Here is a 72,089-nt window from a genome sequence, read left to right on the forward strand (position 1 = left end):
AAGAGGAGAACCCAGTCTCCATTCCCCAGCGGCAGCCTGATTTATTGGGAATTGGGAGCCCAGTCTCCATTCTCCAGCGGCAGCCTGATTTATTGGGAATTGGGAGCCCAGTCTCCATTCTCCAGCGGCAGGCTGAGTTAAAGAGGGCAGAGACAGTCGGTCCTGTCACCCAGCAGCAGGACTGTGTTGGGAGGAGAGACAGTCGGTTTCCCTCCACAAAGACTGGAAGTATGTATGGGAGAGGAGATTGTTACCCCTTCTCCCCAGCGGCAGCTTAATGTACCAGGGGGAGACTGTAAGCCCCCCACCAGTGCAGATGGGACAGAGGTCTCTCCACCGGTCCTGCAGGGAATTGGGAGCCCAGTCTCCATTCCCCAGCGGCAGTGTAAAGTGCAGGGAGAGGAGAGCTGTGTCCTCCCTCCCCAGCGGCAGTGTGATGTGCCGGGAATCGGGAGCCCAGTCTCCATTCCCCAGCGGCAGAGTATCCTACAGGGAATAGAGAGCCCAGTCTCCTTTCCCCAGCAGCAGGACTCTGTGTTGGAAGGAGAGACAGTCGGTCTCCCTCCGCAAAGACTGGAAGTATGTATGGGAGAGGAGATTGTTACCACCTCTCCCCAGCGGCGGATCAATGATGGGCAGAGTGTTCTATCGGGAGAGGAGCTTGTTACCCCCTCTCCCCAGCAGCAGCTTAATGTACCAGGGGGAGACAGTAATCCCCCCAACAGTGCAGATGGGACCGTGGTCTCTGCACTCACAGCACAGGGGGTAGGGACAGTCGGTCCTGACCCCCAGCAACAGGGCTGTTTAGCCAAAGGGAAGACAGTCGGTCTTCCCCCACAGCAGCATGGTGGTGTATCTAAAGGGGAGACAGGCGGTCTCCCCCTCCAGCAACCAGGCTCCAACCAGACTACTCCGGTTGTAGTGCTGGCACCAGGACAGAGAACCGCTGGTCTCTGCCCACTCAGCAACCCACCAAGGCAGCCTACCAGTCCCCTACACAGCCGTGGTGAGGCACCTGGACATGGACAAGTTTCTCCTCTAACCAGGTGTAGTAACCATTTATTGTGGGTGGGCCGTACTGTTTTTTCTGTTTTGTGGGTGGGCTGCTGGACTAACAAGGGCACTGACCGGCAGGAGGTCAGGTACCCTGTTAGTCTTTTTGGAAAGGGGGAGAGATGTGACGAGACCAATCTCGCCACTGGGCGTTGGAGAAGCCTGGTTGCTCACCTCCTGCAATGGGACTATGGACCCTCTCATCAGCCCAGGCTAAACGTACCCCCATGGCAATTTGACTGTGTTTGTGGCATCTGAGCGCTGTTTGGATATGTTGAGCGCTCAGATCCAGGCTATCTGGGGATGGGTTGAATGTAGGGGTTCTGTTCAGTAGACTGGGAGTTATGCATTTTTGTGTCTTTTTGTGTTTCTTTAAACATGTGGCTAATGGAGCCTTGCCTCTCCTGGAAGCTAAAACGTATTCCTGTAAACTGTAAGGAACAGGAAGCCAACTCCTAATATGGGCATTACAGGAAGTTCTGAGGAGACGGGCGGTCTATTGACACTCAGAGTAATGTGTATTGAGGGCTCGTTAGGGAACCATTGTTCTGTGTCTGACTATTGTGTACATTGATTGCCCCCTGGGGCTTCTGTCTCCTTGCATTGGTCAAAGCTATCTGACCAATCCCTGTTGACTCATTTTCAAGCCCTCATTTGCATATGCTGGAGAGGACCTTAGTGAGAACTGCAAGTACTTTACAATTGACCAATGGGAAAGCGGTTGTTGGGGGAAGGATGTTCCAATTTCTGTATAAAAGTGTGCTCTGTTCTTCCAATAAATGTTGTTCCTGTTTTACCCTCATCTCGGAGCTTTGTCTCGTTATTGGGGGAATCTGCTGCAGGGATTGCTATGGTCTTCCATACTCCCTTAGAGAATCACTAAGCTCTTATAAGAGCTTGTGTAAGAGCTTTTTTGTGCTGCACTCTCTGGGGAAAGAGAGGTTCACCCACAGGAACCTGGGGCCTTGTCGTTGGTCCAGGGTGGGTAGGAGATGCCAAGACCCTAACCAAGCTGCGGCGGTTCGTGGAGTCTGAAGTGCTTACGGTGTCTGGTGGAGTGCTTGGAGCCCTCGGGAAGCACTAGGAGCATCTGTCAACGGAGGTACCTGCTCAGGGGTGCCCTGTTCCGTAACAATGGCTATGCCACCACAGAGCTGAGCACAATCTCCACTTTAGGTCAGGACTCACGGGTCACTCTCCAGTTTAACGGTGTATTATAATTTAAAGAAAAAACAGGGGAACCGCATATTATATAGGATATTATATGTGATTTGTGATTTTGCTGCAGAGATGAAGAAGTAGCTGGGCTAGGCCTTTCAGAGATTTCATTAAGAAAAAAGTGGGGGGGGAAAAAAAAAGTTTAAAAAATTAAAGTGAACAAAACTTACTAAAAGGAAGAACACATAGTGTGTCACAGTAGTGTCCTCTGCCCCCCATTACATCATCCCCCACAATAGTGACCTCTACCCCCTTCACATCATCCCCCACAGTACTATCCTCCCCTCCCCCAGTACTGTATAATGTCCCCCTTCCCCCTGTAGTGTCCTGTACCCCCCCCCCCCCCAAAACAGTGTCCTCTGCCTCCCTATCCCCCAAAGCATTGTTCTCTGTCCCTTTCTCATTAAACCCCTCACTGTAGTATCCTCTCTCGCCCCTCCAACGGTGTCTCCTCTGTCCCCTTCATATCACCCCCCCCCCCCCACACACACACACACACACACACACAGCGCTCTGTATAGTGAGGGAAAAAAGTATTTGATCCCTGCTTATGTTGTACGTTTGCCCACTGACAAAGAAATTATCAATCTATAATTTTAATGGTAGGTTTATTTTAACAGTGAGAGACAGAATAACAACAAAAATATCCAGAAAAATGCATTTAAGGGGGGAGGAGCACTAACGTCATGATGTGACGATGCCTGTGGAGTGGACCACAACCCTCACCGCCGCCACCACCGCCGCTTGTCCAAACACCTACAGCGGTATGAGCTAAGTAAGCTAAGGAAGCTACCCCGCCGCTACCCTGCCTTTTGGAACCCCGCTGGATGTTTGGAGGAGAACTCGGTGCGGTGCTGTAGCTCCCGGTCCCCCCAGGCTCCACTTTGGCTACTGCAAATGAGAGTTAGGGGAGAGAGCATCCACTTGAAATACAGGGGAAAATCCGAACAGTGCTGTATGACTTTCCCTGAATCATAATTTTTGAGGAGGCCACAGCTGATATACCTACAAGCGGTGTCTTGTATACCCTAAAGGTTCCTTTTCTCCACCTCCAGATAAACCTTTTTGAGTTAATAGGTCCTTTGGTAGGGGGGTTTCCTCTCTTTCTCCTCCTTCAGGACTTCATTCCGAGAAGACGTACTAGCTGCTCCTTTGAATGTCTATGGCTCTGGTAAATTTAGTACCATATAACGTTAGAGGCCTGAACACACCTAGTAAAAGACACAAGGCAATCAAAGAGTTGTATTATTATGAGGTAGGAGTGGCCTGTTTACAGGAAACACATATTACACATGCTTCAGGGATCAAACTGTCCTTTCCGCTTTTTCCTATGTGGTTCTATGGTGACTCAACTTCGGGTCACTCACAGGGAGTGGCGATTGGATTGTATAGGAGCACTATGTTTACACTAAAGGAGCAGCTGGCTCCAGATAAGTTTCTGAAGAAAGTCTTGAAAAGACTGATGACATTCAAAGAGGGGAGGCTTTTTGTAGTTACATAGTTACATAGTTACATAGTAGATGAGGTTGAATAAAGACAATAGTCCATCCAGTTCAACCTGTGTAGGTGTGTGTAGCTGTAATCATCTCACATACCCCTGAATGTTCTGATCCTTGAGATGTACGTCTAAGAGTCTTTTGAAAGCCACCATACTTCCCGCAGAAACCACCTCTTGTGGTAGAGAATTCCACAATCTTGTAGCCCTCACAGTAAAGAACCCCCCACGTTGCCTGAGGTTAAAATGCTTCTCCTCTAATTGCATTGTATGCCCTCGAGACCTCGTGCAATCCCTTCGACTGAACAGCTTTTTTTCTAAGCTGAGATCCCCATTGAGATATTTATAAATTACTATCATGTCCCCCCTCAGGCGTCTCTTCTCCAGGGAGAATAAATCAAGCGATTGCAGACCCTCTTCATAATTAAGGTCCTCCAATCCCCTAATCAGTTTAGTTGCCCTTCTCTGGACTCTCTCCAGCTCCAACACATCCCCCCTGAGGACTGGCGACCAGAAATGGATAGAATACTCCAGATGCGGTCGGACCAGAGTTTTATAAAGTGGAAGGATTATAGTCTTATCTCTGGAATACATCCCCTTCTTTATGCATGCTAACATACTGCTGGCTTTGGCAGCTGCCGCTTGACATTGCATGCTATTGCCTAATCTATCATCAACCAAGACTCCCAGATCTTTCTCCATTTTTGATTCCCCCAAGGGTTCCCCTCCTAACGTCTATTGTGCTTTTATGTTTTTAGTCCCCAAGTGCAAAACCTTACACTTCTCCACATTAAACCTCATTTGCCATGTCGTTGCCCACTCCGTTATTTTGTCCAGGTCATTCTGTAGGATATCTGCTTCATGCTGTGAAGTTATTGCCCTGGCCAATTTTGTGTCATCTGCAAAAACTGATATCGAAATACTGATCCTAACCTCAATGCTGTTTATGAATAAATTGAACAAGGTTGGTCCCAGGACTGAGCCTTGGGGGACCCCTCATACTACCTCAGACCAGTCTGAGTATGCGCTGTTTATTACCACCCTTTGGACACGCCCTTTTAGCCAGTTCCGTATCCAAGAGCAAACCCTGCTGTCGATACCTGCAGACCTTATTTTATAAATTAAGCACTTGTGGGGAACTGTATCAAATGCCTTAGCGAAATCCAGGTACACCACATCCACTGGTCTGCCCCTATCTAGCTCATAGCTCACCTCCTCGTAGAATGTTAAGAGATTGGTTTGACAAGAACGCCCACTTGTAAACCCGTGCTGATTACTGCTGATGATGTTGTTGTCTTTAGCAAACTCTACGATATAGTTCCTTATCATCCCCTCCAGAAGTTTACATACTATTGATGTCAAACTGACAGGCCTATAATTTCCCGGGATATGCCTCTGCCCCTTTTTGAATATCGGAATCACGTTAGCTTTCCTCCAATCCCCTGGTACATCTCCTGTCCTAATACTGTCAGCAAAGATCAGCAACAGTGGTCTAGATATAACCTTACTGAGTTCCTTGAGTACTCTCGGATGTACGCCATCCGATCCTGGTGATTTGTTTGTGTTAAGTTTATCCAGCCTTTCCCTGATTTCACCCTCTGTTAGCCATAGTGGCAAGTCCTGTGTATTACTACTAACCATACAGTCATGGTCAGTGAACCCCTCCTTTTCCTGTGTAAAGACTGACGAGAAAAAAGCATTCAGCATGGTTGCTTTTTCAGTGTCCTCTGTAACCATCCTCCCATCATCGTTAATTACAGTGGGTACGGAAAGTATTCAGACCCCCTTAAATTTTTCCCTCTTTGTTATATTGCAGCCATTTGCTAAAATCATTTAAGTTCATTCTTCTTCCTCATGAATGTACACATAGCACCCAGGGCCGGACTGGCCGACCGGGATACCGGGAAAATTCCCGGTGGGCCGCCGGCCCTGGGGCCGCTTTAAGATTGGGGCCGCCCTCTTTAAGATTCCTGGGGCCGCTTTAAGACGCGGCCGCTTTAAGACGCGGCCGCTATTGGGACCGCGCCGCGGCCGCGCTGTGATGGCCGCTGCAGCCCCGAAGTCTTTCCAACGTGACGTCAGCCGCTATGAGCGGCAGGACATCACATCTGGCGGGAGCGGCTGCGCGACGCCGGCGGTGGATCATGTGACTCAGGCTCAGCAGCAAGACGGACCGTCACGGCGCCGAGAGTCCCACACCACATCCAGTAATGTGTCTGTCAGTACACACACAGACGCCAGCAGCATGATCGACGGACCAAGTCAGTAATAAAAATCAGCAGCAGTGCAATTATTGGTCCCATCCTCCAACCTCCACCAGACCACCACTGCCCCCTGGCCCCTGCTGCCCCCTGCTGATCTCACCACCCCCACTGATTTCCCCCCCCCCACCACCCCTGCCACTGATGCCACCACCCCTGTCACTGATCCCCCCCACCACCCCTGCCACTGATGCCACCACCCCTGTCACTGATCCCCCCCACCACCCCTGCCACTGATGCCACCACCCCTGTCACTGATCCCCCCCACCACCCCTGCCACTGATGCCACCACCCCTGTCACTGATCCCCCCACCACCCCTGCCACTGATGCCACCACCCCTGCCACTGATCCACCACCCCTGCCACTGATGCCTCCACCCCTGCCACTGATTCCCCCCCCACCACCCCTGCCACTGATCCCATCCCCCTCACCACCACCACTGCCACCAATCCCATCCCCCCACCACCCCTGCCACTGATCTCACCACCACCACTGCCAGCGATCCCATCAACCTCACCACCACCACCGATCCCACCCCCCTCACCACCACCGCTGCCCCCGACCCCACCCCCCTCATCACCACCACCGCTGCCACCGATCCCACCCCCCTCATCACCGCCACCGCTGCCACCCCCCTCATCACCACCACCGCTGCCACCCCCTCACCACCACCCCTGTTGCCACCCCCTCACCACCACCCCTGCTGCCACCGATCCCACCCCCCTCACCACCACCGCTGCCACCGATCCCACCCCCCTCACCACCACCACCGCTGCCACCGACCCCACCCCCCTCATCACCACCACCGCTGCCACCCCCTCACCACCACCCCCGCTGCCACCAATCCCACCCCCCTCATCACCACCACCGCTGCCACCCCCTCACCACCACCCCTGCTGCCACCGATCCCACCCCCCTCACCATCACCGCTGCCACTTATCCCACCCCCTTCACCATCACCACCGCTTCCACTGATTCCACCCCCCTCACCACCACCCCTGCTGCCACTCATCCCACCCCCCTCATCATGTCTACGACCTCTGACATCTCCTGTTCCATGTCCACACAGCCCCTGACCTCTCCTGTACTATGTCCGCACAGCCCCTGACATCTCCTGTATCATGTCCACACAGCCCCTGACATCTCCTGTACCATGTCCACACAGCCCCTGACATGTCCTGTACCATGTCCGCACAGCCCCTGACATGTCCTGTACCATGTCCGCACAGCCCCTGACATCTCCTGTACCATGTCCACACAGCCCCTGACATCTCCTGTACCATGTCCACACAGCCCCTGACATCTCCTGTATCATGTCCACACAGCCCCTGACATCTCCTGTACCATGTCCACACAGCCCCTGACATGTCCTGTACCATGTCCGCACAGCCCCTGACATGTCCTGTACCATGTCCGCACAGCCCCTGACATGTCCTGTACCATGTCCACACAGCCCCTGACATCTCCTGTACCATGTCCACACAGCCCCTGACATCTCCTGTACCATGTCCACACAGCCCCTGACATCTCCTGTATCATGTCTGCACAGCCCCTGACATCTCCTGTACCATGTCCGCACAGCCCCTGACATGTCCTGTATCATGTCCGCACAGCCCCTGACATGTCCTGTATCATGTCCGCACAGCCCCTGACATGTCCTGTACCATGTCCGCACAGCCCCTGACATCTCCTGTACCATGTCCGCACAGCCCCTGACATCTCCTGTACCATGTCCACACAGCCCCTGACATCTCCTGTATCATGTCTGCACAGCCCCTGACATCTCCTGTACCATGTCCGCACAGCCCCTGACATCTCCTGTATCATGTCCGCACAGCCCCTGACATGTCCTGTATCATGTCCGCACAGCCCCTGACATCTCCTGTACCATGTCCTCACAGCCCCTGACATGTCCTGTACCATGTCCGCACAGCCCCTGACATCTCCTGTATCATGTCCGCACAGCCCCTGACATGTCCTGTATCATGTCCGCACAGCCCCTGACATCTCCTGTACCATGTCCGCACAGCCCCTGACATCTCCTGTACCATGTCCGCACAGCCCCTGACATCTCATATACCATGTCCGCACAGCCCCTGACATCTCCTGTACCATGTCCGCACTGCCCCTGACATCTCCTGTACCATGTCCTCACAGCCCCTGACATCTCCTATACCATGTCCGCACAGCCCCTGACATGTCCTGTATCATGTCCGCACAGCCCCTGACATCTCCTGTACCATGTCCGCACAGCCCCTGACATCTCCTGTACCATGTCCGCACAGCCCCTGACATCTCCTATACCATGTCCGCACAGCCCCTGACATCTCCTGTACCATGTCCTCACAGCCCCTGACATCTCCTGTATCATGTCCGCACAGCCCCTGACATCTCCTGTATCATGTCCGCACAGCCCCTGACATCTCCTGTATCATGTCCGCACAGCCCCTGACATCTCCTGTACCATGTCCGCACAGCCCCTGACATCTCCTGTATCATGTCCGCACAGCCCCTGACATCTCCTGTACCATGTCCGCACAGCCTCTGACATCTCCTGTACCATGTCCGCACAGCCCCTGACATCTCCTGTACCATGTCCGCACAGCCCCTGACATCTCCTGTACCATGTCCGCACAGCCCCTCACATCTCCTGTATCATGTCCGCACTTTTACCACTTTTAACTATAATTTTCTCTTTTATATATAAAGCCCTGCTTTTATATCTATCTTATCTATGATAGTACACTCTTCAAATTTGCTTTAAAATGCATGGTTTTCCCTTTTATGAACAAGAAAATAATGGCGTTATGGTGTTGGGCCGGTATAATAATGCTATGGGGCTGGTATGACATTTTTTCCAGGGCTGAATTTTATGCCCAGTCCGGCCCTGATAGCACCCCATACTGACAGAAAAACACAGAATTGTTGACATTGTTGCAGATTTATTAAAAAAGAAAAACTGAAATATCACATGGTCCTAAGCAGTGTTGGTCATCTTACTTTAAAAAAGTAATTAGTTACAGTTACAAATTACTTTTCCCAAAAAGTAATTGAGTTACTGACTCATTTACCACATTGAAAAAGTAATTAGTTACTCAGCAAAGTAACTGACTTTTTTTTAATATTCTATAATGCAATTACGTTCTATGAGATCTTTAATAGTTGTGGCGGTGTGGCACACTGTGGGGGTCTGAGTCCTGAGTCCTCCTGACTGTGAGTAACTATATTTTGTTTTGTTTTTTGGTACCTGCGGCCTGGAGTGGCTGGCTGTTGGTGGTGTGGCACACGAGTGGTGGCAGTGTGGCACACTGGTGGTGGTGGCGGTGTGGAACACTGGTGGTGGTGGCGGTGTTGAACACTGGTGGTGGTGGTGTGGAACACTGGTGGTGGTGGCGGTGTGGAACACTGGTGGTGGTGGTGGTGGCGGTGTGGCACGCTGCTGGTGGTGGTGTGGTGGCCGGTGGCTGGTGGGGGTCTGAGACCTGAATCCTGACTGTCTGTGACTGACTGAGTTTTTTTTTTTTGGTACCTGCTGTGCTGGGCTTGCTGGTGGTGGTGTGGCCTCTGGCCTGGCAGGCACACTGTTGTCCGGGTCCCTCTGGCTCCGTCCTCCTGCAGGCCTCAGGCCTGCCTGTCTGTGCCTCTCTCCTCTTCTGGGCTGGCTGTGTGCGTTGGACCATTGGTGGACTGGTGGTGGTGGACTTCCTGCTGCCCAGTGCCCTGTGGTGGTGGTGGAGTCTCCTGGACTATATCGTTTTGTAAGTAACTGCCACTGGTTGTTTTATATATATTTTGCCAGTCTGGCAAAAGTAAGGTCCCCCATAGATCCCCCTTCAGTGCAGGCCAGGGCAGGTCTCCCGTAGATCCCCTTTAGTGCAGGCCAGGGCAGGTCCCCCACAGATCCCCATTTAGTGCAGGCCAGGGCAGGTCTCCCGTAGATCCCCTTTTAGAGCAGGCAGGTCCCCATAGATCCCGCTGTAATGCAGGTAGGTGCCCCATAGATCCCCCTTTAGAGCAGGCCTGACCAGGGTGAGGGTCCCCCATATTTATGCATCCCCCTTTAGAGCAGGCTAGGGAGGCAGGTCCCCCATAGATCCCCCTTTAGAGCAGGCCAGGGCGAGGGTGCCCCATAATTATACATCACCCTTTAGAGCAGGCAAGGGCAGGCAGGTCCCCCATAGATCCCCTTTTAGAACAGACAAGGGCAGGCAGGTCAACCATCCCCCATAGATCCCCCTTTAGTGCAGGCAGGTCCCCCATAGGAGTCCCTTGCCTGCTCTAAAGGGGGATGTATAAATATGGGGGACCCTCACCCTGGCCTGCTCTAAAGGGGGATCTAGGGGGGACCTGGGATGGCTGACCTGCCTGCCATTGCTTGCTCTAAAGGGGTATTTATAAATATGGGGGACCCTCACCCTGGCCTAGGCCTGCTCTAAAGGGGGATCTAGGGGGGACCTGGGATGGCTGACCTGCCTGCCATTGCCTGCTCTAAAGGGGTATTTATAAATATGGGGGACCCTCACCCTGGCCTAGGCCTGCTCTAAAGGGGGATCTAGTGGGTACCTGGGATGGCTGACCTGCCTGCCACTGCCTGCTCTAAAGGGGTATTTATAAATATGGGGACCCTCACCCTGGCCTAGGCCTGCTCTAAAGGGGGATCTAGGGGGCTCTAAAGGGGTATTTATAAATATGGGGGACCCTCACTCTGGCCTAGGCCTGCTCTAAAGGGGGATCTAGGGGGCTCTAAAGGGGTATTTATAAATATGGGGGACCCTCACCCTGGCCTAGGCCTGCTCTAAAGGGGGATCTAGGGGGGACCCCCTAGATCCCCCTTTAGAGCAGGCCTAGGCCAGGGTGAGGGTCCTCCATATTTGTAAATACCCCTTTAGAGCAGGCAACCCCCTAGATGCCCAATTAGAGCAGGCTTAGGACAGGGTGAGGGTCCCCCATATTTATAAATACCCCTTTAGAGCCCCCTAGATCCCCCTTTAGAGCAGGCCTAGGACAGGGTGAGGGTCCCCCATATTTATAAATACCCCTTTGTTAGAGCAGGCAATGGCAGGCAGGTCAGCCATCCCAGGTACCCCCTAGATCCCCCTTTAGAGCAGGCCTAGGCCAGGGTGAGGGTCCCCCATATTTATAAATACCCCTTTGTTAGAGCAGGCAATGGCAGGCAGGTCAGCCATCCCAGGTCCCCCCTAGATCCCCCTTACAGCAGGTCAGGGTGACATTCCCCCTTAAAGCAGGCCAAGCAGGGTTCCCAGGCCTCCAGTCCAGTGAGTCCACCACAACCTTACCTACCGTTACAATCCTCCTCTGTTCTTCTCCCGCGCTGGACAGTCAGTCACAGAGAGATCACTGCGCAGCCGCGCACGCAGGTCTCTCTCCAGTCTCCATCACGACTCCACTTTGTGGGCGGTGCCACTGCCGAACAGGAGGCGGGAGCGGACAACCCGAGGGAGGCCTGAGGCTCCGTCCCCGAGCGATCCGATTTCAGCAGACGGCCCGCAGAGTGAGTCACTAGTTTCGGCGCGGCGGACACTGCAAGGACTGCTCACGGACACCAGTGTCCGTGTGCAGACACCTTGCCAACCCCTGAATACAATTACATCTACTGCCATCTAGTGGCGGTAGATGTAATTGCGGTAACGGAGCCAAAAGTAGCGGCAGCGGCGTTACAGGGACAAAATGAGTAATCTGATAGATTACTCCTTACCCTCAAAAGTAACTGCGTTAAGTAACGCCGTTTACTTAAACGCAGTTACTACCAACACTGGTCCTAAGTATTCAGACCCTTTGCTCAGTATTTAGTAGAAGCCCCCTTTTGATCTAATACAGCCAGGAGTCTTTTTGGGAAAGATGCAACAAGTCTTTCACACCTGGATTTGGGGATCCTCTGCGATTCCTCCTTGCAGATCCTCTCCAGTTCTGTCAGGTTGGATGGTAAACGTTGGTGGACAGCCATTTTTAGGTCTCTCCAGAGATGCTCAATTGGGTTTAAGTCAGGGCTCTGGCTGGGCCATTCAAGAACAGTCACGGAGTTGTTGTGAAGCCATTCCTTCGTTATTTTAGCTGTGTGCTTAGGGTCATTGTCTTGTTGGAAGGTAAACCTTCGGCCCAGTCTGAGGTCCAGAGCACTCTGGAGAAGGTTTTTGTCCAGGATATCCCTGTACTTGGCCGCATTCATCTTTCCCTCGATTGCAACCAGTCGTCCTGTCCCTGCAGCTGAAAAACACCCCCACAGCATGATGCTGCCACCACCATGCTTCACTGTTGGGACTGTATTGGACAGGTGATGAGCAGTGCCTGGTTTTCTCCACACATACCGCTTAGAATTAAGGCCAAAAAGTTCTATTTTGGTCTCATCAGACCAGAGAATCTTATTTCTCACCATCTTGGAGTCCTTCAGGTGTTTTTTAGCAAACTCCATGCGGGCTTTCATGTGTCTTACACTGAGGAGAGGCTTCCGTCGGGCCACTCTGCCATAAAGCCCCGACTGGTGGAGGGCTGCAGTGATGGTTGACTTTCTACAACTTTCTCCCATCTCCTGACTGCATCTCTGGAGCTCAGCCACAGTGATCTTTGGGTTCTTCTTTACCTCTCTCACCAAGGCTCTTCTCCCCCGATAGCTCAGTTTGGCCAGACGGCCAGCTCTAGGAAGGGTTCTGGTCGTCCCAAACGTCTTCCATTTGAGGATTATAGAGGCCACTGTGCTCTTAGGAACCTTAAGTGCAGCAGAAATCTTTTTGTAACCTTGGCCAGATCTGTGCCTTGCCCCAATTCCGTCTCTGAGCTCTTCAGGCAGTTCCTTTGACCTCATGATTCTCATTTGCTCTGACATGCATTGTGATCTGGAAGGTCTTATATAGACAGGTGTGTGGCTTTCCTAATCAAGTCCAATCAGTATAATCAAACACAGCTGGACTCAAATGAAGGTGTAGAACCATCTCAAGGATGATCAGAAGAAATGGAAAGCACCTGAGTTAAATATATGAGTGTCACAGCAAAGGGTCTGAATACTTAGGACCATGTGATATTTCAGTTTTTCTTTTTTAATAAATCTGCAACAATGTCAACAATTCTGTGTTTTTCTGTCAGTATGGGGTGCTATGTGTACATTCATGAGGAAGAAGAATGAACTTAAATGATTTTAGCAAATGGCTGCAATATAACAAAGAGTGAAAAATTTAAGGGGGTCTGAATACTTTCCGTACCCACTGTATGTGTGCAATATGCTCTGCCCCAGTTTTTTTGCTGTTGATATATTTGAAGAATTTCTTTGGGTTTTTTTTACTATCCTCCGCTATTTGAATCTCAAAGTTGATTTTAGCCATCTTGATTTCGTGTTTACACTTCTTATTTTCCTCCATGTATTGCTGGAAAGCCGATACTGTGCCCTCTGATTTATATTTCTTGAAGGCCAATTTTTTTCCCCTAATAAGTTTTTTAACGCTACGGTTTAGCCAGCCAGGTTTGGCTTTGTCTCTTCTAAATTTATTTCCCATAGGAATGCACTGCAAGATGCATTTGCTTAATATGGTCCTAAAGCATTCCCATTTTTCCTCTGTGGTCAGTGATCCCAGGGTTTGGTCCCAGTTTACCCTTTCCATCAATGAGTACAATTTTGGAAAGTTTGCCCTTCTGAAGTTTAGGGTTCTTATGTTCCCCACTTGCCTTGTTATATTGTTATTTACACTAAATGTGATCATCCTGTGATCGCTAGAGCCCAGGTAGTCCTGGACTCCTACCTCCGAGATTAGGTCTGGGTCATTAGTGATCAATAGATCCAGGACTGCGTTTTGTCTAGTCGGAGAGTCCACCAACTGTGACATGTAGTTGTCCTGTAAGGTTTCCGTGAATAGACGGGCCTTCTGTGAGTGTGTAGTCCCCTCTTCCCAGTCAATGTCGGGATAATTGAAGTCCCCCAATATGATGACTGATCCCAGTTTTGCCACTTTACCCAGTAGTGCTAAAAATTCCAGCTCTACCTTCTCCCCTTGTTTAGGTGGCCTATAGCAAACCCCCACAATTACTTTTCCCTTTTCTCTTTCCATATGGAGTTCTACCCACACAGATTCTAAATCCATGCTCATCCCTTCCGTAATGTCACTCCTCTCTATCACCTTTACATTGTTCTTGACATAGAGACATACCCCTCCCCCTCTTTTTCCTACCCTGTCCTTCCGGTACACCGAATACCCTTGGATATTGGCCAGCCAGTCATGTGAGGGGTCGAACCAAGTCTCTGTTATTCCCACAAGGTCTATGTCATCCTCATGTACTAACATTTCCAACTCATCCATTTTATTAGCTAGGCTCCTGGCATTAGCATATACCCCTCTTAGTTTTACGGAAGTTAAACGTGATTGGTGGTTATGTTTATTCCTGTTTGGTCTGAGGTTTTCCCGCACAGACCTGCCAATTGACGTTATGGACCTACTGTCGCTGCTGACCCTACCACTGCCTTCAGTCCTTTGCTCCCTCCTAACTGACTCTACTTCTGAGCCCTCCCCCCCGTCTCCTAGTTTAAAAGCCCCTCCAACTTTGTGGCCATCTTTCTCCCCAAAAGAGCTGTACTATCCCCATTAAGGTGCAGCCCATCCTTACTAAAGAGCCGGTAGCCGACTGAGAAATCAGCCCAGTTCTCCAGGAACCCAAACCCCTCCTTCCTACACCAATTCCTCAGCCACTTGTTAAGTTCCCTAATCTCCTTCTGCCTCTCCTGTGTGGCTCGAGGTACCGGCAGTATTTCAGAGAAAACCACCTTGGAGGTCCTATTCCTCAATCTATTACCTAAGTCCCTGAAATCGTTCTTTAGGATCCTCCACCTTCCTTTTACTTTGTCATTCGTGCCCACATGCACCATGACCGCTGGGTCATCCCCAGCCCGCCACAATAATCTGTCTGCCAGATCTGCGATGTGCCGAACTCGGGCGCCCGCTAAACAACATACTGTTCGGCTACCGAGATCTTTTTGACAGATTGCCCTCTCTGTCCTCTTGATAATTGACTCCCCAACTACCACAACCTGTCTAACCTTTCCTGAGTCACGGCCCCCCTTCTTCCTGGAGCCGCCACTCCCCTGGCAGCTGGGGGAGGGCGCCTGCTCCAGCCCTCCCACCCCTGAGCTGATATCCCCCTCAACCTGCAACGTGGCAAATTTGTTAGGGTGTACCAACTCAGGACTGGCCTCCCTGACACTCATCCCTCTACCCTTCCTAACGGTCACCCAACTGCGTACCACTGATGCCTGCGTCTCCTCTACTCCTCCCTCCTCTATGCTGGCCCCTGCCAGCGCCTGATGGGTAATGTCCAAGCTCCTTTCCAGGTTGTTGATGGAACGCAGTGTTGCCACTGTGTTTTCTAGATCCCGAATCTGGTCTTCCAGAGCAATAAGTCGCTCACATCTTGCACAGCAGTATTCGCCCTCGATTGGTTCATCAAGAAACTCATACATGGCGCAAGAAGTGCACTGAGTGGCATCCGCAGTCCTGTCGGACATTATTACCCACTACTCTATGGGGATAATATAAACGACCTGCTATTCCTTACCTACACTACCTCTATCTCCCCTGGTACTAAACCTGGGGTACTCACCAGTCGCTAATATACTCACCAGTCGCAAAGATACTCACCAGTCGCAAAGATACTCACCAGTCGCAAGGATACTCACCAGTCGCAAGGTTACTCACCAATCGCAAAGATACTCACCTGTCACAAAGATACTCACCAGTCGCAAGGATACTCACCAGTCTCAAAGATACTCACCAGTCGCAAAGATACTCACCAGTCACAAGTATACTCACCAGTCGCAAAGATACTTACCAGTCACAAGGATCCTCACCAGTCGCAAGGATCCTCACCAGTTGCAAAGGTACTCATCAGTCGCAAAGATACTCACCAATCGCAAGGATACTCACCAATCGCAAGGATACTCACCAATCGCAAGGATACTCACCAGTCGCAAAGATACTTACCAGTTGCAAAGATCCTCACCAGTCGCAAAGATCCTCACTAGTCGCAAAGCTACTCACCAGTCGCAAGATACTCACCAGTCGCAAGGATAAACACCAGTCGCAAGATACTCACCAGTCGCAAAGCTACTCACCAGTTGCAAAGATACTCACAAGTCGCAAGATACTCACCAGTCGCAAGGATACAGACCAGTCGCAAGATACTCACCAGTCGCAAGGATACTTACCAGTCTTCCCAGGTACTCAGTCGCAGAGACAGTCACACAGCAATCAGTCGCAGCACAGTCAAACAGCTATTGATTTTTCACAGAGCACAGTCACACAGCTATTGGTTCACAGAGCACAGTCACCAGCTTTCTCCCTCTCCTTGTTTGCAGCTGCTGCCTTACTCACAGCTGCTGCCACACACACACACACACACACACACACTGAGAACGGATGTCTCCTCCTCACTGAGAACGGACGATCCTCCTCCTCCTCTGCTTCCAGACACTAAGGAAGGCGGTTTCCGACCTCCACCGCCGCTCTCTGCCTCGGTCTCTCGGTCCCGCTCTCTGCCTCGGTCTGCCTCGGTCCCTGCACCCGCACCTGTTCCCGGTTTCCCGGTATCCTGGTGCGGCTCCCTAGTGCAGCTGCTGCCTCGCTCACTCGAACGCTCTCCTCCTCCACGCACGCACACACACTGCACACAGCTTCCGGCTTCTCTCAGCGCCGCCTCCTCTGGATACGCTGACAGCACCCCACAGTACCCCAAAGAAGTGGAAACCGGTTCCTATAGCCCTGCAGGAAGTGAAGCAATCCCACTGGAAATAATACATAAGTGTATTATTTACAGTAATAAGGTGAGCGGCTTGCACACCTAGAGGTGATTTAACACTGAAGAGTACAAATATCCACGCTGCAAAGAGGTGTAATAGAGGATTCTTTGGCACACTACCACATTTTTTTTAACACTAAAGCACTGGAAGAATTGATTGTTTAAATCAGAAGATTATATGGACTTGATTTATTTATTGATTATTTGCACTGTTTTAATGGAGAATTATTATTGTACAGCACTAGCACTTTGATTCATTTATGCACTAGAAATTTGTGCACAACACAACCTCTTGGAACCAGAGATTGATTCATAGTTTCGTTTATATATTGCACAGAGTATTACATATAATTTATGCACTATATATGCACCTTATTCTCACATTTTCTTGTGTTTGCATTATTGCACAGTACCACATTTCATAATCACTATAGGCACTTTATATTTATTATTTATTACACGTAAGTCACTCTGCACTTTGTATGATCACCATATATAGGTATTGATCTTTTTGATAAGGAAATATTTTAAATAATAAAGATTCTCTTTAACTTATTGAATTAATTAATTAACTTGGCGTGTACACCAACATCAATTTAGAGAGTGTGACTGCACTGATTACACACTATATCCCTGAAGCGCAGTATTCCCCCCAAATAAATATTTCCCTTTCGTTCATTGACGGACACAGCTTCATATCTTCATTGACCGTTGGGTTATGCTGCTCTTCCTAGAAGTAGGACACTTGGTGGAAAAAGGGTTAACAAAAGTTAACAAGGCTTTGACTACGCCCATGGGCAGTCCCAAGGGGGTTTACTCCCACTTCCTGCTCTAGGACCTCAGTTTATTTTTCTGTCTAGTCAGGGGTAAGGACCTAGCTCCTTGCTGGGATCTTTGGTCCTAGCATTTTTTTCTAAATTTAAATGGAACTTTTTTCCTTTTTTTCCTTCTACAATCAAGTTGTTCCTGTGAGAACTACAATCAGCTGCCGGACTAGGTGATGCACTAGATAATATAGATCCAGAGGCGTAACTAGAACCTTCAGGGCCCCGATGCAAGAAACCATGAAGGGCCCCCCAGACCCCTGGCCGGGGCCCTTCCCTTCAAGCCCGGGGCTCTTCTCACTAATCCTGGGGCTCTTTAATCTCATTGCATGACCTTTTATTATGGTCCCGCATCAGGATCCTTTCACAAGTTCTGCAGTGGGCCCCCTTCCTGCAATCTTGGGGCCTCCCCACAGTGGTGAAATGCCAGGGCCCGGTCGCAAGTGTGACCTTTGAGATCCTAGAAGTTCACCCACTGGTTTGCTACCGGGCCCCCTGGAGCATGGGGCCCGGTAGCGATTGCAACCCCTGTAGTTACGCCCCTGTATAGATCCTTATGGTCCTCCCAGTGTAGCCAGCGAGCGCGGGCAGACTGTAGCTCTGCGCTCAGTCGGCCACGACATAGCCCCACTGGACGGGGGCTTGGCGACGAGTGCAACACCTCGCAAGGACGCACACGACCAGGTCATGGCCTGAGTCGTAGCGTACCACTGGCCCACAGCTCCCCCCATTCTAAGATGCGGAGGTGTTCTGCCTGGAGTGGTGCATGCACCGTCTCCAAAGGTGTAGTGAGCAGTTTGTTCCCCATTTTTTTTCTCCTCTGGGAAACTTTGGGTGGAAGCGGGCCCATTCTTAGGTGGTCGGTCCTTCCTGTGACCTCCCGACCCTCTGGTACCCCATTTCTAAGAAGGTCTTCTGTGCTACCCCCCAGGCTGTGCTGGTGGTGTGGGATGTATATGGGGAGCTTTGGCTGGCAGGGGCTTGGAGCACAATGCAGCGGCTCCCTCTACAAATAGCACTTTTTTGATCATGGTGGGGGTCCCTGGTAAGCCCTCCTTGCTGTTTTACATACCTGCAATTAGCCCTGGGGTCTAGTGTGCCATGCTTCCGCCGTGTGGTGCCGCCATTTTATTGTAGCTCGGCGGCCATGTTTGTGGAGGCTCCCATTGAAGTTTATGGGTACCCATTTTCTTGCAGGCACGGAAGCGGTGTGCAGCGGGGGCCTCTACTGGTGACATGGTCGTACCACTTCTTTTCAGAATGGCATGGAGCAGGCTGACTGACGCTGCTGGTTCTCACTCTGTGCGGTGTGGTAAGTCTAAGGGGGTGTATGCGGCCCTCCTTCCTGCTGTGGCTGGGAGCTGTAGTGCCACAATTAAAGCGGCGGGTCATATTACAGCCGTTTTTTCTGCAAAATGTTTTTGCAAATCTAGTGGTCCCAAGTTGCTCAATGGAAAATTCACCGCCGGACCCACTCTCAGAGACTGCAGGACCCTCCAAATCTACGTCCGCCCTGGCGGCCATGACGGTGGTCCTGCAGTTGCTGGTATCAAAAGTGGATTTGGCCCTGTAGAAAAGACAGGGAAAGAAGCGCCCTCCCCCCTCACCTGCCCCCTCTGTGTCCTCAGATTCTGAGGCTGACTTGGCCGCCGTGGATGCCAGCGACCACACGGGGTCTGCATCCACGCAATTGGAGGGCTCTGATAGTGAGGATGAGTCCTCTTCCTCGTCTTCCACGCAAGAAAAGGCACTTGTGGAGGCACTGATAGTATCAGTGCAGGAAACTTTAAAGCTGGAAGACACAGTTGGCTCTACGTCGGCTGCGCCGGTGCAGTTCGGTACTCGCACACCATCCAAGGCGATTAAGGTATTTCCGTTTACCCCCTATTTTGACGAGATTGTCACTAGTCAGTGTAGTTCCCCGAAACGCATGGTTGGGATACCTAAGTGGTTTGCTCGGAGGTACCCCTTTGAGGAGTCCCTCTTGAAGAAACTGACGGTTCCGCTGGTGGTAGATTTGCAGGTTTCCACGCTGAATAAGGTCACCTTGTTACCGGTGGAGGACGCTCCGTCCTTTAACCACTTGCCGACCAGCCACCGCAGTTGAACGGCGGCAGGTTGGCTCTCCCAGGCAAAGCGTCGTACATGTACGGCGCTAGTCTGGGAGGAGCTAAGAGGCAAACACGCGCCCACCCCCGCTCGTCAGCTGGGGAGCCAGCGTGTGTGCCCGGCGGCTCCAATGGCCGCCGGCCACTCCCGATCTCCCCCAGCTGAGGGAGAAAGACAGACGGCTGATGTAAACATAGCCATCTGTCATTCTCCCTTAGATCATCACAGAGGTTATGCGATCCTGCTGTATAGGATCGCATGTCTCTGTGATGATCTAACAAGCCACTCCCCCTGACAGTTAGAATGACGCCCCTAGGGTCACACTTAACCTCTTGATCACCAATAAAGTTAACCCCTTCCCTGCCAGTGTCATTTTGACAGTAACAGTGCATATTTATAGCACTGATTACTGTAGTAATGTCACTGGTACCCCCAAAAGTGTCAAAAATGTCAGTTAGGGGTCCGATCTGGCCGCCGCAATAAAAAATAAAAAATAGTTTGCAGTGTGTGTGTGTCTATGCCTGACTCTTTCTCTCTCTATCTCTCTCTCTCTCTCTGTCTCCTGCACTTGTGTCTTTCGGGAGGCGGGGAAGAGATATAGAGGGCGGCAACTTCCTCCTCAGCCGACGTCACTATAGCAACCTGTACTATGCCTAAAGCATAGTACTGCCCATGTGGGGGATTGCCTGCTGCATTCTGAGTAGCCGGAATGAGCAGCAATCAGGAAGAAGGACACTAAGTTTTACACTGCAGCTTCAGATGGCCATAGTAAAGATGGCCACACACAGGCAGCGAGTTTAAAAGTAAGATTTGCACTAAACAAATACACTGTTCAACTCATAAATATGCAAATAGCGGTTTTGTCAAGCGAGATGTATTAATATTAATGGGCTCTTTTTGTTTAAAAAATGATTCTGAGGGTGCAACTCCGCTTTAACACTTTAGGTTCTTGGCTCAGTCAATGATCAGTCCAGGGGTTGTTGTTTTTTTGGTTTTATTTTAATTGGGATGGGAGAAGGAATGAGTGGGATACTCCAACTGTTAATTATTCACAATGTTGAGGACATTCAACTTGAAAGTGCGGCAAGGCCGCTGCTTCATCCTGCCACTTGAATGAAGATAAGGTAATTGTTGCTATGGTACTTCTCTTCAGGGTCTTTTGCAAGGATAGAAGGGGAAGGGATATTGGGAGTAGGGCTTGGGCCCTAATAAAGAAGAACTTGAACTTCACTGTATGGCGTTCAGCGGTTTCTTCCAGCTCGTCCATCCTCGTATTCATAGATTGGATGTCTCTTCTGAGGTCAGAAATTGCAGCAGTCACGGTTTCCTTTATGTCGGCAGCTACCGTGCTTAGGTCGCTCGGTGGGTGGTCCGAGGGCATCTCCACAACTAGAGGCTGTGTGCAGCTGCCGTTGGATGGGCTCATGCTGGATGAGCGCACAGGCCTCATGAAGGCCGGAGATGAAGCCGCAGCCTCGCGTGGTTGCTTGCAGAATATCTCTGGGTCTCTAGGCGAGCGGGACTGTGACTGAGAACAGGTTCCTGAGTTTTTCCCAATGTTGGAGCGGCTTGATACCTCAGCTAGGCAGCTTGCTGGTCCTCTAAGTAAGGGAGCAGGGAGATTAGGCGGTCATCACGCTTCGGCACCAGACCACGCCCCAATATTTTATTATACCTTTTCATGTGACAACACTGAAGAAATGACACTTTGCTACAATATAAAGTAGTGAGTGTACAGCTTGTATAACAGTGTAAATTTGCTGTCCCCTCAAAATAACTCAACAAACAGCCATTAATGTCTAAACCGCTGGCAACAAAAGCGAGTAAACCACTAAGTTAAAATTGGGTTAAATTGAGTCCAAATTGGGCCCAAAGTGTCAAACTTTTTTTTGCCCATCATTATTTTCCAGCAATGCCTTAACAATCTTGGGCATGGAGTTTACCAGAGCTTCACAGGTTTTCACTGGAGTAATTTTCCACTTTCCACATGATGACATCACGGAGCTGGTTGATGTTAGAGACCTTGCGCTCCTCCACCTTCCGATTGAGGATGCCCCACAGATTCTCAATAGGGTTTAGGTCTGGAGACATGTTTGGCCAGTCCATCACATTTACCCTCAGCTTCTTTAGAAAGGCAGTTGTTGTATTGGAGGTGTGTTTGGGGTTGTTATGTTGGAATACTGCCCTGCGGCCCAGTCTCTGAAGGGAGGGGATCATGCTCTGCTTCAGTATGTCACAGTATATGTTGGCATTCATGGTTCCCTCAATGAACTGTAGCTACACAGTTCCGGCAGCACTCATGCAGCCCCAGACTATGACACTCCACATCACAATGCTTAATTGTAGGCAAGACACACTTGTCTTTGTACTACTTACCTGGTGGCCGCCACACACGCTTGACACCATCTGAACCAAGTACATTTATGTTGGTCTCATCAGACCACAGGACATGGTTCCAGTAATCCATGTCCTTAGTCTGCTTGTCTTCAGCAAACTGTTTGTGGGCTTTCTTGTGCATCATCTTTAGAAGAGGCATCCTTCTGGGATGACAGCTTTGCAGACCAATTTGATGCAGTGTCGGGCGTATGGTCTGAGCACTGACAGGCTGACCCTCCACCCCTTCAACCTTTGCAGAAATGCTTGCAGGACTCATACCTCTATTTCCCAAAGACAACCTCTGGATATGACGTTGAGCACATGCACTCAACCCCTTTGGTCGACCATAGCGAGGCCTGCTCTGAGTGGAACAAAAATGATATTGGGGGGCACACCCTGAAAACGCACGATTCTCTGGTTGGTGCTGCTAAAAGACCAATGTACAAATTGAACAATATAATAGCGCACAGATACACAGAAAGAAATGGTTTTTAAAGTTTGCAAGGCTATTTAAAAACACCTGCTCTTATATTGTTCAATTTGTACATTGGTCTTTTAGCAGCACCAACCAGAGAATTGTGCGTTTTCAGGGTGTGCCCCCCAATATCATTTTTGTTTCATGTATAGTCCTGACCAGACTTATGGGCGGAGCACCCCACTCTCCCACACCAAAACCTCATCAGCATGGTCCACCTGTAAGTAGTTCCAGGAGGTGTCCCTTCATTGCAGTTTGAGCAGACTCCTCTGCATCCTGCAAACTTTTCCCATGATAGGAGTGAGTATTGCCCTATGGTTTTGAGAAGTGGGATTATCTTCTCTATGTATAGTGTAGGACCCACTGAAAATGGGGTACTTTGACGTAGTGGTGGGCTTAAGCACAATATGGCCATATGGTGTGACTAAATCCCCATTATTAATATATAAGAGCAGGTGTTTTTAAATAGCCTTGCAAACTTTGAAAACCATTTCTTTCTGTGTATGTGTGCGCTATTATATTGTTCAATCTGCTCTGAGTGGAACCTGCCCTGTTAAACGGCTGTATGGTCTTGGCCACTGTGCTGCAGTTCAGTTTCAGGGTCTTGGCAATCTTCTTATAGCCTAGGCCATCTTTATGTAGAGCAACAATTTTTTTTTCAGATCCTCAGAGAGTACTTTGCCATGAGGTGTCATGTTGAACTTTCAGTGACCAGTATGAGAGAGTGAGAGCGATAACACCAAATTTAACACACCTGCTCCCTATTCACACCTGAGACCTTGTAACACTAACAAGTCACATGACAGTGGGGAGGGAAAATGGCTAATTGGGCCCAATTTGGAGATCTCCACTTAGGGGTGTACTCACTTTTGTTGCCAGCGGTTTAGACATGTATGGCTGTGTGTTAAGTTATTTTGAGGGGACAGACAATTTACACTGTTATACAAGCTGTACACTCACTACTTTACATTGTAGCAAAGTGTAATTTCTTCAGTGTTATCACATGAAAAGATATAATAAAATATTTAGAAAAATGTGAGGGGTGTCCTCACTTTTGTGAGATACTGTATATGAAAATAATCAATGTAGATATGAAGATAAGTCAAAATTACCTTTTTTTTCCCCCCAAAGACTGGCAAAACAAGAAGGGGATGTCAGCTGCCTCTGAGGCTGGGTTCACACTGCAGCACAGAGCGGCTCGCAGCAGGGGTCTGGTGCGTCCCTGTTCACTGTGTCAGGTACGATTTATGTCCAAATTTTTGGCTGAATTCAGACCTGAAACAAACTAGAAAACACACAGGACTCCTGTGCAATTCGCACCGGAGCCGCTCCGGATCTCCAAAGATGTTTTTTTTCTGTTCTTTAAATTAAGTGGTAGTAAACTGTTTATTTTTATCTACAGGTAAGCTTATAATAAAGCTTACCTGTAGGTAAATTGAATATCCCCTAAACAAGCACTGTTTAGGAGATATTCTAGTGAGCAGCAGCCAGTGATGTCATCGGCACATGCTCTCTGAAAGAACAGCATACCCCTGCTGTTCCTTCAGAGCTCTGTGCCCTGGCGTCATCGTGGCTCGGCCATATGAGTGGCCACACCCCGCAAACCTGGAAAGAAGCCCGGCTGAAGATGAAAGCCTCTGCAGTGGTGAAACGCTCCACTGGAGGGCTAAAGCCCCGTACACACGCAACGATTATCGGCCGACCGATCGTCCGTCTTTTGTCCAGAGTTGTGTTTTGTTGGTTGGAATGTGCCTAGACTGCACACAAATTTTCTCGCCCAACAAAATTCTACTTCAGAAGTGATGTCATGTGTTGGTTTGCTTTCTTTGTGTTCTTTCTTCACTGAGCATGCCCAGACTTGCTCATCAGATTTTTCCCTGTCGAAATCTGTACTGACTGCACGAAAATCGGCCGTTGTGTTGACGGCCAACAAAAATTTTAGTCTGCACACCAGATTTTTTTCGGCCGAAAAGTCGGAGTTGGTTGTCGGAAGCATCATACTAACAAGCAAGTCGTCGGACGAAAATTCCCTGCCAATTTTTTCAATGTAAGTCTTTCATAATGTGCTAGTATGCAGAACAACTTACCCTTCCTGTGAAAACACCCTTTCAGACAACTTTTATATGGCCAGAAACTGAACTAATTGGATTATAAGGTACAACACAGATGGCTTGACAAAAGAATGGAGGGCTTTGAATCTATTATAATATTTAGATATAAAAAGGGAACATTTTGCATTATCATTATACAGATTACCATTAGTACAGTAAAGAGAAAAACGTACTATGCTTAAACAGAAAAGTCAAACTACAACCCGAATTCCCAAAAAAGTTGAGACGCTAAGTAAAATCTACATTAAAAACAGAAGTCAGTGATATGCAAATCTCATAAACCCATATTCACAAAAGAAAATAGAAAACATATCAAATGTTTAAATGAGAAATATAACATTTTAGGGGAAAAAAAGGTAATTTTAAAATTGATGTAAGCAACAGCTCAAAAAAGTTGGGAGAGGGCAACAAAAAGCTGGCAAAGTAAGTGGTACTAAGAAGGAATAGCTGGAAGAACAATTTGCAACTAATTAGGTTAATTGGCAATAGGTCAGTAACATAATTGGGTATACAAACAGCATCTTATGCCTCGTACACATGCAACGATTGTTGGCTGTGAATTTTTGGCCAACGTCCGATTGGCCGATTTTCGGCTTGTTAGTATGATGCTTCCGACAACCGACTGCGACTTTTCGGCCGAACAAAATCTGGTGTGCATGCTATAAATTTTTGTTGGCCGTCAACAGAACGGCCGATTTTCTGTCAGTCAGTACAGATTTCGGCAGACAAAAATGTGATGAGCAAGACTGGGCATGCTCAGAGAAGAAAAAACACACGGAAAGTAAACCAGCACATGACATCACTTCTGAAGCTGGTTGTTGTTGGCCGAGAAAATTCATGTGCAGTCTAGAGCACATTTCAACCAACACAACAACACTGGACAAAAGATGGCCGATCGGTCGGCCGATAATCATTGCGTGTGTACGAGGCATAAGAGTGTCAGAGTATCTTATAAGTAAGAGGTTCAACAATCTATGAAAAGCTGTGTATAAACATTGTTAAGTAATTTTAGAATAATGTTACTGAAGGTAATAGTGCAAAGACTTTAAATATGCTATCATTCACAGTGCATAATATGAAAAGATTTTGAGAATCTGGAGAAATCTCTGTTCGATCGGATAAGGCCAAAACACATTAATGGATGCCTGTGATCTTCGGGCACTAAGACGCCATTGCATTAAAAGCCAACATGATTCTGTGAATGACATCACTGGATGTGCTCAGGAATAGGGATGATCGAACTTTTGAAAAGTTCAGTTCGACCAGAACACCCGAATTTCCCAAAAGTTCGGTTCGGATTTCAGAACCCCATTGAAATCAATGGGACCCGAACTTCGGTAATCAAAAAACACAATTTTTAAGCCCTAAAACCCAATAAATGCCCCTAAAAAGTGCCTAGGGTTCTGGGTCATGCCCCATTAACTATTAATCACACAAAAAAAAATCTTAAAAATTGTCATTTTTGATAAAAAAGCCAATTATTGAAAAAAAAAAAAAAAAAAAGTACATGTGAAGTTTCAGCTCTGTAGCATGTCCAGAACCATGAAAAAAAAAAAGATAATTTTTCAGTAGAACAGGGATGGTGGGACCCTCCCTTTACACCTATATGATCTTTTTTTCTGGTTCTGGACATGCTACAGAGCTGAAACTTCACAGGTACACCTTTTAGACCCCCCAGACACAAAATTACACAAAAAAAGTTCTTAAAAATTGTCATTTTTGATAAAAAAAAAAGCCAATTATTGAAAAATTAAAAAAAAAAATAAAAAGAGATTTTTTGATTTTTACTTTGGATTTCGTATCTGGTGGGTCTAAAAAGTGTACATGTGAAGTTTCAGCTCTGTAGCATGTCCAGAACCATAAAAAAAAGATCGTTTGTATTAGAAAACTTTCAGCACAGGAGTATGGCTTCGCTGCTGTAACACCTTGTCGGTTTAATAGAAGGCATTTTTTTGGGTTCTTTGCAGTCAGGAAAAACATCTGAACTGTGCACAAGTTCTGATGTTTTGCCTGCCTCCAAAAACCCCCAAAAAATGCCAGCAAAAACACACCTGGGCATTTTTTTTTTTTTGACGCTAGCGTTTTTTTTTGGCATTTTTTGGGGTTCTTTTGAGACAGGCAAAACATCAGAACTTGTGTAGTTCTGATAGGTGTGATAGTAGCAGAAATATATTACTGTAAATGATTTCATTAGCGCAAGCATATATTTCTGCTACTATCACACCTATATATGTCTAGGTGTGTATATAAATATATGTATGTGTGTATATACACCATTATACACAAGTTCTGATGTTTTGCCTGCCTCCAAAAACCCCCAAAAAATGCCAGCAAAAACACACCTGGGCATTTTTTTTTTGACGCTAGCGTTTTTTTTTTGGCATTTTTTGGGGTTCTTTTGAGGCAGGCAAAACATCTGAACTTGTATATATACACACATAATTATATGTATATAGACACCTAGCCATATATAGGTGTGATAGTAGCAGAAATATATTACTATAAATGATTTCATTAGCGCAAGCATATATTTCTGCTACTATCACACCTATATATGTCTAGGGGTATATATACAGACATATATGTGTATATATACCCCCTATACACATGTTCAGATGTCATGTCTGACATCAAACATGTCCTCAAAAAAGCACTGGCAGTGGCAGCCCCTGCAGCATGAAAAATGCTTGGCTGGTGAGAAGCCATATTCCAGTTCCGAAGCAATTCAGAGAAATGATCATTTCTCTATAGCGGTCACCCTGCTATGGAAGGGTTTTGTCACCCTTCCATAGCAGTCACTGCCAGTTAACCCTACACTACACTACGGTCCCCTTACACTTAACAATTTCCCTACAGAAACTAAATTTTTGAAGCTAACTTAAGTGTAAAGGAGCACTCTAACTACACTAGATATCCCTTTCCTCACACTAATAAATGCTAAATGACACTTTTAAAGTAAAATTAACAGAACTGCTTCCACTCTCTTCCATGTCCAGTATAACAATGCTAGGAATATGGCAGGGGCGATCTTATATACTGGGGGGCGTATTCACTAATGATTGGTCTAGGGACCCCCTAGTCACTCCAATCACATTCCTAGCATTCTCCTGCCCCCTCAATTGGCTTTTGCTAATGGTTCTGGTCCAATCACGGGCTTTTAAAGCCCATTTCCTGAAGCATTGCATTTTGGTCGGTTCTGGTTGCCGAATTCCGAACTTTTTGGGCAAAAAGTTCTAAATTCGGCCGAACCTCGAACACCCAATGTTCGGGCCGAACCGATGGTGGACCCGAACCGTTCGATCATCCCTACTCAGGAATACTTCCAAAAATCACTGTCTGTAAACACAGTTTACCATGCTCAAACTCTATCATGCAAAGAAGAATCTATTTCTGAGCATTATCCAGAAACATCACCGTCTTCTCTGTGCTAAAACTCATTTAAAATGGTATATTGCAAAGTGGGAAACAGTTCTGTGGTCAGATGAATTGAAATTTGACATTCTTCTTGGCAACCATAGGCGTTACATCCTCTGGACTAAAGAGAAGAGGGACTTTCTGGCTTGTTATCAGCTCTCAGTGAAAAAGCCTGCATCTCTGATGGTATAAGGGTGCATTAGGTCCCATGGAATGGGCATCTTGCACATCTGGAAAGGCAGTATCAATGCTGAAAGATATATCCAGGTTTTAGAGTAACATATGCTCCCATTCCGATGATGTCTTTTTCAGGGAAAGCCTTGTATATTTTGGCAAGACAATGCTAAACCGCATACTACATCTATGACAACAACCTGGCTACACAGTAGAAGAGTCTTAACTGGCCAGCCTGCAGTCCAGACCTTTCACCAACTGAAACTATTTGATGCATCCTTAAATTAAAAATGTGACAAAGAAGACCCAGGACTGTTGAGCAGTTAGAATTCTATATCAAGCAAGAGAGGGACATGTCTAAAAAGAAGGGATGCTACACCCTGGTAAACATGGCCCTGTCCCACCTTTTTAAGATATGCTGCTGCTATCAATTTTAATATTACCTTTTTTTTTTTTTTTTAACTGGTAAATTTTTCTTAGTTTGAAAAAATAGGGGTTTATGAGATTTGAAAAGTATTGCATTCTGTTTTCATGTAGATTTCGCGCAGGGTCTCACATTTTATAGAAATTGGGATTGTACAAAAACTAAATGAAAAAGTGACCTTTCTAGAAAGTGCTTTTTAAATGTGCATTATTTTAGGAGTAGACAAATTCACAGAGAATTTTAGGCCCCGTCCGTTCAAGTCAGTGAACTTCTTCAGTTGCATTGACTTTGTAGATGCTGGCATTTGCCCAGCTCTGCCTACCTATACTGTATACAATTTCATTTGGTCCATTTTCAATGTACATTATACAGTATATGTATAAACAGTTCTATTCCGAAGATAAGACTAGTTTTACTCTGGAGTGGATTTTCAGGTGTGTGGTAAGATGAGATTTGCGGGTGAACCTCTTTCCACACTCGGAACAAGCATATGGTCTCTCTCCAGTGTGAGTGGTTTGGTGTCGCACCAGATCCCGGTTGTAGGCAAACCTTTTATCACACTTAGCACAAGCATATGGGCGTTCTCCAGTATGTGATCTCTGGTGGACATTCAGATTGGAGATGCAGGTAAACCCTTTGCCACAGTCACTGCATATATATGCCCAGTTCCCTGTATGAGCCATCCGATGTTTGACCAGTCGAGAGTTATCAGCGAAGCTCTTGCCACACTCCTCACAGGTAAATGGCCTCTCTCCGGTGTGAGACCTCTTGTGTATGACCAAAGCCGACGTACATGAGAAAGTCTTTCCACATTCCACACATATATATGGCTTCTCCCCAGTGTGGGTGCGGTTATGTATGAAGAGGGATGAGTTGCTAGTAAAGCTCTTCCCACATTCCCAACAGACATATGGTCTCTCCCCAGTGTGGATGCGGATATGTGTGGACAGAGTTGCACTACTAGTAAAACTCTTTCCACAATGTGTGCAGTTGTATGGCCTTTCCCCACTGTGGATCCGCTCATGGATCACCAGAGAGGACTTCCTAGCAAAGCACTTTCCACAGTTTGCACATTCGTATGGTTTTTCCCCAGTGTGTGATCTTTGATGAATAATCAGATGAGACATGGATATGAAGCTACGCCCACAATCAGAGCAGATGCACTTCTTTTGAGGCTTGTTGGATGAAAAATTGACAGTGACCTTTGATACCTCCAGGGAGCTTTTGACAGTTTGTTGACACTTGTATTCCAAAGTGGACTGGCGGAGGCTCCGACGCCTATCCTCACAGGAGTTCTGATCATTTTTGTTTTCCTCCTTATGTCTGTCTTTTTTCTTTCTCACTTTCTGGGATTTCGTTTTACCCAGGGTAGGTGGTGATGATTTATCATTGTTTAAATCTACTTTTGGCTCTTCTGGCTCCTGTGCTAGCAGACCTTCATCATCTATATAAAAAAAAAAAAAAATTAGAACTTCTGCATAGTTTATACTGCCAACATATTAACTTAAACCCCAGAACATTATACCTTGAGGAATTAATAAAATAGTGTTTCTAGGAAAACCAGAAAGTGCCCCTTTGTGTGTGTTACAGAAAAACACATATTTATTTAGGATGCAAAATAATACAGCCAATAATGTCAAATCTGGGCTAAAAAAAATGTCACTAAATGCAAGAGCCATGTGTATTGCCTATTGGATATTGATATCCTTTATGCATTTCTTGCAGATCTGTACTACAATCAAACATGAAACAACCCTTAAGTGCAGACATTTTCTATAATAAAGGACCGACTGGTCACCTCCACTCCTCCAACCTCCAATTACTTGTGCAGGTTGGCTGGTCTTGCATCCACCCCCTGTAGATTTCTGCAGGCAGCCCGCAGTGAGTGGACCTGCTGGGTTCCAACATAGCGCAGCTCTCTGCACAGGCTACGTGCAGCAAAGTGATAATGTCTATGCTGCTTTAACCCCTTTTGGACTGCTTCCCGCAGATATACTGCACCAGGGCGGCCCTCCTGTGGGAAATCACGTATCTAGACATGATTTTGTGCACTCGATCTGGGGCACAGCAGGAGCCAATCAGCAGATGTTCGGCACCCCACAGTTTTCAGGAGAGGCAGAACGATGGTCTGCCTATGTAAACAAGGCAGGCCACTATTCTGTGAGAGGGGAAGATGGGGGATCTTGTGTTTCTGCTAAGCAGGAACACAGATCTCTGTCTTTCCCCAGTCAAAGCACCCCCACACAGTTAGAAAGCACTCCCTAGCACATTTAACCCTTTGAGTCCCCCTGATGTTAACCCCTTCCATGCCAGTGTCATTAGTACAGTGACAGTGAATATTTTTAGCACTGATCACTGTACTGCTGTCACTGGTCCCCAAAAAGTGTCACACTAGGCCCGTACACACGTAGCGATTGTCGACCTTAAATATTCGGCCACCGACCGATCGGCCGATTGTCGGCTTGTTAGTATGATGCTTCCGACAACCGACAGCGAATTTTCGGCCGAACAGAATCTGGTGTGCAAGCTATAAAATTTTTGTTGGCCAACACCAGAACGGCCAATTGTTTCTCAGTCAGTACAGAATTCGGCCGACAGACAGCAGATGGGCAACACTGGGCATGCTCAGAGAAGAAAAAACACACAGAAGTTAACCATTACATGACATCACTTCTGAAGTCGGCTATTGTTGGCCGACAAAATTTGTGTGCAGTCTTTAGCACTTTTCAGCCTACAGGACAGCACCGGACAAAAGACGGCCGATCGTTCGGCCGACAATCAGTACGTGTGTATGGGGCTTTAGTGTCAGATTTGTCTGCCGCAATGTCGCAGTCCCGCTAAAAACTGCGGATCGCCGCCATTACTAGTAAAAACATTAAAAAAAAAAAATTTTATAAATATGTCCAATAGTTTGTAGACGCTATAACTTTTGCACAAACCAATAAATATACGCTTATTGGGATTTTTTTTACCAAAATTATGTAGCAGAATACATATTGGCCTAAATTGATGAATAAATACGATTTTTTACATTTTTTTTTTAGGTATGTTTTATAGCATAAAGTAAAAAATATTGTGTTTTTTTTTTTAATTGTAGGTTTTTTTTGTTTATAGCGCAAAAAATAAAAACCGCAGATGTGATCAAATACCACCAAAAGAAAGCTCTATTTGTGGGAAGAAAGGACATCAATTTTATTTGGGTACAGCGTCACGCGACCACGCAATTGTCAGTTAAAGTAACACAGTGCCGGGGGCGTGTCCAGGCAACGGAGGAGTGAAGACGTCTGCCTCCACAGCTTCCCGCTCCCCTCTAACCTTCAGCAGATTACACGGAGGTATTCTCTGCTTGAACAGACTCCCAGAGACTCACACAATGTCTCAGAGACGGCGGACTTCTCAGCCACCGAAGGTGGACCGAGCATGCCAGGACTCACTGGCTAATTTCTTCCCCGAGACTCGGAAGACGGAGAGAGGAGAGCCTAAGATGGTCCCGAAGCGGGAGGCTATGCAGCGCCATGTGGCCCCGCTCCCTGAAGCAGTGGCATCCCTGATCCCATCACCTCGGTTTGTGAGTGACTCCGCACCCCCTGCCTCCCCAGGCTCAATGACTTCTCAAGAGCAGCACTCTGACATTACAGATTTGCTAGGGGATGGGGACATTAAACACCATATCTGGTCCCTCCCCATCAGGGAAGACCTGGAGGGTTTTACAACCAGGGTAGAGAAGGCATTTACACAGGACATTGCACAGCTGAAAGCAGACACTGCACATCTAGGAAGCATAGTGGAAACCCTTGAAAAACTATCTATCTCTACTCCAAGACAGATACACTGCACAAGACCAAACAATAGAGGCCCTGTTGTGTCAGTTAGAAAATCTTGAAAATCGCAGCAGAAGAGCGAATATTCGCATCCGTGGGCACCCAGAGGCCACAGCCCCCCGAGATATTTTCCCCACAATGGTTGGCATCTTCAGAGAAATCCTCGGACTTCCAGACATTGCTCCTGTGGAAATTGATCAGGCGCACAGGGCTCTCAAACCCCCACCCCAAAACCAAGATAACCCCAGAGATGTAATCTGAAAGCTACATAAATACACGGTATTACACGTTGAAAGACAGCATAATGCAGAAAATGCAGGAACAAACCATACTTTGAGTTCGATGGTGCGCGGCTGTTCTTTTACCAAGACTTATCCAGGTGCACCCTTATGCAACGTAGAGCCCTGTGCCCCCTGCTAGCCGACATTCAGGGAGCTGGCCTCACCTACCGCTGGGGTTTCCCCTTAAGCCTCCAAGTGACTAAGGAAAACGGGCATATCACACTACGCAGCAAAGATGATCTGCCACACTTTTTCTCTGCCCTGGATCTCGGGAAGGTCGACTTTCCAGATTGGAGAGGATCCCTGGATTTCCCTAATCTCTCCATTCCCCCAACCGTGGCTTCCTGCGAGAACCAAAGGCCGCTCCAGAGTCCTACGTCTGGCTCATCTCCTGGCCCCTCTACTCCCAGAGAGTGACGCTACCTTTTGACCCATCGGAACCAGTTACTATTGGATCCGATAGACTAACCCTGGAAGTCCCCTCTCAAGTATTGATCGAGTACTCTGCTTTGGAAGCTTCTGATGTCTTTCCTAATTTACTTCTATAGCTCCACGAAAGAATCTACAGACATGGACAATTAGCACTCCCTGTCTATCTCATTGCACCTCATTGATGCGATAGGCAGAGAGTGGACCCCCTGTCTCCTCTGTGATGGTCCACGTTGCCCCAATAGGCCCATCCACTTGTGGAGTTGACCCCCTATGGGTGACTAGGCTGGGTGCCAGGGGCCTCCCTGTAATAGGGTCGTACCTTGTACCTGGCTTGTTACAACTTAAGGTAGCAGGCTGGCTGGACTCCCCCTGCTCCGACCTGTTACATTCTCTAGTTTTGAATGGTTTATTTGCTCATCTGTCTCTTGTTTTAAAGTTTTTTCTTCCATCCTAACTCCCCTTATTCCGTAGATCTAAAACACCTTTGGCACGCTACACACCTCATCGCTCGAACCATGATCATCGTTGCACCTTGAGGCCCGACTACTCTCCTAGATTGTCATGGCGTCCCTCAAGGTAATTAATTATAATGTACGGGTCTCTGCTCTCCATACAAAAGTAAGTTAAGGATGGAATTAAAAAGACTTGGAGCTCAGGTAGTGTTCTTACAGAAGACTAACTTTACGCCCCAGTCTACCCCCAAATTACCCACTTATTTATTTAACCAGTGGTTTCTTAGCGTATCCCCTGTTTCCAAATCAAAAGGCACAGCCATACACAAGTCATGCCCCTTCCAACTTATGGGGCATTTATTAGACCCTTTAGGTAGGTTTGTCTTTCTGAAGGGGAAACTAGCCAAGAAGGTCTACACCTTTGCAACGGTGTACACCCCAATACCAATCAACTCACTTTCCTAGATACGACCCTAGAGCATTTAGCAGAATTCAGGGAGGGACACTTTAATGTTAGTCTGGACCCCTTACTTGATACCTCTCCCAACCGCCCCACCCACTCGTATGCCTTTCTCAAACATTTCCGTAATAACCCTCCAATCTTATCATCTGCTAGATAACTGGACATTACTTCATCCCTCTGATAAGGACTTTAGCTATTATTCGAAAACTTTTTACACCTGCATAGATCTTCTGCCAGTAAGATCAGTCTGCCCTTGAGCTACTACAGGCATCGTCCATAGAGAACATCACTATTTCAGACCACGCGCCAGTCTCTGCCACTTTTACTCTTGACACTTTTGCTTCAGGGCAACCAACGTGCCTGGTCCTGGCGGCTGAATTAAAACCTCTTGGATGATGCTGTGGCAAGGGTCTATGATGTCCTCATGCATTATTTTAGAGAATTTTAGATATATTGCCAGAGATGAAAAGTATTAGGAGCACCACATCCCTGAATAAGAGTAGATACAATTGGGAGGGGCAAAGTGGGACTTTAAAGGTGCAAATGATGGAGAAAAATCTGGATTTTTCATATAAAATATAACATTTTATTGTACATAGAGGACAATAGACATGACGAAAATACTTTTAAAATGATAAAAGCACAAGAAAGCACTTGATTATGTCAACTCAATCGAGTGCTTTCTTGTGCTTTTATCATTTTAAAAGTATTTTTCGTCATGTCTATTGTCCTCTATGTACAATAAAATGTTATATTTTATATGAAAAATCCAGATTTTTCTCCATCATTATTTTAGAGAACTCCACTGATGATGTGGATGAGGGGATGGTCTAGGAGGGACATAAGGCAGTTATAAGAGGTAAACTGATCTTGCAGGGATCTAGATGCAAGAGGGAGTGACAGGCGCTAGAAGCCCTCCAGAAGACTGAAGTTCAGCACAAGCATCACGATGAACCAGAGACACTACAGAAGTTAGTGGCATTGAGAGACCTCTTTTCACGCTTACTGGACCGTAAAGTCTGCAGGCAACTCCGTTACCTCTCTCATAAGTACTATAAACATTGCAATAAATGTGGGAGGGTGCTTGCCAGAGCTCTCCGGAAGCGCCAAGCCTAGGCACATGTCCACAAACTGCAGTCTTCCCCTGGAATGATAGTCTCTCAGTCCACTAAAATTGCCTCGCTGTTCCGTGACTATTATGCAGCGCTTTACTCATTAGACACTAAACTGTCGCCCGAGGCTCAGACCCCCAGACTGACCGATATCCGTGAATATCTAGCTACCTCCGGCATCCCAACTCTGTCCGATCTAAACCCAAGCCCAGATATCAAGGGGCTACAAGTAGGAAACACAGAACATAAACTATTGGCCTATGCCGGCGATGTGTTATTCCACCTTACGGAACCCCTGACCTCGCTGCCGAATCTCATGAAGGAATTACAACAATTTGGGGCACTTTCTAATTTTAAAATGAACTACTCTAAATCCGAGATACTAACAATCATACTTCCCTCGTCACTAATCAATAGCCAAATCTTCTATTAAATACTTAGGTATCCAGCTCACTGATCACTTTGAAACGCTGTACAGAAGTAATTACCCTACCGTACTGGAAATGGTCAAGAAGGACCTATCCAGCTGGTCAAAAACTGCATTTATCTGGCTAGGACGGGTGAGCATCATTAAGATGAATGTTCTCCCGGGGGTGATTTTTACTTACAGATGGTACCGTTACCCCTACCCGCCTCTTTCTTCTCAACAATTGCTAGGATGCTGTCCGAGTTCGTTTGAAACACTAGGAGACCCTGAATAGCACTACAGGTAATGAAGTGCTCAAAGAGGGCTGGGGGCTTAGGCATACCGGATGTCAAGAGATTCTATAGGGTCATCGCCCTTCAGAGGATTTTAAATTGACGCTTCCACACCAAGCCCAAACTGTAGGTCTCCTTAGAAAAATGTATGGCAGGTAGAAACGTACGCGCCATGGTTACCGAAGGAACATAGGGGACTGTCAGATACTACCTCACCCCTAACGTCCCAGGCCCTTTGAGTGTGGGACAGGACCAACAGTTTATACGCTTTGGCTCCCCCGATGTCTCCCTTGGCCAGACTTAGGGGTTTCTGTTGGTTCCCCCCGGCCAAATGCCTACTTCCCGTTTATTGGAAGAATGTTTGTGTTCCTAGCCGGGAAAAATGGGTACAGAAGGTACAGGAGATCAAGGAGGCTGAAGACTGGGTGGCAACATGCAGGGGCATAAGAGAACGCTTTGTTAGCATTTGGGCTCTGTGGATAGAGCATACTTCTGATTCAAGACATACCCCATCCAGCTTAGACATAGCACTGCTAGAGCTGGCTGAACCCTCACTTAGGGAACACCATGAGCAAGGCAATGCAATTGCATAGAACTATCTCCTAGTCTCTGAAGGGGCGTTTCAGCTCTCATTTTTGCTCTACAGCGGTTGTCATTGGTGTAAGCAATCGGCAATACTTCCATAGGAAAAATACAAGTATGTGCCATCTCCTCCTTACTCCCCCCCCCCTTTTTTTTCTCTGTTTGATTGTACATGTATCATCTGATTGAATTGTTCAGTTATTCTACCATAGGAAAGGTCCCTTTCGGATCTGTACCTAATAAGGACCTGCAAATGAAAGTTGATCTGGCCCCGCCTGTCACCAGACATGACATGGTCGGAGGAGGTATGATGGAGGCCCTGGTGCCCCCCTCCTCAATCTAAGGCAGGCGGGAAGGATTTGTGCTGAAAAATCTTTTTTTTTTTCTGTTTAAGAAAGATCAGTCATTGAGGTGCATTGCTAAACCCAAAAGGTATCGATGTGATGCGCACTGAACAATGATATGTGCTCTACCTAGTTCCCTTTGTTAATTTCCCTTTCTTTTCCTCTACTCTCTTTAAATTATCAGAAAACTGTTCAAACAATAACTGTTGTCGTTATCCTACTATTTTGCCTTCCTAAATAGATTATATTAAAAAAAGTAACGCAGTGCCATATTGCACAAAATTACCTGGTCATGAAGGGGGGGGTAAACTTTCCAGGGCTGAAGAGGCTAACAAGATTTTATCTAGGATTTGAAGGCAGTTGTTGCATGTGTAGTGGATCCATATCCATTGAGGCTTCTAAGGAATATATTTCAATTGAAGGACTTGTGGCTGGAGTTCAACTTAAGGCAAAAGAGACAAAAACAACATTCTCATGGCAACCCAACTAGAAGACACCAGGTCTCCAGTATTATGTGCATTATGGTGCACTCTTATATATATCACTCCATAACATAATCACAAGCCCAGAAAAAACTAGCTAAAAGATTTTATAAGGGCATCCATAGACATCCTCCCAGAACCCCGCCTCCCTTTCACTATGGGCACTGATTGTGGGCACTGATGGTGCTGCCCATCAGTGTCCATCAGTGCCACCCGTCAGTGCTACCCATCAGTGTCCATCCATGCCGCCTGTCAGTGCCCATCAGTGCCGCCTCTCAGTGCCCATCAGTGCCACCTCTCAGTGCCCATCAATGCCACCTCTCAGTGCTCATCAGTGCCGCCTATCAGTGCCCTTCAGTTCGGCATATTAGTACCTCCTCATCAGTGCCCATAAGTGCCACCTCATCAGTGCCCATCAGTGCAGCCTATCAGTGCTGCCTCCTCAGCGCACATCAGTGAAGGAGAAAAATGTATTTATTTTCAAAATTTAACTTTTTTTTTTCAAATTTTTCTGTCTTTTTTCTGGTTTTTTTTTTTTGTAAGAAATAAAAAACCCAGAGGTGATTAAATACCAACAAAAGAAAGCTCTATTTGTGTGAAAAAAATGATAAAAATATCATATGGGTACAGTGTAGCATGACCGCGCAATTGTCATTCAAAGTGTGAGCACGCTAAAAGCTGAAAATTGGCCTGGGAAGGGGATGAAAGTGCCCTGTAGGCAAGTGGTTAAGTAATGCTTTTTGCAGTTATCCAGATTGTTCTCTATTAAGCAAATGTCATCGATTTTAGATATTTTCAGCCATGCTTGCCCATATCGTCTTACTTACCACTGTGTTCATCCATAATCTTCTAGTGAAATTTCCGCTACTGATCATTAGTCATCACAAATGTCATCTGTACTACCGCACACATCTTCTGTTCCTACAATGAAAATATTCGTAGGAGGTGTCAGTAGTAGGAATAAATAGGCAAGGAACAAAAACCATCTACTTAGTACCTAGTATGTCATCTCATTTTTAGCTAGTTACAATTGTCATGTGCCATAATAAAAGCAGGCAGCTCCATGCACAGAATGCAAAGAGATAAATAACCCTCTAAATCATGGGTTTCCAACCTTTTGGCTTCTCTGGGCCACATTGAGTGTAGAGAAATTTTCTCGGGCCACATATAAAACATATACTATAGTTAAGGTATATAAGTAATAAAACGCTTCCCGCGCCCCCCCCCCCCCCCCCCGCACTAATTTAACACAGCTAGAGGATGATCAAATGAAATGGAATCAGTATACGGAGGTTCACTTCTTCTGAGAGATAGTAAAGGAACACTCTAACCACCATGACCACTTCAGTGGTTTGAAGTGGTGATGGTGGTAGGAGTCAGAAACACTGCACATGCTGGGATATTTACAGTTATGTGCTGGAGGCTAGTTGCACCCCTGGCACATATGACTTAGGCAGCCAGAAAATGTAATGTCCTTATTCATACATGTATGAACAAGGACATGACATATTATAACAAAACACAACTAGTTATTAAAAAAAATATTGCAACAATTTACACACGCTAATGCACATACCTTTTCTACTTATTTTGCAGACTGCTGGCGGGTACTGCTGGTGCGGTTACTGCCGGGGGGTACTGCTGGCGGGTACTGCTGGTCGTGCGGGTACTGCTGGTCATGACGTTGGGTACTGCTGGAGGAAGCAGCGGCTGCAGTAGAGAGCAGAGCTGCTACTTCCTGTATGGCTCCTGTCACAGGCAGAGTGCATTTCATATCACTCCGCCTGTGACAGAGCTTGAACTATACAGGAAGCAGCGGCTCTGACACTGACTGCAGACATCCTAAGTCTCCCGCAGCAGACGTGCGTGCCCATCCAATGCAGCTTAGTGCGTGCCCATCCAATGCAGCTTCACCAGTGCGTGCCCATCCAATGCAGCCTGATCAGTGCCCATCCAATGCAGACTCACCAGTGCATGCCCATCCAATGCAGCCTGATCAGTGCCCATCCAATGCAGCCCCACCAGTGCATGCCCATCCAATGCAGCCTGATCAGTGCCCATCCAATGCAGCCTCACTTGTGTCAATCCAATGCAACCTCACCAGTGCATGCCTATCCAATACAGCCTCACTAGTACATGCCCATCCAAGGCAGCCTGATCAGTGCCCATCCAATGCAGCCTCACCAGTGCAAGCCTATCCAATGCAGCCTGATCAGTGTCCATCAAATGTAGCTTTACCAGTGCGTGCCCATCCAATGCAGTCTGCAATGAAGAGAGAGGAGAGCCGCTGGATTACACAGAGCAGGGATCTCCCACTTACCCGGCGACCGCTGTCATACGAAGTCCTGCCTCCTGGACTGGCTCCTATGATAGTAGTCACCAATGTGCTGTCTATCATTGACAGAGGTTCCGAGGCAGCCTCTGCCTACAGTTAGTTGGAAGCCGCTGTGACCGTGCCCCCCGACTCGACTTCCTTCCTCCCCAGCAAAAAAATAATAATAATTGTCAGGGGGCAGTGGGCCGCATTGCCTGCGGTTTCCGGGCCGCAGGTTGGACATGCCTGCTCTAAATGAACTGGCAAAGTCCCCTGCAAAATATTCTATTATTTGGCAGAAAGTGAGTGGAGAATTAGACTTAGCTGCTTTACAAATAGGTGAAAAATTACTGTCAGAGAGAAGGACATGTGAAGGGCACCCTGTGTTTGCCCTCCCTTTCCTCTTCTCTCATTCATTCACAAAAAATACTTTTTTTCACATTCATTCATTTCACAGAATGCATTGCGTTCTCTGACTGGACAAGGTGAGATTCTGTCATTCACAGAATCCATTCACAGAGCACCCTGCATTCTGGGATCTTCACCCCAACAGTCCTGGAAGTATAGTGTTTTCTTTAGGATCAAGCTGCAGAGCAGCTATGATTTTTTTGCAGTATCCAGCAGCCATCCAGACCTAGGATAATCCTATTTGGGGGTCATTTATTTAACTTGCGGGGTTTACAAAAAGCATCTTGTAGTTCAGCTTTAAGTGCCGGTTCACACATATGCGATGCAGGAACCCTGCAAATCCACTGCAGGTTCCCGCATCGCACTCAAATTGCAGGCAGTTCACACTGCCAAATGCAAATCACTAGGGGTGTCAATACAAGTTAACGACACCCCCAGATCAGTTTGCATATCGCAGTGCGAACTGTCAGTTCGGACAGGAATCAAATCGCATAGGTGTGAACACCCATGCGTTTCGATTCTGGTGCGGACCAAAAAAGGATCCTGTGCGACTTTGGTCCAAATGCGATACAGATGTATGGCTGAATTCGAAACACACAGACACTGCATGTGATTTGCAGAGCAGTGCGCTCTGAATCACATGCGATGTCTGACATCGCATATGTGTGAACCGGCACTTAAGTTGAACTCAAGAAAACCTAAAAATCCTCCTCTGCAGTGGGGCTTAAACATAAAAAATGCATGCACAGAATTTTAACCACTTCAGCCCCGGAAGGTTTTACCCCCTTCCTGACCAGACCCTATTTTGAGATTCGTGGGTGATCAAGGGGTTAAATGTGAGCCTAGGGGAGTGATTCTAACTGTGGGGGGGCGTAGCTTCTGAAATGACCATAGAGACATGTGATCCTATATAGAAGGGTCACAGGGGCTCTATGATCATTCCAGGGAGAAGAACGGTAAGCTGTGTTTACAAAGGCCGACCATCCTTCTCTCTCTCAGCGGGGAACGATTGCAGGTGTCAGGCGGCAATCAGAGCCGCCTGCCCGCTGCATTGGCTTCCCCGCTGACGAGCGGGGGTGGGGGCAGGAGCACGCCGCCAGTGGTGCGTGCTCGCCCCCTAGTCTCCCGAGAGCGAGCGCCGTACATGTACGGCTATTTGCCTGGGAGCGGCTGCCTGCCGCAGTACATCTGCGGCGGGCGGTCGTAAACTGGTTAAAAAAAACAAAAACTTTATTTTGATAAGAAATAATTTTGTAATGCTTTGTACTAGAAATATTATTTTGTTAAGTGCGCATGACGAGGAGAGCCCAAAAGCGGGATGCAGCGCAGGGTGACCGGGCAGCCTAAAAAACAAAATCTGAAGCAGGGATACCCGCTACATTCGGCACGGCCTTCCCCCTCCTCCCAATATGGCGCCAGGTAGGAAGGAAGCACGAGGAGATACAGACACCGGGCAGCTACATTCACCCCCGGCAGAATTCTTCCTCCTAATCGGGGGGGGGGACCAGAGGGAAATCTCTCATGGGGAGAGTTCTCCATGCCCCTCGTGCCTAGCTATTTTCTCGGGCCAGCAGAATTCAGAGGGATCCCCAGCCCCATCCCTGGACAGACACATGGCTAATATGGCCGATATGAGTCAGCCCAGTCCTACCCACACTCAGCCTGTTTCTCAGCCTAACCCACAGCCTGCAGCCTACACAGGGGATGCTGCATTGGTAGACCGCTTATCTTACCTTTTACAACAGGAATTGTCAAAAGCCTGCACAATTATCACTTCAGATCTCAAACCTGATTTTCAAGATATTGGGAACAGACTGGAGATGGTGCCATCCATTTTAGCTTCGATTGTATCCAAAGTTAATCAAAATTCCAAAATGATTACTAAACTGCATAATAGGTTAGAAGAGGCCTAGTCTAAAATAGAGGATCTAGAGAATAGGTCCCGCCGCTAAAACGTTTGCATACAGGGGCTCCCAGAAGCTATCACGGACCTAGAGGAGACAGTACAAGAACTGATGGGAGAACTCATTCCGGATATTCGGCCCCATCAATTTGTTTTGATTGCGTTCATTGCGCACTAACGGCACCTAGGCCAGATGGTCTGCCGCGGGACATGGTGGTTAAGCCTCATTATTACCAAATCAAGGAAAAAATTATGTCTGCTGCCAGCATTAAATCTGATCTCTCTCTGCAAGGGTCGCAAATCCAATTGTTTGCAGACCTGGCCCCTTCCACGATCCAAAAACGACAGAATATGAAACCGCTTCTACAACAGCTAATGAATCAGCAAATCAAATATCGATGGCCCTTTCCGTTCAGACTCTCTTTTACCTATAGGGGGAATCACACTCCTTTTCCACTTTTCATGATGGGGAGGACCTCCTTGCAAGCCTGGGAATTATTTCTCGAGATCCAACAACACCTCAACAACCAGGGAGGGTCGATGGATCCCTATCGCCCATCTGGTCCACCCAAAAACAACGTCAACGCCAGTCTTCTTTAAGAAAGACTGCACCAACCACTTGAAAGATGGCAAGGGCCTAATTGCTAAAGTATTGGGTTGTATCCCACAAGCCCTGCCTTCCCAGATGGAGACTCGCAGCTGATGGGTTTTCCTATTCCATTTTTTCTTCAACACCTTGCCTATGCACTTCTTTAGTGTAGGCAAATGCCTCTTTGAAACGTTATTATAGTTTATGTTATCTGTTCATAATTTTGCACTTGAAACTTTAGTCCTGGCTACATGCTAGTATGGGCGTAGGCCGAAGTATATAAACATGTCACGTTTAGTGACCTTGCCTTAATCTATTAGAGCCCTTCCACACACTCCATCCGTCGGATGGACTTAGTTTATCTCAGCGGGGATCTATCCGCCGATCCCCCGCTGAGCAGGAGGATGACAGCTGTTCTCCGCGATGTGTGCGGAGACACAGCTGTCAGTTCCCCATGCATCTCTATGGGGGAATCGGATGGGAACGGACCGTCGGTTCGTTCTCATCTGATCCGCTGGACGGATCGGACCGGATGTCAGCGGACATGTCTCCGCTGACATCCGATGCCCCATAGGGATGCATGGGGGGACCGTTCAGATCCGCCAAAAAAACGGACAGGCGGATCTGAACGCCTGTGTGAAAGAGCCCTTAGATGACGACAACATCACACTTGATTATTCAGGCTTGGCTCCTGACCAGGGTTATTATCCAATGTTCGAAATGCCATAAAATGCATTGTATGAGCTACTGTATGTTCTGGCCACAGGCCAATTGATTTCTTATTTCTATCCTTTCATATTCTCTGCTTTCCTTTTTTCATCTTTTAGTTCTTAACGTCCAGCGCGCAGATTATGTCAAAATGGTCTGGTTGATGTATCCAGCTCGGGGGTTGCCCATGGGGGTTCCGAGATTTCCATAGCTAGATCAGGTGAGTTCATTCTGCCCTGCCATGATGCCTAACTTACATTCCACCAAGTACACAGTAATATCCCACAATGTACAAGGCTTTAATGCCCGCACAAAACGAACAAAAGCTTTCCAATGCTATCACAAATTGGAAGCGGATATCCTTTTGTTGCAAGAAACCCATTTTTCGAGAACATCTGCCCCTAAATCTCTCAATGCCAAATACACAAAGTGCTATTTACAGGTCCCAAAAAGAAGTGCGGGGTTGCGGTTTGTTTTTACAAAAAGATCCCCTTTAGACCCTCCACAATAGTTAGAGACAAAGGAGGTAGATATGTCATGACAGTGGGAAAGATCAATGATCAGGAGGTATCTTTTATATCCTATTATGCTCCACCGTGGTCGGATCATTCTCCAATCAGACTAACGTTGTTCGATTTATGGTCCAAGCCATCCCCTTAATCTTGGAGATTAAATGCCTCCCTACTCAATGACCCGATTATATGTCAAGATATAGAAACAGAGATACAGAATTTCTTTTGCGAAAACCTGCCCCCTGCCACAACCCCATCTAATTAGCCCAGTGGCCCATAAAGCGACCATTAGGGGGAAAATAATACAACTAGCAGCTGGCACAAAGCGGACTCCTGACAATACGATAAAACAACAGGAAGAAACATTGACTTCTCTTACAGAGGAACAGTGTAAATCACCTCAGATAGACATTAGACATAAAATCGCTATGGCGAGGGTGGCCCTAAACTTAAGTCTCACAACTCGGGCAGAAAAATCTATTTGCTGGTCTAGGCATAGATTCTATGCGATGGGAGATAAACCCAACACTGCTTGTGAGAAAATAAATGCCCCAGAACTACACAGCGGCTTTACCAAAGCTACACCTTAAAAATGGTCAGGTAACAAAGAATCCGCAATCGGTAGTGAACTAGTTTTTCGATTTTTACTCCGCATTGTACAACAAACCGGATCCATTGAGAGAGGCACAGGCTGATACATTTTTTTCAGGAAATACCCTTACCCAAACCACAAAAGGTGCATATAGAGCTTATGGATAGCGAGATTAAGGATCATGAAATCCGAGCAGCGATTAAAAGTCTAAATCCGTCTAAGGCTCCGACCCCAGATGGGTTTTCAGGACATTACTATAGAAAATGCCAGGAGATATTAATCCCGCATATGTGCTCCTTTTACAATGGGATCCAAAGGGGCGTGTCCCTCCCAACAAATGAGAATAGAGCTTTTTATTCATGTTTTGCCTAAGCCAGGAAAAGATCATGGGGATTGTGAGAATTACCGCCCCATTTCTTTGATTAATGTAGACTTAAAAATCCTGACAAAGGTTCTGGCAGCACGCATGAACTCATTCTTGGCACATTATATACACCCAGACCAGGCGGGATTTGTCCCTACCAGTCAGGCCTCAGACCAAACCAGGCAAGTTAAAGACATAATATCAGCGATTCACTCTGATTGGGATGCCAAGGGAAATAGACGGGGAATGTTATCATTAGATCTACACAAAGCGTTCAACTCCATTTTATGGAACTATCTGCTTTATGTTATAAAGCGATATGGATTTGGCCCCCGTTTTTTGTCCACACTCAGAGTTCTTTATGATCACCCCACGGCCTCCATACTGGTCAAGGGACATCTGTCCCCCCCCCTAAACATCTATAGGGGCACTCGTCAGGGTTGTCCCCTTTCCCCGCTACTATTTATACTAGCGCTAGAGCCCTAAAATGAGAAATAGTGTGGACTTTCAAGGCATTAAGTGTGGGGATGAAGAGCACAACTGTGTGCTTTTTGCAGACGACATTCTTATGATGCTGTCTTTGCCCATTACCTCCATCCCTAATCTGTACTTGATACTCCGACACTTCTCACAAATCACAGGACTTACAATCAATCACGCTAAATCTAAGGCGTTGAATAGCATAGGATAGCACAGTTGAAGCATTAAAACAGAATTTCACATTCCAATGGCAACCTAAAGCACTCCCATATTTGGGGATACAAATCTCTCCGTCCTTACACACTTTATATTCACAAAATTATCCCCCATTGTTTAAAAGATTCGCAGATGACTTAATCAAGTGGCAACATCAACCTCCATCATGGTTCGGCAGAATGCACTCCTTAAAAATGATGGTGCTTCCGAAGATTTTATATTTGTTTCGAACTCTTCCAATAGCGCTCAATAAAGTGGACCTGGCACTGTTCCAGAGGAGAATGCCTAAATTTATATGGGGGGATAAAAGGCCCCAAGGTGAACAGGCATACTCTCTATGCCCCCCAGGGGGGGAGAGGAGGATTGGTAGTTACGGACTTACTGAAATGTTTCTATGCCTCACAGCTAGCACAGCTGATAAGATCCCATACGTTTGAACACTGCTCATCCATTGTGGATGAAAGTGGAGTCCTGCCCCTGCGGGGCATGGCCGATCTCCCATTTGATGTGGCTATCACCTAAGTTACGACCGGCTATTCTATGCCCATCATTGTCTCTCTCTCTGGGGATATGGGATAGGTTATCCAATGCCTATAAATTTAGATCTCCTCATGGACCACTGGCTCCCATATTTCGAAACCCTGAGTTTGCCCCAGGACTTGCCCCTCAGGCATTCACTTGGTGGAAAAACAAAGGCCTATTGAGCATTGCCGATATGTGTGATCATAGAGGGATGCTAACTAAACAAACTTTGATTGATAAATTCCAAATGCCTGTTTCTGAAAATTATAGGTATTCTCAACTAGCACACTTTTTTAATGCACTAAAACGCAAATCAGATCTCGCTTTTAGGACTCGAATGGAATATTTATGCGATAAATTTGACAAACTTAGAGGTCATATATCGGAAATATATGTTATTCTTACGACATCTGAGACAAAGAAACAGGGTTACATTTAAAAATTGAAAGCTGACCTGAATGAATTATTAGAGTTGGAGGACTGGCAAAAATGAGCGCACAACGCCTCCAGGGCCCTAATCAATACCTCTATCATCGAGGCAAACTATAAAGTTCTTTTACGGTGGTACATGGTCCCAGCCAGACTGGCCTCTTATGTCTAGGGGGCTTCTCCGCTCTGCTTCCGTGGCTGTGGCACACATTTGGTTGCAATGCCCCAAGGTGACATGGTATTGGATTAGGGTGTACAATTTTGTCTATTCCTTGACCCAGGTGAACCTACAAAAAACGCCAAAACAGGCACTGCTAGGAGACGTGGTGGAGGGCACCCTGAGACATGCCAAGCTGCTAATCATATTCATATTTGTGGCAGGAAGAATTGTGATTGCGAGGTTGTGGAAGTTGGCTGTTATACCCTTTGAACTGCTTAAGGCAAAATTATCTTGAATAATGGTCAATGAATGCCTTTCGGCAATACTAAATGACGAAGTGAGGTTTTTTTTAAACGGTTTGGAGCCCTTGGATTGCGTATCCATTCCGTGATCTATTGTTGCTGGTGGAGATCTATTGTTTCTGGGAGGGTCTTGCGTTGCTGGAGAGGGTGGCCAATTGTTGCTGGGAGTGATCTACTGTTGAGGGAGGGGTCTATTGATGAGGGACGCTAAGGATTCTATTGTTGCTGGTGGGGGTCTATTGCTGCTAGGGGGGAAGTTGTTACAGAGGGTCTATTGTTGATGAGGCAGCAGGGGATCTATTTTACCGCTTTTATTGTTATCATTAGCAAATTCCTTACAAATGATACTTGGTTCTGTATTCTCTAAAAGAGTAACCAAGGGGGTGGATCCAAGAGACGGTGCTCAGAGGTGGGTAGGGGTGGCGGAAGGAGGGAGTACGTGCACCTATTCTCTGAGAAAAAAAAGCCCTGAACAGACCTAAACCTAAAAAGTGAAAGTGGCTCTGCAGCCTAACTGGTAAAATTGTTCCAAAATTTATTTTATTTATTAGGTTGATGTTTTTATACAAGTACACTTTGGGGTCTCTTTATAAAATATATGTTGAATGCGTGTTACACACAGAGTAGGCGGTTCAAATTCTGGCCTTCATTTCTGCAACAGACTAAGGCTCCTTCTCACACTATCCGTCCGTCGGACGGATGCCGTTTTTCTCAGCGGGGGATCGAGCCGCCGATCCCCCGCTGAGCAGGAGGATGACAGCTGTGTCTCCGCGCTGTGTGCGGAGATACAGCTGTCAGTTCCCCATGCATCTCTATGGGGGAAATCGGATGGGGACGGACCGTCGGTCCGTTCTCATCCGATCCCATCTGATCCGATCTGCTGGACGGATGGAAAATAGGGTTTCCATCCGTCCAGATTTGACGGATCGGATGTCAGCGGACATGTCTCCGCTGCCATCCGATGCCCCATAGGAATGCATGGGGGGACCGTTCAGATCCGCCAAAAAAAACAAACAGGCGGATCTGAACGGTCCGCCTGTGTGAAAGGGGCCTAATTGTTTTGATCACCAGCTTTATCTAGTGGCCAAAATGCAGTAAAGTTTTTTGATGCACGATCATAAGAATTAATCTGTTACAGAAAATAAAAGCCAAAATTCCTGCATCTTGCATCCGGCATCCTGCACAAAAGTGTGTAACATTCGTCCAACAAATGTTTTATAAATAGACCCATTTATGTTCTGATTACAGATTTCAGAAAAAAACAGTCCTAATCGCTTTCCATACTGATGGCTAAAAAATCTGAAGATAAAAGTCCTACTCATTTGTGTATTGCTGCATGGCAGCAGTAGTAGAATATAGCTGCACTCCAAGCAGATATAAAATGCACCATGTAGCTCTGTATTCATTAAATCTGTGGTGGTCAACTTGAAAAATTACAGAGGGCGTCAAGTGTGGCCCCCTAACACTCCCAGAGGGCCACACAACAGCAGATCATTTCTGTGCATTGATGCGTCATTGGGCAGCCAATTTAAAATGAAAAGGTGGTAACGCACCTCAACACCCAGAAATTTCAGTTCTGCTGTATTCACTACACACCCTGAAAAAAACGTTAAAGTAAACTAAGCCTCATTGTTGGGGTCAGCAGCAGTAATAAAAATTTTAACCAATGGTGTCAGTAACCACAATAATACCCCCAGCATTGGTGCCAGTGACTGCAATAATAACCCTTAGCATTGGTGCCATTGACCGCAATGATAACCCCAGCACCGGTGATAATAACCACTTGCCTACCAAGTACGTTTATTAGCGGTCTGGTAGACAAGTGGTTAAGTGCTCCTTCAGCTGTGAGCCTGGTACCAGCTTTAGTAAAGAGGTTTCTAGTAAAAGTGACCCACGATCGCTCCCCGCTGAGATAGAAGGACAGGCAGCTGTTGTAAACACAGCTGACCATTCTACTTCCTGGAATGATCACAGAGTGCCTGTGATCCTTCTATATTGGTTCATACACATTTTTACCAATAAAATTCCATGACTTTTCCATGACTTCACGTAAATATTCATGACCTAAAGTTTCATGAAATGTCTATGTATACATGTTAAATAAGAAGAAAATCCATGTCACACCCAGCATATTTTTACTAAAATAAATGACAATCTTTGTAGTGTACAGTACCTCTGCAGTTATAGTTTTGTTTCTGGATACAGCGCGACTCAAAATGGTCTCTTGTTTTACAGTGGATGAGATGGAAGCATCGGTGCCGCAGCTGGGAGCTGGTGTCACTTCAGGCGCACGGGTGAAAAAGCTGAGAACTCTGATGTAGGGGGGGGACTCTGGTGACCAGAGACCACTTTCCACAGAGTGAATGCACTAAGGAAGGGAGGGGGGGGTCCTGATAAAAGAAGGAACCTTTATAACAGTGCCCCCTTACATCAGTTACCCCCCCCCCCTCAGACTGGCCGGGCAGCACTGTCACTGACCTCCTCTTAGGTGCACAATGCTCTGGTTTTATCCTGTAGTCTCCTCTCCCCAGTCCACACATGTCTGACTTCTCCTGTGATCCCCATCCCGACAGCACTCCCACTTTTGACTCCTCTCCAGACCCCCTCAGAGATAAAAGACAAGAGATGGTCAGAGATTACGGACATGATAGAAGAGATGGTTAGAGGCTGTGGGCATGGTAAAGGAGGTGGTCAGAGGCTGTGGACATGATACAGGAGGTGGTTAGAGGCTGCGGACATGGTACAGGAGATTTTCAAAGGCTGTGGACATGGTACAGGAGGTGGTTAGAGGCTGTGGACATGATACAAGAGATGGTCAGAGACTGTGGACATGGTAGAAGAGATGGTCAGAGACTGCGGACATGATACAAGAGATGGTCAGAGACTGCGGACGTGATACAAGAGATGGTCAGAGACTGCAGACATGATACAAGAGATGGTCAGAGACTGCTGACATGATACAGGAGATGGTCAGAGACTGCGGACATGATACAAGAGATGGTCAGAGACTGTGGACATGGTAGAAGAGATGGTCAGAGACTGCGGACATGATACAAGAGATGGTCAGGGACTGCGGAAATGATACAAGAGATGGTTAGAGACTGCGGACATGATACAGGAGATGGTCAGAGACTGCGGACATGATACAAGAGATGGTCAGGGACTGCGGACATGATACAAGAGATAGTCAGGGACTGCAGACATGTTACAAGAGATGGTCAGAGACTGCGGACATGATACAGGAGATGGTCAGAGACTGCGGACATGATACAGGAGATGGTCAGAGACTGTGGACATGATACAAGAGATAGTCAGGGACTGCAGACAAGATACAAGAGAAGGTCAGAGACTGCGGACATGATACAAGATAGAAGAGCACTAGGGGGGGCCGGAGAGCACAGGGGAAGCAGAGAGCTGGAGGAGCTGAAGGGCATGGGGGGGGATAGAGAGAATTAAGGGGGGTTTGGAAAGCATTGCAGGGGAGTTGGAAGGTGCAGGGGGATGGAGAGCACAGGGGGAGGGGGGGGGGGACTGGAGAGCACTGTCTGGGGGGGAACTGGAAATCACTGAGGGGGGAGCCAGGGAGCACAGGGGGGTGGAGAGCACTGGGGGAGACAGACTAAGAGCACGGGGGGGGAGGTAAAGAGCACTGGGGGGGTTAATAGCACTGAGGGGGTGGGGTTAACAGCACTGAGGGGGGGTTAATAGCACTGAGGGGGGCTAAAGAGCACTGAGAAGGGCCAGCAAAGGAAGTTGTATAGGAGGGGGATGGGGCAGCTGCATATAGATGAATTGAACTTTCCATATTCCTAGTGCAGCTTCTGAGAGGAGGAGTTACAAGCATTCAGCGACATGAGGAATATGAAAGTTCAATTCCTCTCTATGCAGCTGTCCCATCCCATCCCCCTCCTATCCAGCACACGAGACTCCTCAGGCACTCTCACTGACCTTCTTCCTGCCGCTTCAGCTGCCTTCTTCACACGGAGATGCGGCCTGACACCCCCCCAGTGCGGAGATGCGGGTGGCCCGGCGGACACCGGCCTGACACCCCCCCAGTGCACGCGCCCCCCCCCCCGGTACACCCCTGAGAGCGGGACAGTAAGTGCACTTCTCAGTTTCAGGTTTCAGCGGATCAATCCGCCACAGAGTTCCCAGCTTGTCACGGTCTATTCATATTGAAGAGACCAGTGATCAGGCTTTAGCTGTGCAGCGCGCTGTGGCAGATTAATCCGCCTAAACCCGAAACACAGAAAATAGTCCACTTACTGTCCCCCGCTCCCACGGAATACAGGGGGCCCCGAGACATATTTTCTAAATTAAATAGTTGCACAAAATTCCATGACTTTTCCAAAACTTAGTGGGTTTTACTCATTTTCCAGGACTTTTCCAGGATTTTCATGACCATACGAACCCTGTATATAGGATCACAGGTCTATATGATCATTTCACAAGCCACGCTCCCCCCACAGTTAGAATCACTCCCCTAGGCTCACATTTAACCCCTTGATCACCCACAGTGTTAACCCCTTCCCTGCCAGTGTCATTATTTCAGTAACATTGCATATTTTTATCACTGATTACTGTAGTAATGTCACTGGTCCCCCCCTAACTGTCAAAAATGTCAGTTAGGGGTCCAATCTGTCCGCCACAATGTAACAGTCCCGCTAAAAATCGCAGATGCCGCTATTACTAGTTAAAAAAAACAATAAAAATGACATAAATCTTTCACGTATTTAGTAGACGCGATAACTTTTGCGCAAACCAATCAAAATACGCTTACTGCAATTTTTTTTAACCAAAAATATGTAGCAGAAAACAAATTGGCCGAAAATGTTAAAAAAATTTTATTTTTTATTTTTTTTTTTTTAGAATGTTTTTTGCAGAATGTGAAAAATATATATATATTTTTTTTTTTTAATTTTAGGATTTTTTTTGTTTATAGCGCAAAAAATAAAAACCGCAGAGGTGATCAAATACCCCCAAGAGAAAGCTCTGTTTGTGGGGAAAATAAGGACATCAGATTTATTTAGGTACAGCATCGCACGACCGCGCAATTGTCCGTTAAAGTAACGCAGTGCCGAATCGCAAAATATGGCCTGGGCATTAAGGGGAAAATCTTCCGGTCCAGAAGTGGTTAAAAATAAACAAAGGCTTTATAAAAAAAAAAAAACACTATATCCCCTCAACCCATCCCTGAGAGGTCATTGGATCTTTATCAGGGAGATGGGATATATGTCAGCTACTAACTGCTCCTCACCTACAGAACAAACCCCAGATATCCCTCCTGTGTATTATCCACATATTAATGATAGCTGGCTTAAAAAGAAGAACAGAAATGATATATAAGAGGAAGTGCACAGCTCCCAGAGCCCACAGACATCACTTACCATTCAGCTGTGCTGTGCTTTTATATGACAAAGGGGCAGCAGTCTAAAGCTTCCCCATCCACAGAAACTCATTAAGAAAGGTTCCTAGCTAGGTTCGTTTCCATACAGATAACTAAGGGAGCGTGGTGACATCTAGTGGCAGAAATAACAAGTGCACCAACAGTTGCAGATGAATTCTAGGCATTGGTACTTTATACATAGTGTACTTGAGGTGATTATAGCCATAGTGTACTTGCAACAGAAACAATTGAGTACTGTCATGATACTTTTTTATTTGCACTAACATCTATATTTTAAGACAAGCCACCCCCCTTACAAATGGAATATACATTTTTTTTATTATAAAATAAGGTGACCAGATTTTTAAAATTAAATCCGGGGACATATTTTATTTTTTTATTGGCAAATGGCACAGGACTGCATAATACACCGAGCGCTGGGCACAGGATTGCATAGATCACCGAGTGCTGGGCACAGGACTGCATAATACACAGAGCGCTGGGCACAGGACTGCATAATACACAGAGCACTGGGCACAGGACTGCATAATACACAGAGCGCTGGGCACAGGACTGCATAATACACAGAGCGCTGGGCACAGGAATGCATAATACACAGAGCGCTGGGCACAGGACTGCATAATACACAGAGCACTGGGCACAGGACTGCATAATACACAGAGCGCTGGGCACAGGAATGCATAATACACAGAGCGCTGGGCACAGGAATGCATAATACAGAGAGCGCTGGGCACAGGACTGCATAATAGACCAAGCGCTGGGCACAGGACTGCATAATACACAGAGCGCTGGGCACAGGACTGCATAATACACAGAGCGCTGGGACTGCGCTGGGAACAGGACTGCATAATACACAGAGCGCTGGGAACAGGACTGCATAATACACAGAGCGCTGGGCACAGGACTGCATAATAGACCGAGAGCTTGGCACAGGACTGCATAATTGTAATGTTCTGGTACCTCTGGTACCCTTGTCTCCATATTTCTCCTTTCCTAATTGCGTCCCATCTTGTGTAACAAGGGACGCATATACCTTTAAGACCGGATGACATCATTGCCGAGCGCCGCTATGAGCGGCTATTTCAATCGCCGGTTTGCTCTCACTCATCGCTCGTTCAACCGCCATGGTTGGAGCGTCCCGCTGTCTGAAGTCAGCATACCAGTTCGACACGTTCCTGTATCTCGCTACCTGAACCTGTTTTCGGATCCTGTGTCTCGCCACCCGATCACCCCTGGCATGCTGTCTTCACCTTCACCGCATGTTCACCGCACCTACTCCTGTGAAGTCGGAGCTGCTGACATTCTCCCTTGCTGAACTGAAGCCGGAAACCTCGCTGGTGATCCGTATCTCGCTACGGGATCACCCCTCTCCAATGGACACTGTTACTCCTAAACCTATCTAAGTGATAAGTACCCCGCAGGGGATTCTTACTAACCAATCTCCTACTGTCATCTACTGCAATTACCAAGACTATCTGTATCTATCTATTCACTATCATCTGCATAGACTGTTAGCTCTTGGGACTACCTTCAACTATCCTTGCACTAGGTTACTCTGTCTAAAGTATACTCCATCTGTGTCCTCTTACCATCTGCACTATACTTGACATCAGAACCTATCTGCTTACCATCACCTGCAACTCTCCTAATACTACTTCTAGTGCTCACCATACAATAGCCTGTCTCTCATCTATATATCCTCATATATTCTATCCCTTCATTAACATCTATTAATATATATATGGTATATAACAGGCTGTACACGGTGATGAAGTCCTGAGAGTTGGATATGTTTGTTAAACAGATTCTCTACAAGGCTACTGAGTGTAATAATTCTGCAGCTGTAAATCCATCCACTAACAAAAACGCATGAACGTTACAGATTGAACGAGCCTTTAAAAAAAATATGGATTCAGCAGAATTACCCACTCATGTACTACAATTAAAACAGCAAGTAGATGCATTGATCCTTGCGCTTACAGAGGTACAAAATGAAAATCAGACCTTGAGACAGCAGCTTGGCCGTCTCACACAGCCTCCTGCTGCTCAGCCCCGTGAGCCTAAAATAAACCCTCCTATAGTGTTTTCTGGTGATCGGAGCAAATTCCGTGAATTTAAAAACGCATGTTGATTGTTTTTTTTGTTAAAACCTCTAACCTACACCACTGACCAAATTAAGGTTTGTACAATCATCTCCTATTTAACGGGTGAACCCCGGGCCTGGGCAGATGCTCTCTTTGAAAAGGATGATCCACTCCTTAATTCTTATCCCTTATTTCTAGCACAACTTGCTAGTTTATATGAAGACCCCAACAAGCAGAGTACCGCTGACACCCAATTACGGGCTTTAAAACAAGGAAGGAGACCTGTTGAAGATTTCGTGGCGAATTTTAAAAGATGGTCCCCTGATTCAGGGTGGAACGACACATCTTTGCGAACGCAGTTTAGACTCGGCCTATCTGAGGCCGTTAAAGACGAGCTCGCCCGAGCGGATTTACCTGGCACTCTAGAGGGACTGATCCAGACCAGTATCAATATTGACAGACGACTACGAGAAAGAAAGGCTGAGAAGATGGGCTCACCATTTTCCAGTCCTTCTCGGATGTTGCCTGCTGACCCTACTCCTATGGAAGTAGGAATGATACGTCCACCTCTGACCCTTTCTGAACGTGCCAGGAGGAAAACCGAACATCTTTGCATGTACTGCGCATCCCCGAATCATTTGGTAAACGGCTGTCCTCTTGTCCGCAGAAAAGAGGGTGAGTGTTCAAATGTCTTGCTAGGCGGACTCACAACTTCCTTTTCTAATCCTTATCTTTTTGTTCAATTAACATTGCAGTGGGACCAAACTAGGATCACCACCAAGGCTATGATTGACACCGGATCTTGTGGAAACTACATTGACATTTGTTTTATCTCCCTTAATAAAATACCTATTGTTTCAAAACCCAAACCTGTCTCCGTTAGTTTTATTAACGGTACCCCTTTATCCTCTGGTCCTATCACCAGTCAGACACAGGCACTCCTTGTAACTGCTGACGAGTCTCATGTGGAGACCACCACCTTTGATGTATTAACTTCACCACATTTTCCAATCATTTTGGGACTTCCCTGGTTACACATACATCAACCAATCATCGATTGGAAAACAAGAACGTTAGCCTTCTCTTCTCACTATTGTGAGACGACGTGTAACCTCCCCACACATGATAGGATCCTGTCTGTACTGCCGGATGACATTATTCCTAAGTGTTATCAGGATTTATCGGAGGTTTTCCTTGAGAAAAACGCTCAAATGCTACCTCCCCATAGGGACTATGATTGTTGTATCGATCTACTCCCTAATAGCAAGTTGCCTTTCGGACATGTTTATCCACTCTCACAGGATGAACTATCTCATCTTAAGGAGTATCTGGATGAGAACTTGGCAAAAGGATTCATCCGACCTTCTACTTCCTCCACTGCTGCTGGGCTCTTCTTCGTCCGCAATAAGGACTCTAGCCTTAGGCCTATCATTGATTTCAGACAATTAAATGCCATCACAATAAAGGATCGTTATCCTTTACCCCTTATTCCTGAACTTATCGAACAGGTGCGTGGGGCTTCTTTCTTTTCAAAATTGGACCTAAAAGGGGCATACATTTTAATTCGAATCCGTAAAGGGGATGAATGGAAGACGGCATTCAGAACCAGATACGGACTGTTTGAGTACCTTGTAATGCCATTTGGGCTATGTAATGCTCCCGCAGCCTTCCAACGGTTTATAAATGAGATATTCCGAGACTTGCTTGATGTTTGTGTGGTAGTATATTTGGACGATATACTTATCTATTCTCATTCCTTACCTGAACACATAAAACATGTGAGACTTGTGTTGTCAAGACTACTTGCACATAACTTATATGTTAAATCAAAGAAATGTTTGTTTCATAAAGAGGAAGTACTATTCCTAGGGTATATTATATCTAAAAGTGGAATCAAAATGGACATGAGCAAAATATCCTGCATTCTGGATTGGCCTGTGCCAACCACTCGCAAAGCACTACAAAGGTTCCTAGGATTCTCTAATTACTATAGGAAATTCATTAAGAACTTCTCTGTGATTGTGAAACCTCTCACACAACTTACAAGCACGAAGAAACCATTTAATTGGTCAAAAGAAGCAAATGGAGCATTCTCTCTGCTGAAATCAAGCTTTACTACTGCCCCCATACTATGCCATCCAGACCCATCCCTTCAATACATCTTGGAGGTAGATGCATCTAATATGGCAGTAGGAGCAGTTCTCTCACAACGACCAACAAACACCTCACCTCTTCACCCAGTTGCTTTCTTTTCAAAGTCATTAAGTAGTCACGAGGTGAACTACCCAGTAGGTGAGAAGGAGTTATTAGCAATAAAACTGGCGTTAGAGAATTGGCGACATCTACTTGAGGGCACTCAATTGCCAATTCTGATATATACTGATCACAAAAACCTTCAATACCTTCAGACTAATAGAACTCTTTCCCACCGGCAGGTACGGTGGTCGTTATTCTTTCTGAGATTTAATTTTTTAGTGACTTACACGCCCGCAGACAAAAATAAAAAAGCGGATGCACTCTCACGACTAGCCGAGAAAGATTGTACTGAGGTTCCCTCAGTTCCTATAATACCACTTGAACGTATTATCGGAGTCGTTCGCTCCCTGAAGGAGGAGATTTTGCACAGCATAGGATTGGATTCACCTCCACCACAACTAACTACTGACGCAGAAGGCTTCCTCTACTACAATGATAAATTATACATACCCCCTACTATGCGAACCAAGATCTTAGAATTGTCGCATGATGTACCTATGGCAGGACATATGGGTATGACTAAAACTCTCAATCTACTCACTAGGCAATTTTGGTGGCCAGACATGAAGACAACCGTAAAAAAGTTTGTTTCATCTTGTGATATCTGTGCAAGGTCTAAAATTGACAACACGAAACCATCGGGGTTACTTTGTAGTTTACCGATACCCCAGGTTCCGTGGGAAGTGGTATCCTTAGACTTCATAGTGGAACTACCACCTTCCAAAGGATTCAACACCATCTTGGTGTCAGTGGACCATCTGACCAAGATGGCACATTTCACTCCTATCCGAAAACTACCTTCATCCAAACAAACAGCGGAATTACTTGTGAAACATGTCTTTAAGTTACATGGTATTCCAAAAACACTACTGTCTGACCGTGGTTCACAATTCATCTCAAAGTTTTGGCTAGCTCTATGTCAGATACTGCGAATAGAGCGTAACCTTACTTCTCCCTACCACCCTCAGACCAACGGACAGACAGAGAGAGTTAACCAGTGCATTGAACAGTACCTGCGTTGCTATACTTCGTATCTACAGGACAATTGGGCAGATCTCCTCCCGCTGGCGGAATTCGCCTATAACAACGCTACTCATAGCACTACTAAGCAAAGTCCGTTTTACCTGAATTATGGGTTTCATCCCACACTCCTTCCTCCACGTATCTTGCCATCAAGTAATCCAGTGGAATCTGATTATCTTGCCCAGATAAAGGATTCTCTGGGATTACTCAACAATACCATATCCCATGCTCATAGCCAACAAAAAAAGTACTACGACCTCCGTAGGAAACCCTCTCCCCAATATGCCATTGGGGATCTTGTTTGGCTTTCTACAAAAAATCTGAGACTAAAAATCCCTAGTAAAAAACTTGGACCTCTATTTCTGGGACCTTTTCCAATAGAGAAGCTTATTGGAAAAGCTGCAGTACAACTCACATTGCCAGTAGACCTCAAGATACATCCTGTCTTCCATGTGTCTCTACTGAAGCCCCATGTTCCTAACCAAGGAATAAGGCCTACTATCTTACCTCCACCTCCTGTACAAGTGGAAGGCGGAGAAGAATTTGAGATAAAAGAAATTTTGGATTCCCGTTTCAATAGAAGAAGACTCCAGTATCTTGTACGATGGAAGAACTATGGGCCCCAAGATGACACCTGGCTGGATACCTCCGATATACATGCCCCTAGACTGATTCGCAATTTCCACTCGAAATATCCGGGAAAAACAGTTCTAGAGGCCTTCCGGAGCCGGCCTTAAGGGGGGGGTACTGTAATGTTCTGGTACCTCTGGTACCCTTGTCTCCATATTTCTCCTTTCCTAATTGCGTCCCATCTTGTGTAACAAGGGACGCATATACCTTTAAGACCGGATGACATCATTGCCGAGCGCCGCTATGAGCGGCTATTTCAATCGCCGGTTTGCTCTCACTCATCGCTCGTTCAACCGCCATGGTTGGAGCGTCCCGCTGTCTGAAGTCAGCATACCAGTTCGACACGTTCCTGTATCTCGCTACCTGAACCTGTTTTCGGATCCTGTGTCTCGCCACCCGATCACCCCTGGCATGCTGTCTTCACCTTCACCGCATGTTCACCGCACCTACTCCTGTGAAGTCGGAGCTGCTGACATTCTCCCTTGCTGAACTGAAGCCGGGAACCTCGCTGGTGATCCGTATCTCGCTACGGGATCACCCCTCTCCAATGGACACTGTTACTCCTAAACCTATCTAAGTGATAAGTACCCCGCAGGGGATTCTTACTAGCCAATCTCCTACTGTCATCTACTGCAATTACCAAGACTATCTGTATCTATCTATTCACCATCATCTGCATAGACTGTAAGCTCTTGGGACTACCTTTAACTATCCTTGCACTAGGTTACTCTGTCTAAGTATACTACATCTGTGTCCTCTTACCATCTGCACTATACTTGACATCAGAACCTATCTGCTTACCATCACCTGCAACTCTCCTAATACTACTTCTAGTGCTCACCATACAATAGCCTGTCTCTCATCTATATATCCTCATATATTCTATCCCTCCATTAACATCTATTAATATATATATGGTATATAACAGGCTGTACACGGTGATGAAGTCCTGAGAGTTGGATATGTTTGTTCAACAGATTCTCTACAAGGCTACTGAGTGTAATAATTCTGCAGCTGTAAATCCATCCACTAACAAAAACGCATGAACGTCTTTCTTCCTGTCCCTTGCATATGTATATATGTGCCACTGGGTTTAGATACCAAGAGAGCCCTGTGGCACATCTGTGCATGTACAGAGCCCCTGAGGCATCTGGGCACCTATGTGGGAAGAGCCTGTCGGCACAGCTGTGCATGTACAAACTTTCCTGTCTTTGTACATGCACAGCTGTGCCGACAGGCTCTTCCCCAACTCTAAGGCATCTGCACAGATGCCACAAGAGTGACACCCGACGGGGGCAGAGCTACTTGGGAGGCAGACTTCACTTCCGGCGAAGTTCCGCTTTAACATTACAAACATTCCATTTTACTCTAGGTTCACATCTATGCAACCGCGGTTGATGCAGTTTTCCGGTGCATTTTGCGGTGCATATTCCATTTTAGAACACACGATTTTGATGTGTTTTTGCATGCAGTTTTCCTGGGTTTTGAGTTTTTTTCCTCTTTAAAAAAATGTGAATAGCTGGTTGTTAAGGAGCCAGCCACTGCCTCCCTAACAACTGATGAGTCATCAGCTGTCAGTGGGGTTCCCTCCAAAATCCATACCGGACCCTTATTCGAGCATGCATCCCAACAGGTCATGAAAGGGAGGGGACGAGCAAGCAGCCTCTCCCCTCCTGAATCATACCAGGCCACATGCCCTCAACATGTGGGGGGGGGGGCAAGGGCCTCTTTCCCACAACCCTGGCCAGTGGTTGTGGGGGTTTGTGCGTGGGGGGCTTATTGGAATCTGGAAGCCCCCTTTAACAAGAGGTCCCCGAGATCCCAGCCCCCCTATGTGAATGAGTATAGGGTACATAGGAACCCTACTCATTCACCAATAAAAAGGTGCAGTGTAAAAAAGGACGGTAGGCAGTTTTTGACAAGTCCTTTATTTAAAAAACAAAAATAAAAAAACAATATCTCCCAATGTAGATTCATCCTCGACTGAGACGCCCGCCCCCACCGCTGCCCCGAAAAAAGAAAAACGGTTCATTCTGTTGAAGGCTCCTATGGTCTGCCAGCTCTGTCATCTGACAGTTCCTAAATAACTAAGGGAGGGGTCACCTGATGTGGTTACCGAGTGGCCTCACCCCTTCATGAAGTCGGCAGCCAGGGGCATGCTTCCAGATATAAGCCCCCTCGCCCACAGACAACCACCGGCTAGGGTTGTGGGGAAGAGGGCCATGGGGACAAGGTGCTTTCAGGGGGGAGGGAGCTTATCCCCTTCCTTTCCTGACCTGCAGGATTGCATGTTTGAATAAGGGTCTAGTATGGACTTTGGGGGGGAAGCCATGCCATTTTTTTCCAATTTTGGCATGGGGTTCCTTTCAAAAACCATAAACGTGTTTTTTTTTCCCCGCAACGTGGTTTTTTTTCCCCGATTTTTATATTGCCGGTAATTCTGTTTTTTACATTCAGCGGGGAACCCTGCTGACAGCTGATGAATCATCATTTGTTAAGGACACAGAGGCCACCCTCTCTTTAACAACTGGCTACTCACAGTTTGTTATGGAGGAAAAAAAACAAACGCAAAACGCATGAAAAAATGCATTCAACACTTGCATTTTTGGTGCGGGTCCATTGAAGCCTATTACATCCAAAACGCAATCTGCTGCAGGAAAAAAAAGTGTCTGGCCCTTTTCAAAAACACACCGGCTGAAAAACGCATAGATGTGAACGTGTACCATAGGAAACCAGGTTAAATGGACTGTAGTACATTTCTGCAAACGCATTAAAAAATGCATAGGTGTGAACCTGATGTTATAGTACATAGGGTCCCTGCCTTCAATGTGTCTGTTTGGGTGCACACCTCATGGCATGTATGCCTGCAAATTTGCATGCCTTGTACCAGCATTGGCGCCAAAGGGCCCCCTGTTGACCTCGGTCTGCAAGATTTTGCCTAATGTTCTGTCTCTAAATTGGCCACCTGTTGCTGTCCCTTGTGCTTGTACTTCGACCAGAAACCTGAGTGCTGTCCTGTTGACAAGACTCGACCTTGCAGATCCCGCATTTGGGTTTAGGGTTCCCATCTGCTTCGGGTAAGGGAAGAGTCATAAAACAGTCTCAGTCTACTACTCAGTGAAACATTTCACACCTCAAAAACAAGATTCCTTCCTGCTGCTTTTCATAACTCCTTTGCAGATGGATTAACCCCTTTGGGACCAAGGTTCCTGCAATCAGGGTTTTAAAGGCTCTTTTCCAACCACAGTCTCTCTGAACCTCTGAAATCTGGGTCCCAAATATGGAATTACCAATCCAGAGTACTGAAATCAGTACTCACCCCTCTGACCAGACCAGAGGTGGGGGACTCAAGTCACATGACTTGAGTCAGACTTAAGTCACCAGTTTGAGGACTTGAGACTTGCTTGACTAAAATTAATAAAAGACTCGACTTGACTTTGACTTGGTATTCATGACTTGAGACTTGACTTTGACTTGAGACATATGACTCGAAATGACTTTACTCAAGATGTGTTAATGCAAAATTAATGTGCCTGTTATGTTTCTGACACCACAGTCATTTAAAACACCTCTGTGTGTTCTGATTTTTAGGACACTGGCTGTTCAACAATGGAAATACTTAACATGTTTTTAGTGACTGTGACTGTGGTGTGACAGTGACTGTGGTGTTGAAACATGACCGGACGAAGGATTTTGAGCTGTTTGGGCATTCAAAGTGTTTCTTTAATATGCCAAGAAAAAAGCACTAAGCAGTTTTGTTAATGTTGAAAATAAAACAAAACCTTTCCTGACCACTGACTTTTAACTGATTTAAATATGAAAATTGGGGTAGATCAGTATTTTGACTTGATTTGTGACTTGACCAAAAAAAATTACTTGACTTGACTTGACTTGCTTGACTTCTAGCAGGGACTCGACTTGACTTGCTTGCTTTTCGCCACAGCAACTTGGGACTTGCTTGAGACTTGAAGGTTAAGACTTGAGACTTGCTTGTGACTTGCACATGTGTGACTTACTCCCATGTCTGGACCAGACTACCCTGGAAGCCCCCATGGGTGAGAACCCCTGAGTATTTAAAATGTTCCTAGAACACAACCCAAATAGTGAGGAAATTTACATCCATGACTCATCCCTGGTGCCCTGTAGAAAAAGCATCCAATAAAGAAAGTTACTATATAATGTAAACATTATATCAAAAAGAAAATGTACTAAAAAATTAGACTGAAACGAATGGACTCCTAAAATAATTTAAAAAACTGCAAATATGGGATTGTATGGTTGGGTTTCCTTTACTGTTTTTTTTTTTTTTTTTTTATTGGTTGGGCCAGATAAACGTCTTTTTTCAACCTGACTATGTAACTATGAAAGACTGTGCCGCTGAAATAAAACCAATAAAACTGTATGTAGCACCATCTAGTGTGTTCTAGAAGTAGTGTAGGATGTGATAGAGTTTGGAGTAGGTAAATTCTAGTTTGGCTCAGAGCAATGGAATCTGGGTCAGGGTTTACTAGAGTTCAGAGAGGGGGTGACTCATCCTGGCAGCTCTCTGGTGCCTCCCCCTGGTCTAGAAGGTTGGAGGGTCTTCTAGAATTAGTGGGTGTGGAGGTTAGGAGCGGCTGTATTGAATATTTGTGGAGCCTCAGCCAATCCCCAGGGGCTGGTGGAAGTGGGCTGAGACTACTCCATAAATAGACATGGGCCATGCCAGCAAGGTCAGTTGGGTGGAAGATGGAGAAGCAGTGCTGAGGAAGCTCCAAAAAACAATAAGGTGTAACCACCCTTCTCCTGCGCTTGGTATCCAGACCCCTCGACCACACACTTCACGGGACTGACAACTGGCTTCTCAGATGGCTCAAGTCTTGCTGCCCTTAACGGACTGGGGTAGTCCACCGGTACTAAAAGCAAAAAAGAACAAAAAAGGGCGCACCGACCTAGCGCATTATCCTCAATATACGGCTTTATTAAATGACATTAAAAATGGCTACTCACAGACGTAGATATAAGTAAGGCGTATCAAGCTGGATTGCTCGAAAGTCCGTGTTTAGTCCATATAATTGTCCATGATGAGATGACTGACGCGTTTCGAGGCCTAGCCTCTTCCTCAGAGTGACTCTGAGGAAGAGGCTAGGCCTCGAAACGCGTCAGTCATCTCATCATGGACAATTATATGGACTAAACACGGACTTTCGAGCAATCCAGCTTGATACGCCTTACTTATATCTACGTCTGTGAGTAGCCATTTTTAATGTCATTTAATAAAGCCGTATATTGAGGATAATGCGCTAGGTCGGTGCGCCCTTTTTTGTTCTTTTTAGCAGTGCTGAGGAGGCTGTTGGTGGCCATTGAGTTGAACCCCCTACTCTGGGGAAGGGGGGTGCCCTGCCTTGGGCCAGGGCTCGGGAGCTGGAAGGTTCCTGCCATAACACATGGTAGGAAGCCCTTCCTGGAGGCACAGGAGCAAGGGAGGACAGAGTGAGTAGATTAGCACTGTTGGGGAATGACAAGTGGGGAGACTGCCACATTTAGCCAGTCTCCCTAAAGACAGCGGTATACTTGTCTTCATCCTTCTCTGAGATATCTCCTGAGAGTCAGCCGGGTGGGCTGGAGAAGAATCAGTCTGGAGGACTGGTGTAGGGAGTTGGCCTGGAGGGATAATGAAAGGGGCAGCTGCAGCCAGGTGGGTTGGCAAGTGTCTGAAGAGGTGGTGCTGGAATCAGTAGCAATAGAGGAGAAGTGACGAGCTGTTTCACTACATTTTTGCTACACAACAAGGGGCTCCAAGTCCCTGCCAGTAAAGGTCTATTTCTACAATCTTATTCTGAGCCTGTCAGATTATTCTACAGTGATTTAGCTGGAGCAAGCAGGAAAGTGTGTTCAGGAGGCAAGAGAAGGAGACTGTATATAGGAAGATGCCCCTGAAGTTGTTGTTGAGGTTTTGCAGAAGTCAACTGGGCATCCCATAACCTTCCATTGCTATCCAAGATAATAACCCTCAATAAATAACAAAAACAAAGTCACAAACTGTTTTCTGACTCTGGGATGCTTGTAAAGATTTGGTGTGCCTGGCTGGACAGGAGTGGGGGATCCAAGTTCATCTGCAGCAACTTAGGGGGTGCGCTACATATATAACTACTAAAATAAAAACTAAGAAAATCAAGCTGCTGAAATATGACTAAATTGCCCCTGCAGGAATAAACACAAAACACCAAGAACCAAACTCCTGTAATTAGAATGGTAAACTAATGAAAAAGGAGCTAAAGAAAACTAAGCCAAGTTGCTGTAAAAATGCTAATTTTCTAATAGAATAAATAATGACAAAGCACTAAGAAAGCTGTTGCAATAAAATGCATTGGAAAGAGACGAGGACCAACACGGAAGTGATGTCACCCGGCTCCTCCCGACGCGTTGCGTCACTACGCACGTGACTTTATCAAGGGATCAGCTGGGTCGGGAGGAGCCGGGTGACGTCACTTCCGTGTTTACGGCCATAACCAGAAGCTACATTGTGTACCGCTCGCAGCAGTGTCAGCCTTGTTTTAAGCTCTCTGATGTAAGTGCAATATTTTTTTGGAATAAATTTTTTTGTGAAGTTACTGCACCATGAGCGCTTTCTTTGTTTACATCTGTATGAGGCTCGACTGGTGCCTCTGATATAGGAGAGTGCAGCGGAGGAGTGCACAGTGGAGGAGCCATTTCATTATATGGTAACAACTGACCATTCAATAGAGAGATCCTGCCATCCATCCATCCGAGGAGGGTCATCCAGAGAACAGTTTTGGAAGAAGCTATTATAATTGATTACACACATGCGTTTTTTCTGTGTCTGAGGTAAGCGGCCACTGCACACTTTAGAGCATCAAGATTGGGATTAATTTATATTCATCACATTTGAATTTTGGACACTTGGTGGAATTTGTTTTTTGCACAGAGGAGTGCATGTTGTTTTTCCAGCGGTTCATCTGATTGGAATTATTTGGACATTTGCGTGGTTACATCATTTTTTTTTTTATTGTACTATTTTACATTGTTGGATTTATTCATTGCACATTAGTATTATCTGGATCCATCACTCATTGTTTTTTTTTCATTTTTGTGGCACCATTTATTCATCACACACTAAGAGCCGGTTCACATATGAGCGACCCGACTTGCCGGGGCGACCTGTGAAGTCATGGTGCGCAGCTCGCACCGTGACCTCGGAGCGGCCGGCACGGACTTCATATCATTGAAGTCAATGCAGGTCGCTCCAGGTCGCCCCAAAGAAGCTCAGGACCCTTTTTCTAAGCCGGAGCGACTTGTGTCGCTCCTATTAGAACTGTCCTGTGCTAATCTATGGCAGGCGACCCGCGGCGACTTGTCAGGCGACCAGGTCGCCTGACAAGTCGATCCAGTGTGAACCGGCTCTTACACAATTGATTCTATTATCGAATTTTTTTATGACACTTTTGTTTCGTCACACATCTGCATTATTGTGCATTCACAGTTGATTCATCATATACACATTTTTATTTGCATATTTTAGTTTTTATGAATTAGCGCCGATCCTGCTCTATTTTCTTTCAATAAAATGCATTGGCCACTTCTTCAGTGGGGTGAAGAAATCTTTTCGAAGATGCAACGCGTCTGGAGGCAGGAGCTGATATTTAACTTTCACCCACGACCATTACCGAATTGACGGCCATGAGTCGGTTGATTTTTACTATGAGCCTATTACAGCTAGCATGGCTTAGTGCTGTACAATGTGAGTGTGCGCATTTTATATTTTTGTCATAATAAACACATTTTTACAGAGAGCACTAGATATGCGGTTTTTGTTTTCCTATGGCCGACTGTTATGCTTGAATAATTAGTGGGATCCTGATACATCCAGGGACATCCATTTATCTACACCAGGGGTCTTCAAACTATGGCTCTCCAGTTGTTCGGGAACTACAATTCCCATCATGCCTAGTCATGTCTGTGAATGTCAGAGTTTTACAATGCCTCATAGGATGTGTAGTTCCGCAACAGCTGGAGGGCCGTCGTTTTAAGATCCCTGATCTATACAGAGCCTCATTATCTCCAAGGGGGAACAGCGTACTTTGACTCCCTGGTGAAACAGGAGTCAAAGTTGGAGGTGACCTGCTAGTAGTTACTGGTTTTGGATTGTGTGAACACCTGTTCCTAAGTTAATCACGTTACCAGGGCCGCCATCAGGGGGGTACAGCCCATACAGATGTAGGGGGCCCCAGCGTCCCGAGGGGCCCAGTCACTTAGGATGGCCCGCCTCCAAGTTGGCACCTCCCCTTTTGTTCCTTTCCTCCCCTACACTGACAACTAGTCCCGGCACCCACTGGCTCTTGACTCCCATCCTGCCGCTGGCCACCGTTGTCAGGGAGCATTTGGCCGGGCAGCACCCACCTTCAGCCTACAGCAACTTCCCGGGATTCCCTTCAGCTGGTATGCACTATTGATCGGTCTCCAACGCTGCATGAGGTACTGTGCCCCTTGTTTCTGCCACGCAGAGGTTTCTGTGCTACCTACGGCGTCCTTTCACTATGGAGTAACTCATACTGCAAGCTCAGGCTTGTCCTCTCCTTGCCGTACTATTACATTCCCAGGACTGTCGTTGCGGGGACTCCCACTGGCCAGTTCTAGCACTCTGGCTAGCAAACAACTTATCCAGCTTCATATTCGTCTGGACGTACCCTTACAGCAGTTAAGCCATCCCCCTATGCATTGTTGCTTACATGAGTGTTATCTTTTTGCTGGGACTGCCTTAATCATTCAGAGAAAGGTCTGCTCTACCTTCCCCTTATAATAGATCCCGCTATGTGCACCTTACCACAACCCGGGTTGCTGCAGTTCATCCCATTATGGTTTTATGATACATGTTTTTAACTGTGATGTGTGTTACACTTTGAGTCACTTACATGTGTGTTTTTTGATCCCTGATAAAATTTATTTTTTCACTATGCTCTTGGTGCCCTTAGTTGACTCTTTCAAGGAGAACCCCTGTGTCTCCTGCTTTCGGTAGTTTATATCCTCTTGGGCATGGAGTTCACCAGAGCTTCACAGGTTCTCATTGAAGTCGACACCTCCATGACAACATTATGGAGCTGGTGGATGTTAGAGACCTTGCGCTCCTCCACCTTCCATTTGAGGATACCCACAGATGCTCAATAGGGTTTAGGTCTGGAGACATGCTTGGCCAGTTCATCACCTTTACCCTCAGCTTCTTTAGCAAGGCAGTGGTCATCTTGGAGGTGTGTTTGGGGGGTCATTATCATGTTGGAATATTGCCCTGTGGCCCAATCTCCGAAAGGAAATGGATCATGCTCTGCTTTAGTATGTCACAGTACATGTTGGCATTCATGGTTCCCTCGATGAACTCTAGCTCCCCGGGGCTGGCAGCACTCATGCAGCGCAGACCATGAAAACTTCCACCACCATGCTTGACTGTAGGCAAGACACACTTGTCTTTGTACTCCTCACCTGTTTGCTGCCACACACCATCTGAACCAAATATGTTTATCTTGGTCTCGTCAGACCACAACACATGGTTCCAGTAATCCATGTCCTTAGTCTGCTTGTCTTCAGCAAACTGTTTGCGGGCTTTCTTGTGCATCATCTTTAGAAGAGCCTTCATTCTGGTATGACAGCCATGCAGACCAATTTGATGCAGTGTGCAGCATATGGTCTGAGCACTGACAGGCTGACTCCCCACCCCTTCAACCGCTGCAGCAATGCTTGCAGCACTCATATGTCTATTTCTCAAAGACAACCTCTGGATATGACGCTGAACACGTGCACTCAACCTCTTTGGTCAACCATGGCGAGGCCTGTTCTGAATGGAACCTATCCTGTTGAACCACTGTATGATCTTGGCCCCCATGCCGCAGCTCAGTTTCAGGGTCTTGGCAATCTTCTTATAGTCTAGGCCATCTGTATGTAAAGCAACAATTTTTTTTTCAGATCTTCAGAGAGTTTTCTTTGCCATGAGGTGCCATGTTGAACTTCCAGTGACCAGCATGAGAGAGTGAGAGCGATAACACCAAATTTAACACACCTGAGACCTTGTAACACTAACAAGTCACATGACACCGGGGAGTGGAAATGGCTAATTGGGCCCAATTTTTGTTGCCAGCGGTTTAGACATTAATGGCTGTGGGTTGAGTTATTTCGAGGGTACATCACATTTACACTGTTATACAAGCTGTACACTCAATACTTTATATTGTAGCAAAGTGTCATTTCTTCAGTTTTGTCACATGAAAATCTTTAATAAAATATTTACAAAAATGTGAGGGGCGTACTCACTTTTGTGAGATACTGTAAAGGATATACTAAAATCAACCTTAAATCCACAGTCTCCCACAGGGCAATAATGTCCATGAAAAGATCAGACGCTCACTGGACCACTACTGATGACAAATTAGTCTACTTTAATAGACAGAAGAAATGTAAACATACGTCGTAACATCATAGGCCATCCCTCCCACATCACTGTTCCGCAACACTTTTGTGTGATGCCGAGCTGTGTGGATTTACATTACCCAATCTTGTGGCCACTCAAAGGGGCAATGTTTAAACCCAAACCAGCAGGAGGACACCAGCAGACACAGGGACACTGGACCAGCACTTTATGGAAAGAAGCCAATATCGGTGGTGCGTATACTCAGACGTGATGTCAGTGCTCGTCCGCCCCACAGCTATACAGGATGGTTTTAAAAAAACGAGAACAATCTCCCGGATAACTTGTTTCAAAGCGGCAGCCTCTTTATCAAATCTTTCTCACTCCCTGTCGAATGCTCTCTAAACATGCAACACTCTTCATAGAGCCCTTAAAACAGAACTAAACCTTCTTCTCCTTTACGACCAATGAAGCAGCCATCTGCTATACCTGAAGGGTTTCACATGTACTGTTACTTTAAGGCTGGCTCCACCCAGGAATGATGACAAGGGTCAAGGGGCAGAGTGGCCATCTTAGAGACATGTAAGAGATGCATTGATATACTGAGCTATCCTGTAATGCATGTTGGAGAGTCCTGAATAAACAACCGTTGTTCCAGATCAGAGTCCTGTGTCTCTCACAAAACGGAGAATATAACACCATCTTGGCTTTTATTCCATCTGCAGTTGTCATGGTGCTGCTCATTAAACAAAAAATAAATAAATGGTTCACTGTCCCTTTAAAACTGTGAAAGTATAAGGCCGTTTCAGACAGGGCGGACTCTGACAAGCGGATTCGCCTGCTTAGCGGGGGATCTTTATGCTGATCCCTGCTAAGCAGCCGGATGACAGGACCATGTCCGCTCCCCTATGCAGAGCGGACATGGACATAGTCTGCTGTTCTCTATAGGGAGGTTGGTGGAAATGCACCACCTGTCCGTTTCCATCCCACCCACCGTATGGATGGTGAACGTATCCCCATTCGTCTGTTTTTAGTGGACGGGATTGGATGCCGGCAAGAGTCAGAGGACACATGCAGCAGGCATCCGCTGCTCCATAGAGAACAATGGGTGGTCCGATGGGATCCATCTGAAAAATGGACAGGTGGACCCTATCAGTCTGCTGATGTGAAAAGGGCCTAAGGAACATTTTTTCCACTATCACACTAATATATCATGAGTTGTGGATAAAGTAATTTTAACAGGGGTTCCCTGAAACCAGAAAGTTATTTAAATAGTTCATTTTTGTTAAAAAGGTTGATGTTGGATGTTTTGGCCCTTTTTGGTTTGTTGACGGCTCGCAAACCTATATAAAAATTCTGGACATCACCTACTGCTCCCAAATTAACTATGGTAAAACAGGATCTGATATCCTTACTGTATAATGAAAAACTGAACACATTAACACAAGCTCTTAACTCTACAAAACATTTCTTTAGCCCATGGCAAAGATTTATGGAACACTAATTTTCAAACTCGGAAATATCCCAACTGAACACACCATTTCTTGATGCTGAATGGTACATTAAAGCAAATATGAACAATTCTCTAGGCAGACTAAGAATTCCACCAAGTGATTCCTAGTATCAACAATTTTTCTCCACCAAGTGACGACAGGTAAAAGGCGGTAGTGTTAAATAATTTCTTCTCTTCAGTCTTCACAAAAGAATTGGGGGGCTACACTAACCCAGCTTGTAAGGCCAAACTAAACAACACACCTCAGGAAATACCGCCATGGCTAACAGAAGATAGACTTAGAACTAAACTAGAGAATCTTAACATAAATAAATCCCCGGGACCGGATGGCTTGCACCCGAGGTTTCTTAAAGAGCTCAGCCAGGTGATTGCCAGACCATTATTCTTGATCTTTAAGGATAGTTTACAGACGGGTATGGTGCCAGCTGATTGGAAAAAAGCCAACGTGGTACCAATATTTAAAAAAGGGCAGAGATATATCCCGGGGAACTATAGGCCGGTCAGCCTAACATCAGTAGTCTGCAAGATTTTGGAGGGGATGTTAAGGGACCACATACAAGACTTTAGTAATGAAAACGGTATTATTAGTAGTAATCAGCATGGATTCATGAAAAATCGTTCTTGCCAAACCAATCTATTAACCTTCTACGATGAAGTGAGCTGCCACCTAGATAAAGGTAAGCCTGTGGATGTGGTGTATCTGGAGTACAGAGGGTGGTGATTAATGGGGAGTACTCAGATTGGGCGGGTGTGGAAAGTGGGGTCCCCAGGGTTCTGTCCTGGGGTCAATCCTGTTTAATTTATTCATAAATGATCTAGAGGAGGGGATATCGAGTACAATCTCAGTATTTGCGGATGATACTAAACTAAGCATGCCAATATCTTCTATGCAGGATGTGGAAACCTTACAAGCGGACCTGAACAAAATAACGGGGTGGGCAACTACATGGCAGATGAGGTTTAATGTTGAAAAATGTAAAGTAATGCACTTGGGGGCCAGAAACCAGAAAGCAAGCTACTCACTAGGGGGGGAACCTCTGGGTGAGTCTAGGATGGAAAAAGACTTGGGGGTACTGGTAGACAACAGGCTTGGCAGTGGCATGCAATTCCAAGCCGCTGCAAGCAAAGCCAACAGAATACTGGGATGTATAAAAAAGGGGATTCACTCCAGAAATAAAGAGATTATTCTCCCACTCTACAAGACTCTGGTCCGGCCACATCTGGAGTATGCTGTCCAGTTCTGGGCACCGGTCCTCAGGAAGGATGTGCTGGAACTGGAGAAAGTCCAGAGAAGGGCAACAAAAATAATCAGGGGAATGGAGGACATCAGCTATGAGGAAAGACTGCAAGCACTGAACCTATTCTCTCTGGAGAAGAGACGATTAAGGGGGGATATGATATCAATGTACAAATACTGTACTGGTGACCCGAGCATAAGGAACAAACTATTCAGAGAAAGGAAATACAATAAGACACGTGGCCATTCACTAAAACTAGAGGAAAGGCGGTTTAACCTTAAAGTACATAGGGGGTTCTTTACTGTCAGAGCAGTAAGGATGTGGAATTCTCTTCCACAAGCAGTCGTATCAGCAGGGAGCATTGATAGTTTCAAAAAACTATTAGATGGGCACCTTAAAGACCACAACATACAGGGGTATACAATGTACAGTTAACAGCAAACACACACACCATAGGTTGAACTGGATGGACTGATGTCTTTTTTCAACCTCACTAACTATGTAACTATGTACTGTAAGTGTCTGCGGAAATTTTAAGGGTCTTCAACATAGTGAACCACACAACTATCGATGAACAACTGTTACTATTACTTTATTGTATTACTAATATAGCACTACTCCCAAGGGAGCTGCTGGTGACGGGTTCCCCTGG

The 72,089-nt window shown here is 46.4% G+C and overlaps 1 protein-coding gene across 1 annotated transcript; it reads right to left on the reverse strand.

Annotated features, from left to right (window-relative positions):
• Positions 1-28,801: 28,801 nt before the first annotated feature.
• LOC309569718 (uncharacterized protein) lies at positions 28,802-52,317 on the reverse strand. Its single transcript, XM_082275681.1, has 3 exons — positions 52,281-52,317; positions 38,222-38,315; positions 28,802-30,170 (listed from the first exon to the last, which is right to left on the reverse strand). The coding sequence occupies exons 2-3, from the start codon at positions 38,235-38,237 to the stop codon at positions 29,116-29,118; spliced, it is 1,071 nt and encodes a 356-aa protein (XP_082131807.1). The 5' UTR covers positions 38,238-38,315; positions 52,281-52,317; the 3' UTR covers positions 28,802-29,115.
• Positions 52,318-72,089: the final 19,772 nt, after the last annotated feature.

This window comes from Pelophylax lessonae, assembly GCF_965119305.1.
Source record: "Pelophylax lessonae genome assembly, chromosome: 13".
Taxonomy (NCBI): Eukaryota; Metazoa; Chordata; class Amphibia; order Anura; family Ranidae; genus Pelophylax; species Pelophylax lessonae.